This window comes from Lactuca virosa, chromosome 4 (assembly GCF_052849685.1).
Source record: "Lactuca virosa cultivar CGN04683 chromosome 4, Lactuca_virosa_CGN04683_v6, whole genome shotgun sequence".
In the NCBI taxonomy this organism is placed as follows: Eukaryota; Viridiplantae; Streptophyta; class Magnoliopsida; order Asterales; family Asteraceae; genus Lactuca; species Lactuca virosa.
The window spans coordinates 303,207,584-303,279,672 of NC_136429.1; the positions used below are offsets into that span (position 1 = coordinate 303,207,584).

At 32.7% G+C, this 72,089-nt stretch overlaps 1 protein-coding gene and 1 long non-coding RNA gene across 2 annotated transcripts; one reads left to right on the forward strand and one right to left on the reverse strand.

Annotated features, from left to right (window-relative positions):
- The first annotated feature begins 13,477 nt into the window (after positions 1–13,477).
- On the forward strand, positions 13,478–14,237 carry LOC145168881 (uncharacterized). The gene is made up of 2 exons (XR_013742143.1): positions 13,478–13,891; positions 14,103–14,237. It is a non-coding gene; the product is annotated as an uncharacterized LOC145168881 (long non-coding RNA).
- A 23,092-nt stretch (positions 14,238–37,329) lies between these two features.
- LOC145108437 (cytochrome P450 CYP82D47-like) lies at positions 37,330–39,285 on the reverse strand. Its single transcript, XM_079045464.1, has 2 exons — positions 38,270–39,285; positions 37,330–38,071 (listed from the first exon to the last, which is right to left on the reverse strand). The coding sequence occupies exons 1-2, from the start codon at positions 39,224–39,226 to the stop codon at positions 37,439–37,441; spliced, it is 1,590 nt and encodes a 529-aa protein (XP_078901590.1). The 5' UTR covers positions 39,227–39,285; the 3' UTR covers positions 37,330–37,438.
- Positions 39,286–72,089: the final 32,804 nt, after the last annotated feature.

The window sequence follows — 72,089 nt, forward strand, 5'->3', positions numbered from 1 at the left end:
GAGCAATAGTGATATTCCTAATCTTTTATGAATGAGACATACTTACTCATGAGAAATTACATTCCAACTATGCAAGGTCGTTTTGCATTGACTCGGAAAGTGTTTCTAAGATGAAAGACTTAAGAAAAACAAGATACATTCTCGGAATGTAAAATCTGTAGAGATAGATGAAGATGAATGTTAAAGTTTTAATATAATTTGTATATGTTGACAATATCTTGAAAGACATCAAGATATAAGACTCTTTTGGAGGAATCTTGGCATTGTCACATGGCACCATTTGTGTCTCAAAAGGACCTAGCACATAGGCTTGAGCTAGGTAAAATGATTTATATTCCATTTTCTTGGCAAATGAATTTATCATTTATGTCATATTATGTACAAGACTTTGTATATGATCATTTTATGAACATATCACAAGATACCACATGGATACATTGGGTAAGCCACTGGATGACTATGAGAACATTCTAAGAATAATTAAGAAGAACTAAGAGATTGTACATGAGATAATTAGTTTAGAAGAAGATCTTTATGTAAAGAGCTACACAAGATGATGACTTCAAAACTGATATTGATAATTATGAACTAAAATTGGATTATGAATTCAACATGGAATGAAGAATTAGTTTTATTGGAATTAGGTCCAAGCAAAACATAATAGCACAATCTACTAAACAATTAGAATACACTACTACTTCATAAGTTGTAATCAAATATGTTTTGATGAATTAGCTCATTGAAAAACTAAGTTATGTCCTTCCATTCTGGGGTAACCTAGAAATGTTTTGTGACTTTAAAAGTATACTTAATCAGGCTAAGTAACTCTATGTCACATAATAACACCAATCAAATTATCTGAGATATTTGACTATACTATGGATAAAGTTGAATATGGAGAGGATTGTATTTACAGAATTCACAGAAATTAAATTCAGTCATACCCATTACTAAACTATTTCCTTAAGTTAAGCATGACTAGTCACACTTCATCTATAAGACTTTGTTATTCTATAAATAAGATTTGATTTGGATTTATCATTTGGATATTTGAACATTATGACAACAACTATTATATTTTTTTGATATATTGGGATATGATCATCACATCAATCTTTGTTGTGTTCTATATTAACATGTTTAATACATGAATAATCTTATTATTCTAAATGTTTATAGTGAGTTAAAGTTATGGGAGAAATTATGAAGTAATACTAATATGAATTGTATTGGTTGACTCTCACTAGATGAAAGTAGGCAAGGTTTTGTATCCAATATTCATAGGTACTTGTCAGAGAACAAGTATTGGATGGACCCGCATCAGGATCACCTCACAGATCGTTTTCATGAGTGATACTTGATAAAATGTACTATTTTTGTATCCTTAATACCTGAGATACATAGTAAGACTTAATTGTAGGGAATGTTATGCTTTGATGTGGTCAAATGTTGATCCTTAACTGGGAAGTTTTAAAGGCTATTTTTAGGTGTAGTGTGAACTATGCAAGAGGCTTATATATTCAAGATGAGATTTGTTCTGCTTATGTGTTGAGAGCTAGACATCTGATCTGCATTACCCAAATTTGAGCACGAAATGAGATTGATTGTGATCCAATTATCATGTTCAATATGATGTCTATAACAAATGGATACCTGATAAACTTACCTTATACATCAATTGTTGCTTTGAGCTTATGAGAATTGGATGTTAATAGAGTGGCACAAAATCAGATATTACTATGGGAAGGGAAATGTTGCTAGAAGTTCACCACTATGTATATAAATCTATGATGTGTCTTGTACAAGTAGGATATTCAAAGATATTTATGTCCAAGAGACATTATAGAATGATATTGCTAGATAATATATGATCTTAGAAGGGTCACACTAACAACAACTAAACAATAATATATTATTTATAAGAAATTTTTCTTGATAGATACTTATATTATTATATATATTATTTATAAGGATTTGACTCTTAATAAATATTTATATTTCTTGTAATTAATTGAAAAATGTTTATTTTATAAAAATAATATTTTTCTAACAAAAGTATCAAATAATAATACTTGGAATGTTTTATATAAACTAAAGAGGCTTCGTTTTTTTTATAAAACTAGATGTTTATTATATATATTAAATGAACAAGTTCCAGGCATTCTCCTTTCCTTTCTCACTTAAAGTCGTGGACCCCATACGGGTAATGGGATTTTATTTGTTGTTCGCCATTTCTTCTAAGAAGTAAATCTACCATGCTTCTTGACATATGTAATATGAATGTATGGGTTTAATGTACTTTGTGAAGACTCTCCAAGTATAATTGAGTGCCTTTGGAGCTAGTTATGGGTTGGTTCATTTGGTGAAGAAAAAACATATCCTCCTTCTTATTTTCTCCCTCCCATTCTCAGCTTTTCCTTTTCTCTCATGAAGACATGTTCTTAAGGTGTTAAGACTAGAAGGAAAACTTGATACTTTGACACTCTCTTTGAGTTAACACTTGGTGTTAAATTAAATCTTAAGAGTTTTATATTACTATATAATTTTGGCTAGTACCTCTATCAAGTTGATATTTTGTTCGTGTCCAACATAAGAAGGAGTTTTGCTCTACATTCTACATCAACTTCCTAATTCCCAAAAGGAATCGAAGTCTTCAAAGGTTATATCACTTTCTCCTTTTTTTTGGGTTGTTTTAATATTTCCTAGCTTTGCAAAATGATCCTAGGTTGGTAAAATGGTTTAGTTTATCCAAATAAAAAAATGCTTATGTTGCTAATCACATCAAGTTTGACACTATAATTAGACTATTTTTGAATAAAATCCCAACACTTTTCAAATCAACCAATTGATGAGACATATGCTTACTATGGAACAAAGGTAAATAGGGGTTGATGTGTTACATAACTATATTGATTGCCTATTTTATTAATGTTTATGTTACTTGCTTATCTTATAGATTGCAACATATTTTTCTTTTCTTGTAATGTACATAAAGTGGTTGCTATTCCCTACAATAGTTGGGCTTATATTAAAATCAATGGATTTTGGGTACGTGACTTTCTCATTGGTGGATATAAGGTCTGTTACTTTCCTTGGCTAAATAAATAGTCTGGATGAGCATAAAAGAACACTTTACCCTTGTATTTAAAAAAGAAATGTCATAATATTAATTAGTTTTAGCAATATTCGTCAATTTAAAGTAACAGGTAAATGGTTTGTGTCTAAAATCTAAATACATTCAGCTATGTTTTCTTGCTTAACCCATTAGGTCAATGATTCTGGATTATATCAAAATTTTCTATGTAGATGTCGACATTAAGCGATTAACCAATTACCATTATAAAGACAAAAATAAACAACTTCTAAGTCAATCAGTTGCAACCACTATATGAATCTTTATATATTCTTTCTTTTATTTTTTTTCCTTTTTAGATGCTTACAACTATTTGTTCTTCCCTTTTTCCAGTTCTGGAAGTGGACAACCTCAACCGTGCAATATAATCAAATGTACATGTTATGTGTTTTGGACAATTGTTATGGGGAATATCCTTCTAGTTATATATATATATATATATATATATATATATATATATATATATATATATATATATATATATATATATAAAAGGTTGTGTTTAATGAGGACCATTTTAAACATGGAACCAGTAAACTAATCTTTGGCTGTTTGAGGCAAAATGATCAATGACCAAAACAATGGAAGGACTTTAAGAAGTTGGTGGACGCACGTGCACCAGGTCATAACAAAATACACATTTTTTTTTAATTATTAGGATAATTTTATTATCCAAAAAATCTCTAATATAACAAAGTTCATAATTTTTTGTCCTTATTCCGCAGACATCTATATTGATATATAAAAAAACAAAGTTTTTATTTTGAAAAAATTACTTTGTTTTTGTTTTTTTTTTTTTTCAATATTTAGGTTAGTTTTTTCTCATGAAAAACTAAATATACATAAATTCTCAATATTTTGTGCTCTATAATTCAATTTTCAGGATTTATAATGTGAATCAGATTTACTATTATTCATACTCTGAATTTTAATTGTATAACTGTCAGTTTTCAACATTCAATATTTGAAACTAAGCGAAAATGTCAATTTTTTTATATCAATTTGAATGTCTGTTTAAAAAATTCACAAAAATTATGAATTTTAATATATTTAATTTACTTTTTTTTATAAAAATAAACCTAAATATTAAAAAAAACAACAAAACAAAGTTGATTTTTTTTTAAATAAATTTTATTTTTAATATATCAAAAAGGATCTCTATAGTAAAAGGATAAGAAATTGCGAATTTTGATATATTTGGGGTATATTTATATTAAAGATTAGTCATAAAAATAAAAATAAATAAAATAATAAATTACATGTTTTATTATGATCTGATGCATGCACGACCATCATAAATGATGAAATTATATGGATGAGATTGATTGTTTGGTTTTATGGTTTAAAATGGTTTATTATTGAACTTTTATATATATATATATATATATATATATATATATATACATATATATATATATATATATATATATATAATCTGGTGAGGACTCAAAATTTTGTGAGAACCCTCAGGACAAATCATAGCCATTAATCCTTGAAATTTAATGATTGAGATTTAATCTTAGATAATGCTAATATCTACAAAAACACCGTGACATTTTTGTAAATATGGGCAAAACTTGGTAACTTTCTTATAAAATGGTCAAAATTTGAGGGGCATAACCGTCAGAACATTAAAGTCACACTCACATGCATATGGTTGGTTAGAGTTTATTTATTTTTTCACCCGATCTGTTTTTTTGGCAATATCTTTGTTTTTTGAAAAAAAAAATCTTTAAAAACCAAAGTTTTTAAAATTTAATTCTGTACAAAACAAACATAATCATCAACTTTGAAAAAAAAAAATTTATAATTTTTATTTTTTTATAAGAAACCCAACATTTATTTTTTCAAAAACTTATGAAAATTTAAAGGATACTTCTACTCATTCTATTAGTGACTTTGTAAAAAGAATTTTTTTAAAATACGTATTTTTAAGTGTTTATATTTTAGTTTTAAGAAATATTTGTTATTATAAAATATAACTATAATTTTTTTATCAAAATTCAAAAAAACAAATGACAGTGTTCTTTATAATACTCTATTAGTGAGTTTGTAAATAAAATATTCAAAAATATGATTGATAAGGATAAAAATATGATTGATAAGGATATAAACATTCCGTTATCTAAATTAAAAATCATTTTATAGGTTTATTATAGATCATATACTATGAGCTTTTTGAAAAGAAATTTTAAAAAAATAAGGTTCATTAGATACCAAACTTTATTTTAAAAGATAATAGATTTTTTTTAAATATCGAACGTAATATGATCCAAAATAAGATGATTCAAAATACTTATGATTCAAAAAAAAAATTATGATTCAACATGTTTATGATCCGTGATTTGTTATGGTCTAAACATATTTTGATTCAAATATTTTATAATCTTTAATTATATGTTTTATTATTCAAATTAAATGATTCAAAATATATAATGATCCAAATTTGTTATGAACAAAAACTTTATTTAATTGAATATATTATTGATCAAATATCATGTTATTAAAAAATAATATGATCCAAAATATTATAATTAAATATTATATGATTCAAAATAATATGATTCATACCTATTATGATCTAAAAATATTGTGATACAAAATTATACGATTAAAAAATACTACGATTTTTAATCGTTTACAATACAACATATTTATAATTTTTAAACTTCAAAACTCGAATCGAACTATTGTCCAAATAAATAAATAAAAGTTCAAAAATCTAAAAATTATAAATAAAAAAAATACACTACCTTAGTCTCATATTTATTGTCCACTTTTGACTTTTGAGGTCTTTATTTTTCAAGTTTAACCTTAAATAGTTTTATTTATGTTATAAATTACTTGATGAAACTTATAACAATAAAAAGACATTCAAAACACAATTCATTCATATATTTTGCATCAAATATTATATATCAAAAATAAAAAATATTTAACATCAAAGTTAAAAAAATAAAGACTTCAAAAGTCAAAACTGGACAATAAATATGAGACGAAGGAAATATATATATATATATATATATATATATATATATATATATATATATAAAGGATTTAAAAAAAATAAAAATACAAAGAAATTTAAATATACAATAAAAATATTAAAAAGTTAAAAACCAAAGACAAAAAGGAAAAAAATTAAAAGATTTAAAAAATATTATGCGTCACCATAAAAATAAAAGTAGCTAAAACAAACATGCACATAAAATTATAAAAAGAAAAAAGAATAAAGATATGATTAAAAAAGAAATAAGAAAAAAAATCACGCAAGCCTTTTGCAAAGATTTACCCAGCATATGTATTGTGATTAGTTCAAAGTTTCCAAAGAATTAAGGGCGTGTTCGGCACGGAGCGTTTAGGAGCGTTTGAGAGCTTCTAGCTTCTAGTATTTGACAAAACGATCCATTTTAAACAGAAACTCTTGTTTGGCACTACAAGCTTCTAGCGTTTAATTTAAACAAAACGTCACAAATCCAAAAGCTACTTCATGTAGCGTTTAACAAAACGTTACAAGCTACAAGCTACTCGCTACCCGCTACAAGCTATCCGCTACCAGCTAGTTTTGCCGAACACGCCCTAAGTATGGCCCAGTGTGACACCCGTTGACTGGCCAAAATCGGCGCTGCAAAAAAAGGTCGAACAATCAGCCCAACGTCTTAACTTATTTGACAGTTTTACCCTTTGTGAAACGATTGGATGAAAATTGTGATCGCGTCCTCACCGTTTTTTGAATATATATATATATATATATATATATATATATATATATATATATATATATATATATATATATATATATATATATATATATATATATATATATATATATATATATAGGGTTAGGTTAATGTGAGACAATAGTATTTTGTGAGACAATGGGACCAAATCTTGACCACTCATCTTGAATAATCTAAGGCTAAAATAAAATCAGATTACACAATAAGGAAGCACAAGGAGACGGTGGCATTTTTGCAATTAAATGGAACTTCAGGATTAGAATAAGGGTGTGGAGGGGCAGTAAGGGGATTTTACTGTCTATTTCATTCAGGTCGTAAAAAAAATTTATATCCTCTTCAATCTTCTTCATTCTGATCTGCAAAACCCTAAGTAACCTCGATACGAACACCAAAATTCGTGTTATTCAATCTCGATCATCAACATCTTCTACTTCGTTCTGATTCGGAGTTTCAACATTGTTATTTTGATTCTAAAATCGGATCAAGTTCTCGAGCATCAACATTCCTGAATCAAATGAAATCGAAGCTTAGTTTTACAACAAATGGATCATTCTACAGAATCGGATTCATATTTTGCATCAAGAGTTAATCCAGGTGACGTATAATACTATATTTTCTTATTGATTTTATATTTGTGGGTGATTTTGAGTTAAAATATTCTAATTGTCGATTTTATAATATGTATGTGATTATGAGTTGATGTATTCATCTATGAGTTTTCTTCTCATTCTGATTCTACTTTGCACCGATCTTCCAAAACCCCCAATAAAACCCTAAAAATCGATTTTGATTCACTTTCATTTTGATTTTAAACGTTTTTATTCATATTCTGATCTTGAATCATGTTTCTGCCAATCCTTCAACTGCAACTTCTTCTCATGATTCTTAGTTGATGAAGGATTCTTCTCATCAGGTAATAAAAGTTTCCATTGACTCATTTTTGGCTGTTAACAATTTCAATGTTAATAAATCTACAATCCAAGCTATGTTACTATGCATAAATGAAGTTATTCACAAAATCTGTAGAGATATTCTTGGAATTTGAATTATAATTTGATTCAAGATCTTAGTTTGTTTGGTTTATGTTATTAGTTTCATACTTCTAGTGTCAGTTAGGTGTTTGGTAAATTTAGTGATCGCCCGCTAGGTGTTTGACATAATGCACTCTATATTGATTTCATATTTTCTACAAGAAAATTATTATTGAAAATGATAGAATGTTATGCAAACATAACTTGCTTCCTAAATTGATTTTAGATGTTATTTTGTTTGAGTAATTGGATTATCTAGTAAATATTTAGTGAAATGTTGTTTGATAATTTGATATTCTAAGTATTCTAGTTTGATAAGTAATATGGTACTTCTTAATTTGATTCAGATGTTACTTTGTTTGATAAGTTAGATGATCCAGTAAAAATATTAGTAAAATAGTCTTTAGTAAATTAATATTCTAGGTATTATGATTTGTAAAGTTAGGTGTTACTTTATAAATTTGATTTAAGATGTTATTTTATTGATTAACCAGATGTTACTGCTTACTTTGATAAGTCAAAACTAAAATTTTGAGAATTTGTTATTCTATCCTGAGATAACTGAATTCATCTCTTTATGGTTTAGTTCGATAATATTTGATTCAGATTTAGATTCTACATAATGTAGATTCTAAATCATCTCTTGTAATAGGCTTTAGGAAGTTGTTAAACAATTTATTCTAATTTAGGAATTACTTTTCTGAAATTTATATTGTAGCTATGGTTAGTGTTTGATCCTGATTCACTATAGCTTGGGCTAGAAATGAACTTCTTTACTGTAGTTTCGGTGAAATATTTTTAAAATTATTTACTGTAGCTAGGATTAGTGTTTGATACACATTGAAAGCTAATGAGATCTATTCTGATGTGTTCTTAATGCGACATATGGAAATTTATTCTGGAATAGTAAGTGGAAATGTGAAATATTGACTTGGGTAAAGAAGGTTTTCTGCAAAATAAGAAGCATACAAAATAGTTATGCTTTGACCAATCAGATTCCAAATCCATTACAAAGCAACTGACGAAGCAAAGGAATAGGGAAAGGTTGATAAGGATGGTCATTAAAAATGATGAGGGAATGGATCGATGCAAGAAACATACTGGAAGGACGTGAATAATTTTATTAGAATATTTGAAAGTCTTTGATTATGAATGACATGGTAGTGTTTTGTTTGTTTGAATATTGGTTATCTTTTTTTAGTTTTGAACAATAGGTATGGTTGTTTCAAAGGCCAGTGAATGTTTCACAAAATAATAGTCATGGTTAAAAAATAGTTATGCTTTGACCAATCTGAAATATCATGCTTTTATGATCAAATGTTCGTTTTTTGTTATAGTTCATGAACAATATTCTAATAGAGTGATGTTATATGTTTTCTGTACATTTATAATATTCTATTAGAATAATGTTAAATGTTGTTTTTTATAGATTTATATGTAATGACCTTTTTTACAATAATATTGTAGAATTTATAGATATATGTAATGTTAATAAAACCTACTTACTGTGTATATGAGGAATATTCTAATAGAATAATTTTATAGGTTGTATGCTTATGTATAATAATTCTAATTGAATAATGTTATATGTTTTAGAATATTAGAATATTACATCTGTTATATTTTTATGAACACTGAAATATTAGAATATTTCACTAGAGAAAAGTGGTCTAATGGTCTTAAGGTCTCAAAAAAATTGTCATTTAGAACATTTTATTGGAATAGTGTTAAATTTTGTTGGTTTTTATAGATTTATATGTAATGACCTTTTTACAAAAAAAAAATGAATTTATAGTTATATGTAATGTTAATAACACTTATTTACTATGTATATGTAGAATATTCTAATAGAATAATTTTACAGGTTCTATGTTCATGTATAATAATTCTTTTGGAATAATGTTATATGTTTTAGAACATTAGAATATTACATATATTATATTTTTATGAACACTAAAATATTATAATATTTCACTAGAGAAATGTGGTCTCATGGTCTCATGGCCTCACAATATTAAGGTCATCTCATTTGAATCTAACGCATGATGTATGATGTTCATAATCTAATTGAATAATTTTATAGGTTTCTTGTTAAATAATTTCATTTATTAAATAAAAATAATATGTATATGTAGAATATTCAAATAGAATAATGTTATGTGTTATTTGTTTTCATAAATGTATATGTAGAATATTCTAATAGAATTATGTTATAGGTTTTTAAATAAATAAGTTAATTTATTACATGAAAATAATGTGTAGTATATGTAGAACATTCTATTATAATAATGTTATATGTTGTTACTTTTCAGAGGTTTATTAATAATGAGCTTTTTAAAATATAAAACTACTTGATTATATCAACAACAAATATCAATGTAGAATATAAAACATAACAATAATTAAATCTAGAATATTAGTCATAGTAAGAAAACACATTCAATTACATCATCATTTATAAACGTGTATTAGAATATTACACTTATAAGTTATTAAAAATAGAATTATACACTTCAATAAGATATCAGTATCATCAATATAGAACATATAATAATAGATTATATCATTAAATATGTGCACTATATCATGTATCATATTCTAAACGAAATATGGAACTAATTGAGTAGTTCAACAAACAAAAATCAAAGTAGACTATAACATTATATATATATACGTACATGTAGAATATCCAGAATCCAAACTAAATAATCATTAGTTGAAACGAGTTCATTGCTTGAGTGTGATTCTTCAGCACTATCATTAATTTGACCTACAAAAAAGTATTCCATTAATATTAATTATTGTATAAATATTTACAAAATTGTATTCTAAACTTAATTTCTGAATATAGAAGGACGTATGAGTAATGTTTTTCAATTATTCTAATCAGAATAATATACTATTTACTATGTAATGTAATAAAAAAATATGATGAAATGCGACCAAGTACCACTTCTGCTTCATGCTAAACTGATCCAAATTCATCTTTTACTTCACATGCTACTGACAAGGAGGATAGTAACTAACCTAAACCTTTCACTCATATAATCAAAATAATAAAAACAATGAGGAAACATCTTTCAAGCTTCAAGCTTCAAGCATCAACATAGTCTGAGATTTCCCTACAATGATTACACCTATCTTTCATATATGCACCATTTAGTGTACTTGTCTAAATATGATGGAAAAAGAACAACATTTATATCAACAAGAATATGATTTAATCATTTAGAGGCAAACCGATGATAAAACATGTTCCAAGCTCCAAGCATCAACATGGTCAGATATTTCCCTACGATGCAAGCACCAATCTTTCAAAATCTTTCAAACATGCATAAATATACATCATGATACTTAAAATAAAACATAAAATATACTATTATTCTAATCATAATAATATACAATTCTATCAAGATTTAAACAAAATTATGCTAAAATCAATCTCCAACCTTTTGTGTTTGAAAAAAAAATCATATTTAAACAAAACTGTAGTGAAGCTAATATGAGAAGCAAACATTAGATCATTTTTCACCAATTGTGACTCATATTTTGCAAGTATACACATATTCTTAAAGAGGACTTAAGTCGTAGGAAGGAGGGAGTGATACATCAGACTCATTATTCATTCAGGACTTTCATCAAACAGGTAGAGTGCATTTTTAGTTTAAGAGAATTTGCTCAATAATAATAATTTTTTGTACATACCTCATTAATTTATAGAAAGAATGCATATTAGCTCAAAGATTCGTTGTTGTTGCTTGCTTTTCTTTACGTAATATGTGCTCGAATGTGCAGGAAAAAAATACATCTTGAAACAAATTATTAATAGCTGAAATCAAAGCCTCTAATTGAGAATACATCTAAGATCATGATGAATTGTAGAAATCACATATTTGATTGTAAAAAAATCAAAGCTTGAAAACTGTTGGAAATCGATATCAATTGATGATTGATTTGCTGATGATGATGATCTGATGAAAATCATTGAATAGACTAACAATCGAAACTTGAAGTTCTTGAATATCATACTTTTAGTTGCGATTTCATCAGGTGAAAGAGATAACTTTCTATGGAGGATTTGATCGATTTGGTTGCGATTGAGAAAATCATCAGATGAATGGGACGACATCTTGTTACGTTAAATGATGAATAGGACATAAAGCATGATTAGTTATTATGATTAGAACATTGACTAAACTGCCCCTAAAACTTAATTAGGCACCTTAATCTGGGTTATTTTTTAGCCACGAGATAAGTTTTGATCAAAGGTTAAGATTTCGTCCTCATGTCTCACAATATATAGGTGGTCTCAAATGAACGTCTTCCTATATATATATATATATATATATATATATATATATATATATATATATATATATATATATATATATATATATACTAGGTTATAACCCGTGGAAACCACGGTATAATTAAAAGTTTTATAGAGACAAACAAAATTAATAACTATAAAAAGGCATCAAATTATCGAACGTAAGTAATCATGAATTAATTTGATATGCAAAATAAACATAATACTTTATTTATAAAATAAAAATAATGAACACGTTTAAATGTTATAATGAAATGTATCAAGAAAATAATTAAAACTTTAGAATGTATTAATTGAAAAAATATGAAGATTGTTCTTTATATTAATATTTTAATTGATCAATAAAGTATTGGTTGTGTTTATTATAAATTTAAAACATACACAATTCTTTAAAAACATGTAGTAAAGATAAAAAAAAAATGGAGACTATCACCATTCTCATTCATGTTAAAAACATGTGTGCTTGTTGAAAATTGAATGTAGTAGAATTATTTTTGGATTTTCTACTATCCAAATATGAGTTTTCTAATTTTTTTCTCCTTCTTTTAGCACGATTATAGTCCATATTGTTTTTTGAATCTGCAAAAAAATTATAACGATATTAAAAAAAAGTCATTTGTAAACATGTTATAAAATATGAATGAATTAAATTAAAGATTTGTAAAACAATATAAATTCGTAAACATATATTTTCTAAAATAGGAATGAATAACATTAAACATTTTGGTTGATGGTATGATCCCTAAATTTTTATCGCGTATATTATCATGTGCGATTAGGTATATCATGTAAATTTGTATATATTTAAAAAAATAGAATTATAAGTTAATTTTATATGGATTTAACGTAGCTATATATGACATATAATTAATTATATCAACAAAAATAAAACTTAAATTAAAAATATTAGTAAAAGAGTGTTTATAAATTTCATTTTAAAAAGTTTACCTTATACATGAAATACAATTTTCTTTTTTTATGAACTCAAATAAACGATTCAATATAATATGATATTTTAATAAATATCCCTTGAAAATAAATTTGTATACACACATAAATATATATGTTATGTAAACTCAATTTAAGGACGACTTATATTAAATCTTGAACATTTGAAATAGCCCAAATTTCCTAATTTACTCCATTACAATTTTCTGCCTAATTAATTTTAATTACTTCAAATAATTCAAACTATTTTGTTTGACATAGAGTCATAGACTACCGATTCCCTTCACAATATACCCACTTCAATCACCCATATGGGTTCTTTTTTAAATCTCTTTTCCCCTTTCTCTTTTGTATCTCTTCTCACCGCCATTAATACTCTGATTCTCGAAACAAAGTTGTGCAACAGGTCTGAGATGTTATTTTTTCTTACAATCTTATTTAGATTCCCTACTTTTGTATACCCACAGCCTACCATCTATTGAAGAACATCGATAATATAGATGCACCGGTGAAGATAAGATTTTCAAAACAAAATAAAGACTAAGTCAAGTATCTAATCTTGAAGATATGTTGTTCAAGAGCAAATATGAGGTGGAGATTGACAAAACAAATCAGTAGAGCTGACGAAGAGGCCAGCAATGGTGGAATCGAAGAGACGGTATCACAACACATAAGGGATCGACGATGCAGGAATGTATCTCAGAAAAAGGTATTTAGTTTTTTTTTTGTTTGAGGGTTATAAGTATATTGGAATAAATAGAGTTTTACAAAATTTTAAATATCCCTTTCAAAAATGAAAATACAGTTTTCAAAAATTTGAATTAGGGTTGAAAGTATATTAATGCTTGTACATGTTTGTTCTAGTATGTTACCTACAATATTTATATTTTCTTTTGATTTAGGATTTTATTTGTTTTCAGGCAGCTTCCAATTTATAGATCGTGATGCCATTGTTGTTTTGTTGTTGCTATTAAATAACATTTTTCTCTTATATGATTGGTCTTTTGTAGAAGATTGGCATATTTCTTGTTTATGTAATTTCATTTTCAATTAAATTTCCCGCTTTGTTTATTTGAAGGATCTTACAATCTTGGAGAGATTTTTTTAAATGATATTATGTGTATTTTCATATATTTTTTTAGGTTTCACATAAAAAATTTATGTGAATCAGTGAAAACGTAATGTGGGTGTTAGTTTAAAGTTCAATTCGGAAAATATTTGAACCAAAATTGTAATTGTTTGATGTAATTTGGCAAGAAACTAACAAATTATTGTATTAGACCAAATCATGCTATATCTCTTAAAGGAGGTTTCATAATTGCGAGATTTATATCTTTTTAAAGTACATTGCTATATTAGGGTAGAGAAAAAAATGAAATAAAAAATCCTCTTTATTTAGATATATGTGCAAAGTAGGATGTTCTAATTTGTGCAGGTAAGAAATTAAAAACAAAGAAATAGAAAAAAGGGTATTATTTGAAATGTTAACATAGAGAGATTGCAACAGATTCTGTGGTGGGTGGAACAGCTTCAGAAACAAAACAAAGAGACACAACCATAATAATTGGGAAAGGGTATTATTTGAATTGTTAAAAGTAAAGAATAACAAAAAAATTATAAAATATTGTTACATAAATATCTAAAGTACAATGGTACAATTGGATGTTAGCACAAAAGGTAAACAATGCTATTAGTTTACATTTTATAGAATTTTCAAAGTGTGACAGAAAATGAAATGGTACCTATTTTCATATATTTACAGGTTTGACAGAAATTTAAAGTAGGATACTATTTGACAGAATTTAAAACTGTAAACTACGTTGCTATATTAGGGTAGAGAAAAAATGAAAAAAAAAATCCACTTTATTTAAACATAAAGTATAAACAATAGAAAAAAAAACAATATTGTACTTTATTTAAATGGAACATATATAACATTACAGTTTACCCTTTTATTTAAAAGAAATATATACATATCATGAAAAATTACAATGTTACCCTTTAAGAGATTACCTTTGATTGTTATAAAGTACAATGATATAAAAGGATTGTTTTTGAAGCTACAATGCTATATTTATAGTTTATTTATGTAGAAAAGTATTTCATTTAAAAAAGACTGCATAATAGTTTAAAAAATATGTCAGCAACATGATTTATTTATTAAAATATGATTTTTTAGGTGTTTCTAATATAGATAATTGAAATACAACATTGCATAACATGAAATCGTTATGCGCATTACATAAAACTACTATTTCAGAATGCTTAACAACTAATAGTTTATAAAAATTCAAATAGGAAAAAGAATCATTACATGATTACACATGCACAAACAACTAACATTGGTAAAAATCGAAACAGATCAGACCATTATTAGTGCTGCTTGAAGATGTACTAACCTGATTTTCTTTGATGTATCTCTTGCAGAAATGTGATGATTGAAGATTTGAAAGCATTTTTTTTGAATTATAATGAAGGTGTCGTGGTTTTCATATGAAGTTTAAATGGAGAATGAGCTATATAATAGGTAGTTTTAGGTATGCACGATAATAAAATCCTAGATTTTATGGGATAAATTAAAAACCTGACATATTTAATTGCAATTTTGAATCGGTATAAATCAAAATTTGAAAATCCCAGATTTTATGGGATAAATCAAAATTTTAAAAGCAATTGATTTCTTACCAAGAAATGTGGATCAATGTAGATGTGTTATGCTTGACGATTTTTATGAAAATGCCTCGGAAATATGACACGTGGCAAAACAACATCTTAGAATAGGGACAAGTGGCATAATAAGGTTTTATTTATTAGAGGAGGTATATATATATATATATATATATATATATATATATATATATATACATATATATATATATATATATATATATATATATATATATATATATATGGAAAAGTTCAATGAATAGTAGTAAACAAGCAACAACATCATCCATTGCATTAATAGTATAATTTTAATACAAGTGTATTCTGTGAAATTATATAGACACCAAAGTATAAATCAAAATGAAAGATGAGTCTTGAATAAGCTCTATCTTCTCTAAACCTTGCATCTGTACCTGTCTACTGATGACCTGAGGATACAAGTTATTTTGAAAGAGAGTGTCAGCTTTAAGGCTGGTGAGATCATAAGTATTTTAGTGTCTGTATTTGTGAAAAACATTTGTAGTATGAATTTGTAAGTATGTGAAGTTTAAGTATGTGAAGTTTAAGTATGTAAAAGCTTTGAACCTTCTAGAAAACCCTATGTTTCCTACTAAAAGTAGCCTTCTACCAAGGCATCTAGTATCTATCTGTGTCTCATGTAAGAGTGTGTATTTTCCCAAATCTGACTATCATTAACCAAAAATATAGCTTCTACATTTCCGTGCATCGTGTGAATGTTCACGAAGTGAATGTAATGGGAAAATAACCTAGTACTGTAGTATTATGAAAAGTGACTACTGCTGTACTAACTACCTTAAACTAATTGTATATTTTAAGGAAACATGTGATCGGCATGTATCCTGCTACCGACTCAATAGTAAAACGACAATGTAAGATGTCGTAAAAATGACGTTTGGCACCCGTAGACTTGCAAGTCCCACTGTAGCGAGCAGCAAGGTGTAGGATAGTCAATCCAGTATAGATCTATACACAAACTCATACGCTCCCCAATTAAGGAGATTCTGGATACAAAAACAGTCATGGCAGGTAGTGCCCTGACCCGTTTAATGGCTCACATAAATGTATAAATGTATATGTAATGTATTTGTGTGCTAGCTGTATTGTATGTTCTTCTGTCTAGCCTGTATTGTGTGCTCTCTCTCCATCTAGCATGTATTGGAATGTTCTGTGTGCTCTCTCTCTATCTAGCATGTATTGACTCATGAATGAACTGACTCTTTGTATGATTCATTATTCTAGTATTAGTATCTTCCTAAACTACCCCTATAGTAGTTTACTAGCAATGTAGGAACATGAATGTATACCCTTGCTACCCAAGGGTATCGAATCGACTGGAAGAACCTTTTATGACTATATATGTACACATGATACATAACTAATATTTAAACGACCTTCGGACGGATACCTGATACTCACCAGACCACATCCAAATCGAGGAAAAGGAAATAAAGCGGATAGCCTTCCTAGGTCCTTTAAACATTTCTTATATAACTATACATATATAGGCATGCAATTTATAATATAAAGAATTAAAAGAAGTTTTGTAAAATCTTTAAAGAGTTTAAAGTACTAAGAAGATGACTTGATGTCAGTTTGTAAAATGATTTGAAAGCAGTATATAAGAACAGATATAAGTATAAGGAAAAACCTTTGTTTGAAACAAAATTGTAACAGGGTTTTGAAAAGAAACATTCAGTATGTAATACAGTTTAATAAAGAGTTTTAAACTAGTAAAAATGTTTTGGAAATTCATTTGAAGAAATTTGTTTGGTAAAACAGCTAAAAGTGTAATAAATTCATTTGTATGCTAGTTATTAATCACATGTGATTGATATAATAACTAGCATGATTCAACTTGTATCCCCCCATAAAAGCATTTAAAAACATTTAAAAGATAGATTAAGGGGTATGAACTCACCTGTAGCAAGTGGTTGGGATTGAACGAACTGAATAGGATGCTAGGTGTCAAGTGAAGACTTGAACACACTCTATGATCCTAGATAACATATAATATCACAAATATGTATTCAATTAGTCTTTAACAACTAAATAACAAAGTCAAGACATCCTAAGACATGTTAAACACTTCATATAAGTGTTATAAGTGCTAAGGATTGCATCTAAGTGTTGTAAGGAAAGGCTAGTGTGCTTGGGGTTCAAGGAAAACTCCATTAGGGAGTTTACGGTTTTATGGTCACATCCAAAAGAGTTTACGGTCGTAAACTCTTGGGTTTACGGCCGTAAGCTCACACACTTTTGACCATTTGTTGTTTGAAGCCTTAAGAAGTCCCTAGAAGCTTTTCTACTTGAAGGATGTGACTAAGGAAGGAACTAGGGCACCATTTCACTCCTATTTGGAGTTTACGGTTCTTAAACCATTTTCCTTTGAGTTTACTACCGTAAACTCATAAGGTTTATGGTATTTTGGGGGTTTTCAAGTCCTTAGCTCATCAAGGTAATTGTCTAGGTTAGATTCTAGGCATAAGGAAGGAATATGGGCCATTTATACATACTTTGGGGTGTTTACGGTTTTGGGTAAACCCCAAACCGTAAACACATATAAATGTGAGGTTTTTGTGCTTTTTGTGTGATAAACACATCAAGGTAAGGTTCTAAGTTAATACCCTAGGCTTAGGATAAGCTAGGGCACACATTGGCACCCTAAATGGGGTTTACGGTCCAAGGTGTTCTTGGACCGTAAACACCTTTGATCTTGGTGTTCTTGGATGATTTCTTGTGATATATAAGTGTAACAAGCCTTAAGATACTCTAGGATAGAAGTACTTACAAGGTAGAAGCTCGAAAAGGTCCAAAAGTCCAAGAACACTAGTGTGTGTTCTTGGTGTTCTTGGTGAAACTTGAAGATTGACCCTTTTGGAATGATTTCACGGATAGAAGTGTGTTAAAACACTAGATTAAGTCATATAACAACTTAAGAAAGATAGAAACACTTACTAGATTGAAGATCTTGAAAAGTTTTTGGATGATACTTGAGAGAGAAATGGATTTGGATCTTGTTTTTGGAAAAAGTGTAAATAATGACTAAGTGTCATATATATATACTCCCAAATTTAGGGTTTTTGGCTGTAAATATTTTATTTAGGCATTAAACTCTAATTCCTTGGAGTTTAGGAATAACAGTGATGCACTATAACCCTAGGGCATCCTCTCTCCTGATATCTCCTAAAGTGTAAATCCTACAACACTCAAACTTATTCCAAAAAAAAAGTTTGAAACTTAGCAACAACTTTTCTGACTTCTATTGAATTGAAGGGTTGTACATAATAGAAAATTTCGGGTTGTCACATCATCCCCCCCTTAGAAGGAATTTCGTCCCGAAATTAAAATTTAGGTAAGGAAGTAGGCATGAATAATCGAGCCAAGAAGTGGGGATACTTCCTAATCGATTGATTCTCGCGCTCTCAAGTGAATGTAGGTCCTTGGTTGGCATTCCAGCGAACCTTCACTAATGGGAAACGGTTATGAATCGTTCGCATGGCCTCTTGGTCCATGGTCGCTACGGTTCTTCCACTCAGGTGAGGCTCTTGTGGAACTCGATCTCTTCGAGTGGGATTTCAAGAGTCTCTTCGGATAGATACTTTTACAAGTTCGAAACGTGAAGAATAGAATGTACGTTACTAAGCTCGCGGGGTAGATTGAGTTTGCGAGTTACAGGCCGATTCTGGCAAGAATCTCGAAGGTCCTAACTATCTTGAATTTAGCTTTCCACGCTTTACGAAGCGTATTAAGCCTTCCCAGATTGAGACTTCCAAATGAAATTGGTCTCTCACCTGGAGTTCCAAGGGTTTCTCTCTCTTGCTTCTCTTCCTAGTCAAGGGTCGCTCCTTTCTGTGTCAAAGTCTTAAGAGGTTTCGCAAATTGCGAGGAGTTCTAGATGAACTACGACAGTAGGTCTGTGGAACCTAGCATTTGGCGAATTTCCGATGGCGTCTTCGGTGCTGACAAATTCTCAACGGTTGTGATAAATTGAAAGGGTCCTCAAGAATTCCCATATCACTAATAGTGCGTCTTAGCAATTGGACTCTTCAATTACAACTCGTATTTAGAGAACTTCGTTCAATGCTTCTCTGAATGTATTGGTTCTATGGTTTGTTGTAGATGTTCTTTGTGATTTCCTTCTTACTACGAGAGTAGATAAGTAGGTCATTTATAAGATTAAATGATGAACTGATCCTAGTAAGAATGGCGTACCCTATTCACTAAGCTCATGAATACTACGGGCGTATTGGTCCTATCCGAGGGGTATCACCACCGACTCGTAGTGTTCGCATTGAGTTCGGAAGGTTGTCTTCGGGACATCCTTCGCTAACAATCGAAACTGGTGATATTCGGATCTCAGGTCCTTTTCTGAAAGGAAATTCGTTCCTTGCGTTTGCTAAACCAACTCATCTATGCGTAGCAGGGGTAATGATTTCCAATGGAAATCTTGACGAGGTTTTCGATAGTCGATGTACTCATGATACTATTCGTCCACCTTTCTGAAGAATAAGACCGGAGCTCTCCTAGGCGAGGAGCTTGGTCTTCCTATTCTTTTGCCGGGTAGTTCGTTATGTTGTCCTGACTGTTCTTGTAGCTCTGTAGGTGTTTAGACTGTAGGGCGATCTGGTTGTAAGAGTCGTACTGGGTTCCAAGTTTGTTCACATGACGATGTGATTACTCATAGTCTTGGGCAGTCTCCGTCCTGAGGTTCATTGTAGAAGTCATACATGGTTCATCGATCACCGTCTCGTGTATACGAGTCGTATATAATTAAGATTAAAAAGGTAGTCGAATAAATGATTCTTCCTTAAGCTCACATCCCAACGAGGAAAAGAAGTTAAAGTGGAATCATCAATTCTAAACCTGTAGAACCTTGATTATATACCACCCTTGTATATATCTTCTTCAGTGATAGATCAATTGTATGGATCTTCGGGCTGAACTTGACGTACTGTACGAGTAGTATTCTGGGGAGTTTTGCTGAAGTGTCTTCGGGAAAGGTACGGGACATAAGGTACTCTCGGCATGCGTACCTCGGAATTTTGGAATGACGGCTTCTCTAGAAAGACGTGTACGGTGAAAGAGATGTACGTACGAAATTGGTATTGAGTGGATCGAATTGAATCTAGCTGTAAGATAATATCGGACTCACTTGGGAAAGAGACATTTGACTTGATCATAAAGGCGTTATAGACAAAATCCAACAGTGCAACTTTTAACAGCGTTACAGTACTATAGATTCACTACTAGACTATTGCTGCGAACTAGGTATACTACAAAAGCCAAGTATACGCAGCACGAGCATCCCTTTACTGACGGGATCTCGCAAAAGATAAGACTCAAGTTGCACTAATTTTAAACAGTTTAAGTGTCTGTTACAACGAACGCCTAGGTACTCTAACGAGGGACCGACGTAGTCTCTCCTGCAGCTGTGATCCTTAGAATCTTCCCATCTGCGCCCGAGTTCTTTGCTATTGGACAGTCTTTCTTGAGATGTCCTATCTCACCACATTGATGACATATTCTGCTAGTACCAATATCGGTGGTGGAAGTGATGTGTCGAGTCAGAGTTATGTGGACACGAGTGCCCTCCTTGTTCGTCCACTTTGAAAATTTCCTTTTAAAATGTCCTGCTTTACCACCACTCTTGGAAGTCTGGTTGACCTCTATGCCAGGGGCTTGAGTGATGAGTAGGGCCGGTGCTCCACAACTATGAGCATGGTGCCCTATTTTTAGGCAATTGCAACATTGCATTTCATGGCAAGCCCCATGATGATGGAAACTACACTTATCACACTTCGGAAGTTTTCCCTCGTATGGCCTGCTTGGCACTGGGATGGCAGGGGTTGCCGCTTGTTGTTGTTGCATGGCGAGTCTTTGTGATCGTTTGCGTTCCTTCTGGGCTTTGCGCTTTCGTTTCCTATTCTCTGTTTTTCGGCTTTGCGAGTCTGTTACTGTTATCGTTTGATGACTTCCTGTATTGATACCATGATCGGGATTGTCCACCCCTTCGTCAGCATTGCTTGCGTTAATAGCGCTGCGGTTTGCGAGGACAGCTGCCACGGCAGCCGTCACGGCAGTTGTAACTGCGGCTTGAAAAGTAGCGGCGTCCATAGGAAAGGCAAGGGTTTCGTTGATCGTCTGACTGGTTCCAATTGATGACATGATTCTGTAATACGAAAGACATGAAGTTCGTGAGTGACTAAGTTTGACCCTAGATTATTTGATTTTGACTAAGGGATGAGTTATTATACATGAACACTTAGCTTATACACATTATGATATAATCAAGACTGGGCGGATAGTAAAATGTGTGATTCTACTTTAGTTTCACATCCCAACGAGGAAAAGAAACTAAGTTAGAAATCTCACATTCTATTGTCTACCAGGTCTTCATTATATATAATTTGGGAATGTATAAGCGAGAAAATCATAAAAATAACCTTCTTACTAATCCTTCTTAATGAACTAGGGTTTCTAGAAAAGACTACCATTGAACCTAGATGTATTTCGATCGATCACTTAAAGAGTAGATGTATGTTCTCGTAGGTTTGACCTACATCCCTATGATGCAGTCCTAGTACGGAGTAGAAGTGAGTTCGTAGAATGGTTTTATGACGCTTGACGTCAAACAGGGTACCATCCGTTGGTAGCTAACATGATCCAACCCTTGAAGAAGAATTGGAAATTATCCCTGAACTAATTTCCCTAGTTCAATAACTTGACTAGTGTGGGTTTCAAATAGACTCCCATGATGGGATGATGAAAGTATTTGAATAAAGAATGACGCAGAAGTTAGCCGACTATCAATATCCTTGCTATTCATGGCGTAATAAGTTCGGGAAAAATTGACCTTATAGAAGGTCTTACATCATATCCAGAGTGGAAAGGTTTTGGCCGCATAAAGGCCTAACTAAAAGTACCTCTAGTACAAGATAGTCTTATAGAAAAATGCCACTTAGGACATAGATAGGAAAACGATTCCTTATAACAGGGAAAGAAAGTAAGGCATCTAAAACTGGTGACGGTCGTCCCTCTGGTGAACCCTTAGATCAGCCAGTTGACGTTCCACATCAAGCAGGTGTCTTTCGTACACCCTCTGGCGTACTCGGAGTTCTATGACTTCGGCTCGTGATTCAGCCAGTGCTTGCAGCAGGGTTTCATGGTCTCTCTCAGATTTCTCACTAGTATCTTCCAGACGAATAGTGCGGAGGGTATGCATTCTCGCATTGGCGACAACTTCTGTGATTTGATGTAGGGCTGTCCTGCCTTGAATCTCATTCCGGGCCACTCTGCGGACTAGGATTGGCAAGACTCTGTCTGCTGAGCCCCCTTCGCTTAGGTCATAAAAGCTTCGGTCTCCATTAAATGGCATGGGCTGATCCTGCCCTTGGCTCCATGTTTCCACGCTTTCCACCCATGGAGGCGTCGGGTCTAGAAAAGTCGGACGAGGGTTAGGATTTGGAACAAGAGCCATCGGGGGTAGGTTCTCTACTTCAGGCTCGGAGTCAGAACCATCTCCAAGGCCTTCAGCCTGGTGACCATCCACAAGGATTGGGTGGTCATTTCCTGGATCAGTTTCAACCCGCCTTCATTACCCTGGTTAGGGAAGTACAAGTTGCCATAGTGATGGAATCCAGCCATGTTATCTACGCGAGAAAAGAGATAATGAGAACTAACTAAATAGACGAACTAACTAAGATAATTATAATATGATCTTTATCAGTTGCTTCAATACTTGTTTAGTGCATACCAGTTATATGTATTTAGGATAGGATAGACCTTCGAATAAGTGACCCTAACCCTACGCCCCCAACCCAACGAGGACAGGACATAAAGCAAAGATTCACAGATTCTAAGTCTATGACATCCTAGTACATATAACCTTAGTGTATCCACTAAACAACTATTGACATATTAATAAAAATCTATTTAGTTTTCGGATAAGTAATTACAGTAACACTAAATACCCCTATGGTATTTCATTGTGGTGGTGTTGGTAAGTTTTTAGACTTGTTGTCACATCACAACCATTCTTGAGCATATGCAAATCACTCCTCGGACCAGCATAGTTGATCAGGCTATGCCACTCCCAGGACTGACCATACATCCCCAGGCTTACTTGTGATGTTCAACATTCGTAATACTTTTGTTCTTGTCATTGTGACACTGATTTTAGTATGAATGCAGGCACGTATACTTTATTAAATATTTTATTATTTAAAAGTATTAACTCTTGGTTAGAGTGTTTTAATCCCATTGTATTTATAGTTAGTATATCTTTTATGGGTTGATATACTTAATTCACTATAAACAATGCTCTGATACCAATCTGTCACACCCCAAAACCTAAGAACGGCGGAAACGATCTGGGGCGGAGGACGTCATGTACAGTATCACAACCATGAATAGTAGTAAACAAGCAACAACATCATCCATTGCATTAATAGTATAATTTTAATACAAGTGTATTTTGTGAAATTATATAGACACCAAAGTATAAATCAAAATGAAAGATGAGTCTTGAATAAGCTCCATCTTCTCTAAACCTTGCATCTGTACCTGTCTACTGATGACCTGAGGATACAAGTTATTTTGAAAGAGAGTGTCAGCTTTAAGGCTGGTGAGATCATAAGTATTTTAGTGTCTGTATTTGTGAAAAGCATTTGTAGTATGAATTTGTAAGTATGTGAAGTTTAAGTATGTAAAAGCTTTGAACCTTCTAGAAAACCCTATGTTTCCTACTAAAAGTAGCCTTCTACCAAGGCATCTAGTATCTATCTGTGTCTCATGTAAGAGTGTGTATTTTCCCAAATCTGACTATCATTAACCAAAAATATAGCTTCTACATTTCCGTGCATCGTGTGAATGTTCACGAAGTGAATGTAATGGGAAAATAACCTAGTACTGTAGTATTATGAAAAGTGACTACTGCTGTACTAACTACCTTAAACTAATTGTATATTTTAAGGAAACATGTGATCGGCATGTATCCTGCTACCGACTCAATAGTAAAACGACAATGTAAGATGTCGTAAAAATGACGTTTGGCACCCGTAGACTTGCAAGTCCCACTGTAGCGAGCAGCAAGGTGTAGGATAGTCAATCCAGTATAGATCTATACACAAACTCATACGCTCCCCAATTAAGGAGATTCTGGATACAAAAACAGTCATGGCAGGTAGTGCCCTGACCCGTTTAATGGCTCACATAAATGTATAAATGTATATGTAATGTATTTGTGTGCTAGCTGTATTGTATGTTCTTCTTCTGTCTAGCCTGTATTGTGTGCTCTCTCTCCATCTAGCATGTATTGGAATGTTCTGTGTGCTCTCTCTCTATCTAGCATGTATTGACTCATGAATGAACTGACTCTTTGTATGATTCATTGTTCTAGTATTAGTATCTTCCTAAACTACCCCTATAGTAGTTTACTAGTAATGTAGGAACATGAATGTATACCCTTGCTACCCAAGGGTATCGAATCGACTGGAAGAACCTTTTATGACTATATATGTACACATGATACATAACTAATATTTAAACGACCTTCGGACGGATACCTGATACTCACCAGACCACATCCAAATCGAGGAAAAGGAAATAAAGCGGATAGCCTTCCTAGGTCCTTTAAACATTTCTTATATAACTATACATATATAGGCATGCAATTTATAATATAAAGAATCAAAAGAAGTTTTGTAAAATCTTTAAAGAGTTTAAAGTACTAAGAAGATGACTTGATGTCAGTTTGTAAAATGATTTGAAAGCAGTATATAAGAACAGATATAAGTATAAGGAAAAACCTTTGTTTGAAACAAAATTGTAACAGGGTTTTGAAAAGAAACATTCAGTATGTAATACAGTTTAATAAAGAGTTTTAAACTAGTAAAAATGTTTTGGAAATTCATTTGAAGAAATTTGTTTGGTAAAACAGCTAAAAGTGTAGTAAATTCATTTGTATGCTAGTTATTAATCACATGTGATTGATATAATAACTAGCATGATTCAACTTGTATCCCCCCCATAAAAGCATTTAAAAACATTTAAAAGATAGATTAAGGGGTATGAACTCACCTGTAGCAAGTGGTTGGGATTGAACGAACTGAATAGGATGCTAGGTGTCAAGTGAAGACTTGAACACACTCTATGATCCTAGATAACATATAATATCACAAATATGTATTCAATTAGTCTTTAACAACTAAATAACAAAGTCAAGACATCCTAAGACATGTTAAACACTTCATATAAGTGTTATAAGTGCTAAGGATTGCATCTAAGTGTTGTAAGGAAAGGCTAGTGTGCTTGGGGTTCAAGGAAAACTCCATTAGGGAGTTTACGGTTTTATGGTCACATCCAAAAGAGTTTACGGTCGTAAACTCTTGGGTTTACGGCCGTAAGCTCACACACTTTTGACCATTTGTTGTTTGAAGCCTTAAGAAGTCCCTAGAAGCTTTTCTACTTGAAGGATGTGACTAAGGAAGGAACTAGGGCACCATTTCACTCCTATTTGGAGTTTACGGTTCTTAAACCATTTTCCTTTGAGTTTACTACCGTAAACTCATAAGGTTTATGGTATTTTGGGGGTTTTCAAGTCCTTAGCTCATCAAGGTAATTGTCTAGGTTAGATTCTAGGCATAAGGAAGGAATATGGGCCATTTATACATACTTTGGGGTGTTTACGGTTTTGGGTAAACCCCAAACCGTAAACACATATAAATGTGAGGTTTTTGTGCTTTTTGTGTGATAAACACATCAAGGTAAGGTTCTAAGTTAATACCCTAGGCTTAGGATAAGCTAGGGCACACATTGGCACCCTAAATGGGGTTTACGGTCCAAGGTGTTCTTGGACCGTAAACACCTTTGATCTTGGTGTTCTTGGATGATTTCTTGTGATATATAAGTGTAACAAGCCTTAAGATACTCTAGGATAGAAGTACTTACAAGGTAGAAGCTCGAAAAGGTCCAAAAGTCCAAGAACACTAGTGTGTGTTCTTGGTGAAACTTGAAGATTGACCCTTTTGGAATGATTTCACGGATAGAAGTGTGTTAAAACACTAGATTAAGTCATATAACAACTTAAGAAAGATAGAAACACTTACTAGATTGAAGATCTTGAAAAGTTTTTGGATGATACTTGAGAGAGAAATGGATTTGGATCTTGTTTTTGGAAAAAGTGTAAATAATGACTAAGTGTCATATATATATACTCCCAAATTTAGGGTTTTTGGCTGTAAATATTTTATTTAGGCATTAAACTCCAATTCCTTGGAGTTTAGGAATAACAGTGATGCACTATAACCCTAGGGCATCCTCTCTCCTGATATCTCCTAAAGTGTAAATCCTACAATACTCAAACTTATTCCAAAAAAAAAAAAGTTTGAAACTTAGCAGCAACTTTTCTGACTTCTATTGAATTGAAGGGTTGTACAGAATAGAAAATTTCGGGTTGTCACATTTTTTCAGATTGTGAATGTTAGTGTGTGCGTCCAATATAAAAGTGTACATCTATTTCCTTGGCCGTTGATCATTATGATTTCCGACGCTGACGATTGGTTCATTGGTTCCTTGTTAATTATGTTCTCTATTGAATAGAAAATTTCGGGTTGTCACATTTTTTCAGATTGTGAATGTTAGTGTGTGCGTCCAATATAAAAGTGTACATCTATTTCCTTGGCCGTTGATCATTATGATTTCCGACGCTGACGATTGGTTCATTGGTTCCTTGTTAATTATGTTCTCTATTGAATCTCACCCTATATATATATATATATATATATATATATATATATATATATATATATATATATATATATATATATATATATATATATAGAGAGAGAGAGAGAGAGAGAGAGAGAGAGAGAGGTAAGCTCATTTCAGAAAAAAGGTTGAGAATGAGAAAAATAAATCTGGGTCACACATTTATTCTTTGCCGCAAAAACGTTGACGTACCAACGCAACATAGAGATGTAATATTCATATGTGAATTTAAAATTAAGTATATTCATATATGAACATTGCCTATGAGTGCCACTACCTTCCTTCTCCGCCTAGACGACTACCTTTCCCACCACTACAAGAAAAAACCAAAATAGCTACGAAACGTAGCTTTGGAACATCTTTCCGATGTTATTCTGCAATAAATCGTGCTATAGAATGTCGGTCCATAGCTAATATGTTGCCACATTTTCTATGGAATGAATTTTCCATAGCAAGCATAGGAATTGCTACAGAAACTGTTACCGACTCGAAATCCGTTGGTATATTGCTACTTATATTTCTATAGAAAAACCATTCGTAGAAAATTTGCAATGAAAATTTAAAAATATTTTCCGTTGTAATTATGCTACGGAATTAAATATCATGCTTAATCTGCAACGAACTTTTTCAACGGAATAAAATTGCATAGTTGCTTTGCTATGAAAGTAACATTGATAGCTATTTATCTACATAATTGTTCTATGAAATTTTATTTTTGTTGCTTGTTTCCTATGGAAAAATAAAGCCTAGCTACGTTGTTAGGAATAATAAATATGACACATTTAATTTTAAAGGGATAAAGATAAATGTTAATATTCACACCTCAGATGTGGTCGGCTTATTGTACACCCTTTGGTCAAGTTCCACCGATGTATTCAAAGTCACTCTATAATTATCAAGCGGTCCTAGATCAGAAAGACGTTTAAATGTTCTAACGTACGGATTCGAAGCAAGAATACGTGTTAGTTTTTGAACGATTCTTCTATCAACATTCTTCCAGGAGGATCTCTGTGATATTTCAGCTTCACCATCATAAAAGTACAACTATAAATACCTCGATTTTCCATCCCTTGAAATTAACTGATCAATATTATGATAGAGTGTTCCGTGCGCACAAAAAGTGTAAACTCCAGATGTCATATTGGCCAATTCTTTATCCACCTTTACACCCATTGATGTGAAAGAAAAGTTTGAGTTATACGCCCTTATATTGTACCTGAATATTTATTCTAGCTGCTCTTGCCTTGTGAAGAATTGGTGCAATTCTGTGGGAATAGGGGAGTATGCCAGTTTTGTCTTCCCACTCATGCAACAAAAGGTAGGGAATTCATATTGTAGTCGCTTTGCTCCACAATAAACACAAGGGTTTTGAGCTTTTAATATACGATGTTCCATACGAATGTTTTCATAAACAAAATCATATGGATCCTCCTGAAAGGCGTATACTCTTCTTTTTGTCATCATAGTTCGTTCCTTTCTTCGTTGATAATATTCTTTATTATAAGTACTCGTCCTCTGAGCTGCACTTATAACACTCACAGAGGAATCTTTGTTGATATTTGTTTCGTTTGTCTCCATTGTAGTGCAACTTGTGAGTGTTGTAGGTTGACTACATCCTTCACCGTTAGCTATCCTTCTCATTTTGTTTTTCTCCTTTTTTCGTGCATAATAGTTTCTATTGTATCTTTTTCGATTTTCTACAAATATGTTATTTTGATAAATAGTCATATATAATAAATGCAAATATATACTCATATAAACGACATACCTTTTTCTGTATCTATCGCGTTTTGGGAATCATCACACTTTTCGTTTCCCTTATCTACGGTCCTCATTGCACACTATAATGGAAATGTTAAGAATAAGCACATATTATATCATAAGAATGTAACATTTTGTAATGTAGACCATGTGATTTAGTAGTCATGTATGTGTGTGTTTCACACGAATAAAAGTGCAATAAATAATATACTCTAAAAAATACAAGAAACAATTGTACGATACCAAAATCTTAAAGCCTTGTGTGATGCGATGGAATGAACGTTAACAATTTTAAAAGTACAAACATTTCATATGTCCGATCTGAACATTAACAACTGTATACATGCTCATTAATTCAACAAAAGATTCTCACATGAAACTAATTTGTTGTTGGAAAAATCATCAAATTTGATTTTAACATTAATTTTTTTAGTTTTTCAGAAAGCAACACAACCCTTAATAAATAACCAACTATACTAAAAACTTGTAATCCAAAAACACAATAGAAGAAACTAATAGATAATTAAAAGAAAATTTTCATAGATATCCAAAAATTATTATATATCAAGTCATAAGCCAACACAAGAAAATAAACCACACATGAAAAAAATTCTCCACAATATGTCTAACATTAATGTAGATCAACTCTAAAAGCAACACACTCGTAAAAGTTGTCAAAACTTCAAAAAAAAACACCACCAAATGTCTCACACGAAATTAAAAATTATTCTAGGCATATTTATGATGTTAAATGCTTCCGGCATCCTCGGTTGGAACTCTACGTTGGTTAATTTGGTTGATATCAAAATGTTCACCGAAAATAAGATAAAACTATTAAAACGTATTGATTTATTTATTTTAATATCACTACCAGTATTATCATTTTCTAGAAAAAAGTTACTTGAATCCAAATGAACCAATTTCACCCGAGAAACAAATATTATATACTTTCTCTTTATCGCATAACAAGTCTTCACAATCTGATGGCGTGTTTGGTCCGTTATATATAGTTTCATCTTTATTATACTCCCCCTATTTATAATCAAATATTTCCAAAGTCATCTAATTTTGTTTTAGTCTAATATACAACAACAACAACAACAACAACAATAATAATAATAATAATAATAATAATAATAATAATAATAAAAAACACTTACGACCCATCTTGGAGATATAAAGTGAACGAAGTTAACGCCAGTAAACCAAAGTAACGGAAATAGTTTCGCTTGCTTTTGATGATTTTTCCAACAATATCTAAAAATAGTGATAATTAAAAGGATAACTTGTTATTATTTTAAAAACTTTAGAATGCTAAAAATATATATAAGTTATTAAATTTACCGATCATCATTTTTCTATCTGTCTGATCCTCTATTAAACTTTTAATCGAGGGAACCAATGGAAAAACTGGAAACCATGATATGATAGCATCGGCCAAACGATTAAACCGTGTGTTATTGCTGATCCTAATCATCAAATCACCACGTAATAAACTGTATTCTTGATACCTCGTATACTCAGCATAGGTTGGTTCGATTTGGAAATGGTTTAAAGAGAACACACCACCCAATAAATTCCCTCCATAAATAAAACACATCATTTACTGTGGAACAACTACTACCAATTTCTCTCTCTAATAGAAAATGTAATATGTTTCTAAACAAAATACTTATGATAAATTATGAAAATAAAAATAAGATATAAATAGTTTTTTAAACATACATTTCAATCAATGAGAATCATGAAGAGTTTGTTTGCTCTTGCGTCTCTTCAAATGAAATTCATACGAACGGGTGTCAAAATATACCACAAATGGAAGTTTAGTAGCAATGAAAATGCATCAACGTAAATGTGACCGTTCATGATTCTACAAAAAAAAAAATCCTTGAATTAGTATAGAAAAATTTTATGTACGAAAATATACTCGCCACTATCGACGATCAATAAGAATATATATTTAAGGCCATGTGTAGATAGTACTTTAGGTCATGATTCACACAATATCTAGTTATGAGATCTTATTAAGTTATTTATTTATTTTTAGCTTTACATGATTTTCGGTTTATGAAAATATATGTTATATTTATATTCATTTATTATGAGTGGAAGATAATAAATTTATCACCTATAAATATATTATCTATTTATTAATTTAGAAAGCGCTTTGTGTGAATTTTGACATAGAATTAATAATACAATAATTTTTTTGTTTCTTACATGCTAGATTCAACAAGATCAATTTGATAGATATTTTTCTACGCATTACTTTGTGAGATTGCTTAAATTTGAAATGTGTTCTTTAATATTCAAGTGTATAGTTTATATTCTACCTTTGAACTATTGTAATTTATTTATTTAGTTCAGATAATTTGTAACAGTTCATATACTCGATTGAACCTATTTTACAGCTCTAACATGTGATTAATAGGGATGACCGGCGAAGCGGTTATCATCTTCGATCAGTAGATATGAAAAAGAAGGATCTAAACGAATTGTTCTTAGTGTGCACTTGTTTGTGTTGTGATACCATTTTCAACTATTTCGGTTTCTTGATTTCCGGATCACTATATTTCAAAAATATTGATTATAATCATAGAAAATGAAACAAAATCATTTGAGTTTTTGAAATACAACATTATTCTAGAGGTTTACAATAATAACTGTCGTTTAAAAATTATAAGCAATACATTTATCAAATATACTAATAAGTCAAACCAAATTTCACTCAAAATAAAATATAATATATATATATATATATATATATATATATATATATATATTCTTGTTTTATCATAGCTATTAGTCTTATCCATATAGTTTAAGAAAAACTTTGATAATTTTATTAAGGGCCCTTTTATTAAATAGGAAACCTAAGAACAAGCTGTGATGCTAGATTTCTATGTACAATTGAAAACGACCTTGTGTGAATTCATATGTGTTGAACTTTAGCATTTGTAATTAGTAATCATGAGGTGTACGGATGGTTCTGTTTCATTTAGAAATCAAGGAAAGTAAATTTAGTTGTTTACTCATAAACTTTAATAAACAATGTTGACAACAAATTAGCAATTTAGTCATTCTACCTAATCGGACCATTCAAAAGCACTAAAAGGAATATAGAGTTGAGTTTGAGAAATCAAAAACTTCAAGTATCTAATATACACACAATTTTACACACAACCATATATTTATTTATAGATTTTGCTTATTTAACAGAACCTTATATTTCGTACCCACTACTTAAGATAGAAAACGTAAAATGAAGTTAAAATAACCTTTTGTCGTCCCGAAATCCAAACGAATAAAGAAGCTTTCATGAAATCCAAACAATTGACAAGTCTGGCGGAATTCCTTTATGTCGAATTGGGGAGTAAAGAAAATGAACATTTTATAGGTGGAAATGTGGAATACAGTATATACAGTAAGTTAGCCATGATTTTCGAAGTTTGATTATCATTCCAAAATTAATCAATTACAAAGAATACCAAAAATAATAAACATAACAAAATTACTCCAATAATTAAATCATACCAAAATTGTGCAAAATCTTATCATTAATATTTAAAAATCATTCCAAAATTAATCGAATTATAAGCATATTTTCAGTCACATAAAATCATACTAAAAATAATAATTAATAATCAGAATTATGGAACTTTCCATAGCAAACAAAAAGGCGACAAAGAAATTTCCAAAAATACCCTTGGAGATTTCATTTTTATAATCAAATGCCGAAAAAAAGAAAATATTTAAAATGAAGCATACCTGGAGTAAGCTGCAACCATTGGGATCCATTTAAACCTCTTAAACCTCTCCAAGCATATTTGTGCATGAAAAAAGAAAAATAAATGTATTTCATTAATATTCAAACTCAAGATTCACAATTTACTTTCATGACCATCAAATTCACGTACCTTCAATGATGTCTAATACCTCTGCAGACATATTTTATAATTACCTGATTTGGAAATTTCCCAAAGAGAACTCCCTACAAAAGCTCATCAAATAAGGTTTATCCATAAGACAAAATTGCTTCTCATTAAAATGGAAACGTACTTTCATTTAGTTAATAGCTAAACCTATGAACAAATCCACATCGTTTGTCTACGAGTATCTTGACATGAATTAGTTCACCAAACACCCCTCTTAGGGTTTCACCAAAAAAAGTTCTTTAAGAAAATGTTTCTCTAAGAATAACCTTGGAGGAAACAACTTAAGGTGTTTGTAAAGTGTAATGGGTTTACCGTGGAAGATCTTCCTCTGAACATTCTCAAGATTGTTGGCAATGGATCATTTTTGGGAATTGCCACTGTACAATTGTAAATTGCTAGAACAAATGAGCGCAGGTGATTGACTGCAGCAACAAAACAATCTCCAATCAACTAAAGGAGCATTGGCTGGCCTCTTCTCATCCTCTTCAGAAACATCACCTGTGTCACAAATTAATATTAGCAACAACGATTTACATGAACACACCAACACACCAGAGAAATAGAGAAATAGGTGTGATATGCAAATGTAAAAGTAAATGGCTTTCCATCAGTATTTGTATTTCTGATCCGGGATGTCAACATCAAGTCTCCAGCAGGTCCAGAGTATCCCTCAGTCGATACTCAAAGCTACAAATGACATAAAAAACAAAATATAATTATTTATGAGAAAGATAAAGAACAAAGCATCTAAGATTAAAGAACAAAGATAAAGAACAAATCACAAGCTAACCGAAGCACTGATCTAATGATTAACTCCTTGACCACACTTGGGCCTTTCAACACTAGATGGGCAACCCTACCAGTAAGCATGGTTAATTTTGTACTCAAAACCCAACAAACATGAATATCAATAAATCTTCCCATGACCTTAAAGAAACTGTTGCCCGTATAAATATGAGTATATGACAATAAACATACATGTCTAGAAATGATGCAAATGTTACTTATATACATGCACACAAACCTTCACAAGCAACTCTAACTCATGGATTTTAAAATGAATCAGATTGATAAAAGTTCAACTCACTATATATATGAACAATTTCGACACACATATAGAATAGAGAGAAATGAACAGATTTTTTAGAATGTATTAAGATAACTTACACATGACATCGAAAAAACAAAGACATACCCATGAAATGAGTAGACTTTTATTTCTATAATTAGCGTTTGCTCGCCTAAAGTTAAGGGCTATGAGTTTATACAGATCAGATGTTTTCCTCACCAATCATACTTCATTTTTCCTTGATTCAAATTCATAGCTTGGACCGGAGCTAAAGCAAAAGATGAAAAATGCCCTAATCCATTACTAAGTCTATCAATAAACAATGAAAAATGGCGATAACGATTTTGATAGCAATCGATCAAGTCAAATAGCACATAGAAGTAAATAAATCGATTCAAGTTTATATTCGTTATACAACAAAACAAATCGTATAAGCGTGAACACACCAACAAACAAGAGTTTCCCCCAAATCGTTGCATGCTAGTCACAAATTCCAGATCCATTTTGTATCCGATCGCTGTGGTTTGCTAAGAATCGAACGAAAAGGTGGTTGATCGTAGCGGAGGTATAGGGTTAGGGCTACTCGTCTTGACAGAAGGCAGAAGTGGCGGACAAAGGTGACGGAAAAGGTGGAGATAGGTGGTGGTCCGCTGGTTGTGTGTGATGTTGCCAAAGTCAGGGACATGACGTCGTGAGGGTGAAGAGATAAACATAGACGGATGCGAATTGGTTTGATGGCGGCTGTTGTGTGTTTAGGAGATTAGGTTAAGGTAATAACGTGTAATACGTATACGATGTGGTTATAAGCTTAATATTATTGTACATGAGGTAATACCTATTGTACCTCATAATTTTCAAGAAAGAGGCAATATGTTTAATAATATAGTAAATATATATATATATATATATATATATATATATATATATATATATATATATATATATATATATATATATATATATATAGGGTTAGGTTTATGTGAGACGGCCTAATTTTGTGAGACCGTGAGACGCAATCCTAGCAATTCATTTGGTAGATAAAACAAAAAACATTTTTAAAATGCAAAATAATTGAATATTCTACATATCCGAGAAATCTAGTATAATATTCTAACATTCTAAAAATCACATTAGAATATTTACAGTGTAATATTCTATTACAATATTTCACGTATTTAAAAAAAAAACGGTAATTTTTTTTTATTTTTTAAAATTTAGGTAATTAAAGTTCCGAAAATAATAATTAAAAAAAGAATTTTTGGATTTTTCCTTTTATTTTGTATTTTAAAATTATTTTTAGATTTGGTCTCAAGGTCTCATAAAATTAGCATGGTCTCAAATGAACCTGAACCTATATATATATATATATATATATATATATATATATATATATATATATATATATATATATATATATATATATTATGGTATAAATCTTATTTGATTTTTTTTGTTATTTTTGTTTTTATATATTCATACAAAATAACTGGGAATTAATTATCCATCCGTAACTACCTAGCTTTGTAATGAAAACATTCCTACAAAATTTGCTACAACAATATGTTGGAGATTTTCCAACCACCGTTGCTAAGAAAACACTTCCATGGATTTTTACTTGCATTCCAGCCACCGTTACTTGTTAGGAAGGTTCTAAAAAGCTCGTCATGGCTTCGCCATGGTGCGCAATGTCTCCAAGGCTTGTACTTGCCGCCAAGCTTTACCAAATTGTCGCCTTAAGTCATATATATATATATATATATATATATATATATATATATATATATATATATATATATATATAAATGAATAATAATAGAAAATATATATAAAATTGTTAATTATATACAAAATTGCCGCCTTAAGTCACGCTTTACAAGCGACGTGTCTCGCCAAGACTCTTAAAAATTTGAGGCTTGACATTGCCGTCAAGTTACGTCTTACGCTATTTAGAACCTTGCTTGTTTGACTTGCATCTTACACCACATGCCTTACTACACAACCATATGTGCTTATTTAATTAGGGATGGTCCTTTCTTACATGTAAAGTAGTGTAAGGGAAAAAACTTGCTAGTTTTTTTTCCAACTCTTCTTCTTCTCTTTTCTATCCCAAAATCGTTTGCTAGATGGAGCTCTCCATTCTCCTCTCTTGCAAGGTGTAGTGTAGAGTTAATGTTAATATAAGTTGATTCTATTTAAGACTTATGTGGTATAAGTCTTAATTGCTTAAGAAGTGATTAATAAAAATGAAGACTAACATCTTGAAGTGGTTTACTGTTACTTGATGAATACTTTTAGATAAGCTTTACTTTGAGTCATTTTGTCATCTTCATCATCTTCCAACCTCCCGAGAGGAATCAAAGTCTTCAAAAGTTGTACTTTTTTTTCTTTTATTCTTCTAATCTTTCCATGTTTTACAGAATGATCATTAGTGACTTAAAATTGTTTTAACTTTATTCGTTTTAAAATCATTTTGTTGCTAAACTCATAATTTACTTTAGACTATTTTTGAATAAAACTCAACATGTTAAATACCTCATAATATTTATCCTAATTTGTTTGTCCCTGTTCTTGATTTACTAGATATTTTGGTGTGTTTTTTGACCCTGTACAGATCACCTTACAACCATACCAATTAGCAATTTCAAAATTTCAATTACAAATAGTTACCTTAGCATCAGCTAAATTCGTCAACCAATAAAAACTGAGTTTACCTTATCAAAAATGGAGAGCCAGGGTAGTGAAAGAAGAGCTGGCGGCTAGGTTTTAGAAAAGAAAGAAGACTGATAAAAAGATATGTGGGTCGTTAAGTCATATAATTGAGGGCCAAGTTCTAATATTTTATTAACTTTTTTTGTTGTAATATTTAATCGTATCACCTACTTTCAAATGTGGTGCACACGAACCCACATCTACTATTGTCACGTCAAGTTACGAAGCAAATCAAAGATAAATAAACAAAGACAGCTGGTACACATATAGAAAACAACACAACATAAAAGATTATTACCAACAATTAATCCAATAGGAAACTAACAGATCATGCACCAACAGGGTACATATCACGTGACAAACGAGGGGAGAGGAGGACATCAAGTGGTGTTGCTTTGCTGCATGTCACTCCAAAGATCTCTTCCATATCAACGGGTTCATTTCCTGGGGTTTTCATCTCAAATTGTTGTATTAAAGTAGCTAACGCTAAACGTGAGGCCTGCTGAGCAAATAAAATACCAGGGCACACTCTTCTTCCAGTACCAAAAGGAAGCAATTCAAAATGGTTTCCCTTGAGATCAATATCTTTATGAGTTGTCAGGAATCTTTCAGGCTTAAATTCTTCCGGATTTGGCCATATCTTAGGATCACGATGGATTTTCCAAAGGTTTAACAGCAAACGTGTTCCGCTGGGGATATTGTAGCCCTGAACAACACAATCCTCCATGGTTTCATGAGGAAGCCCAAGAGGTCCAGGTGCATATAAACGCAATGTTTCTTTGAAGATTGCATCAATGTAGACTAAGTTCTTTAGGTCTGACTCTTCTACTGGCCTATTCCTTCCAACATGCTCATCAATTTCATCTTGGGCAACTTTTATAGTTCTTGGGTTGTTAAGCAACAAACACAAAGACCATGTTAAAGTCACAGCTGTTGTGTCCAATCCAGCAATTAGCATGGTCTGCAAGTTTTGAATATATTAAAACAAATATTCTTGGAATAATTAGCTAATGAAATTCGTATTTACCCAACTTATCCAATGCGGTTTCTTGATGAAAATAATTAAATGAATCTAAAAAGAACTTTAAACCGTAGTGAAGTTAATATCATCTAGTCAAAATATATCCATATAAACTAAATAGATCAAGTTGAAGCTTACCAAACATGTGGCCTTGATTATAGTATCATGGTCATGACCCGGGAATTCCTCTTTGGAAGCACCTTCAACAATGGAAATGAGAACATCCATAAGGACTTGGTTGCCTTCATCTTGCTGCTTAGACTTTCTCTTTCTTTTATGCTCCTCTAACCATCCATCAAAGATCTCGTCCATCTCTTTTCCAGTTTCCTTCATATCTCTCTCGTATCCTCCTATGTCGAAACGCTTCAGAGATGGAATAAAATCAGACACCACAAATGCGCCCAATAACTGAAAGAATTTCCTTGCCACTTTCTGAAATCGAATCCCTTCTTCATCATTGAGCGAAAGCCTCTTTCCAGCAACAACCCTTAAAAGACCATTCAATATCAAGGTCCCAAACCATTGTTGCATATCCAGCTTCACCACGTCTGATCCTTTACTCTCTTTATTCTTTAACCAGGCCTCATATATCTCTGCCGTGGATGCTCTAAGCTCTGAAACTCGAATTGGTGCAAGCATCTCAACTCGTTTTGGAGAGAGAACCTGGAGCATGATGATCTTGCGCACTTGTCGCCAATAGTCCCCATAAGGAGCAAGAGCAAAGATGGCATAGTTATAGCCCATGAGTTCTACTGCCATCAACTTGGGTCGACTTGAAAAGGCCTTGTAATTTATTGTAAAACACTCTTTTGCTATCTCGCTGCTACTCACTACCAAAGCATTGTGAACACCAAGCTTGATGGTGAAGATAGGGCCATATCTTTCTGACAATTTAGCTAACACCCTGTGAGGTAATCCAGATGAACCTAAAAGGTGTAGGTGTCCGATTACAGGCAATTTGCCCTTTGCTTGAGGTGGGGCTCTGTTCTCTCCTTTCTTTCCACCTTTTGGTTTCAAGATTTTCAGTAGGAATGTTAGTAGAACAACAAAAAAGACGGTTGCTATACTCGTTGAAAGCGGGAGAGAGAACTCCATGTTTTCTACCACAAGATAGAATTTTGAATTTGACGAAACAGAGATATCAAAATATATACAGATACATGCCACTAAGTGGCTGCTATCCTTGTATATTTTTTATAATAACATATATTTGCATGGCAGATATTAACTCTGTTTGAACAAAGGATAAGTCAACAAATATCATGGGTGCTTTTGTTGGCGACAATTTGTTTTTATTAAATATATATTAATTAAACTGTACCATCACACTTATCAAGAAGAGAACACCGATTAAAATTGAGTTTAAAGCCCTTGGTGTATCTCAAGTAACGATAGAATCTTGTTGTGGTTTGAGTTTAGAGAGAGAAACATTTTCATCATTTCTCATTAGCTTGAAAATCATAAGGTGAAAACACTTATATATATTGCTGACTAATCAGGTAACTAATCACGAACTGAGTATAACTAATCCCATGGGCTGCTATGTCAATAACTTTGACACCCCCCCCACACACACACACAAACACATTCATGCTGGAGGGTATGGCTATAAACCAAGGTTGGATATAGCATTTTGATGGCAAGGGTCATTAAGAACTTTTGTGAAAATGTCTGCAAGTTGATCTTGTGTGCGAACATGACTTAATAAAATGAGACCTTCTTGTAGTATTTCAAGTGATAATCGATCTCCATATGCTTTGTCATTTCTTGAAACACCGGATTAATTGCGATATACATAGCAGCCATGTTATCATACTTTAACGGGATTGGAGTAATAACATCTACTTGAAACTCTCAGAATAAATGACTTAACACGCTTAACCATGTGAATTCAGCACAAACACGTCGCATTAACCTGTATTCGGCTGATTCGGCTTCAGCATAAGATAATGACACAGTTACTTGGTTTTTTGATTTCCGTGTCAACGGATTCCCTCCAAGAAGTATAAAAAATCCACTGATGGTCGTTTTAATGGACAGGCAGCCTAATTGGAATCACAAAAAGCTTCAAGCTTGTAATCCGATTTATTATTAAAAAGCAATCCTTTAGTCAATGACCCTTTAAGATATCGAAGAGCATGAAAAGCAACATCATAGTAGGCTTATGAAGGTGTTTGATTGAACTGACCAAGATATTGGACTGAAAAGGCAATATCGGGGAGGGTATGAAGCAAGAAGTTCAACTTTCCTATCAATTGTCGATTAACAGTTGAATCAAGCAACAAATTATCCATAATGGGATTTAATTTGTGAGTGTAAACCTACTTGGGTGTGAACCTGCCATGAGTAGCTGTACCACCCTTTTTAGTTGACAAATGAATCCCTCCATTGTTGACAATAAGAACTCAAATGGCAACTTCGTATGTTCACATAATGAACACAATAAATGGTAGCAGTAGTAATTGTAGGCTTGTTTAAGTATAAATAGAGGCTCTAACCTCAGTTGTAAGACACCACAAAACAGAGAGTGTAGTGTGTAATACTTAGAGTGAGTATTAGAGGGTTGTTTCTTTTTCTTGTAATATTGAGCGTGTAAGCTCTTCTCTTTTGTTCTAGTTTTGTCTCAAAAACAATTTCGGAGTACACCGTTGGAAAGGTCTCGTTCTGAGGATTCCGAAAATATATTTTTTTTGAATTTTTTGACCATCGGAAGGCCTCCAAATCATCGGTCAAAGTTGGTCAAATCTGCCGGAAAAGTCGCCGGAAAAACCAGGGTTCGCCGGAGAAGACGATACTGTAGCAGCACTGTAGCAGTGACATCAGCAGTGACATCAGCAGTGACGTCAGCAGCTGACCAAAGTTCTGGAAATTGCAGTTTAGCCCCTGTTCTTCCGGAAAGTGCAATTTAGCCCATGTTTTTCAGAAAAATTGCAATTTTGGTCCTGTTTTTCAGAAAAAATTCAATTTAGCCCCTGTTTTACTTCTGTAAAAGTTCTGTTTGCCCCCTGAACTTCTGAAAAGTTCATATTGGTCCCCGTACTTCAAAAAAAAAAAAAAAAAATCTTACTCGTGTATGCCCAAGTATATGCCAAGAATGACTACACCAACCTCGTCATCTTCTCAAGCCGGAGTTGAAAGTTTTCAAAGGACCGGGAAAGACGGTAGCGTTACGTTACACTATCCAATGCTCACGAAGATGAACTACGCGGTGTGGGCCATAAAAATGCGAGTGAATTTACAAGCACAAGGAGTATGGGATGTAATTAAAAATGCAGAAACGGACGAACGTAAAGATCGGATGGCTCTTGCGGCTATTTATCAAGCAATTCCAGAGGACGTACTTCTGATGTTAGCTGAGAAGGACACAGCTAAAGAAGCATGGGAAACGCTCAAGATGATGCACATGGGAGCCGATCGGGTCAAGGAGGCTAAAGCTCAAACCTTGAGAAGTGACTTCGAGGTGATCCGGATGAAAGACAGTGAATCGGTAGATGATTTTTCCATGAGATTGAATACTATCGTAACCGGTATTCGATCTCTTGGTGAAAAGATTGAAGAAATTACGGTTGTGAAGAAGTTTTTGCGAGCCGTACCGATACGATTTATACAAATCGTAACATCGATCGAGCAATTCGGAGATTTGAAGAATATGACGGTGGAAGAAGTTGTGGGTCGTCTTAAGACCCATGAAGAGAGACTTCGAAGCTATGGAGAAAAAGAAGAAGGACATTCTCTATTGCTTACACATGCCGAGTGGGCATCTCGTTCGAAGCAAACTGGCGAGAGAAACTCGTCAAACACTTCAAGAGGACGAGGAGGACATGGTAACCGAGGTCGGGGACGAAGCCGAGGTCGTGGACGTGGCCAAGGAGGTGGTCGTGAGTACAATACAAATCGGAATGACCATAATCCTTCTCGAAAGGATAAAAGTAAAATCAAATGCTTTACTTGTGAACAATTTGGTCATTATGCTTCGGAGTGTCCAAACAAGAATCGAGGTGAGGAGGCAAACCTCACTCAAGCCAACGAAGAAGAGCCTATTTTAATGATGGCAACCTCACAAGAATATGCACACAAAAAAGTGTCTCTAAGAGAGAAGATTTGTGTTAATCTTCTTATATCGGGAGAAAGTCGAGTCGAGTCTGAGGTATGGTATCTCGACAACGGTGCTAGCAATCACATGACTGGAGACCGCTCAAAGTTTCGCGAACTAGATGAGCACGTTACGGGCCATGTGAAATTTGGGGATGGTTCGACCGTCGCTATTTTGGGAAAAGGGTCGATTTTATTCGATAGCAAAAATGGCGACCAAAGACTCCTTAATGAGGTATATTTCATTCCAAGTCTAAAAAACAATATTATTAGTCTTGGACAAATGACGGAGGAAGGGATTCGGGTCATAATGGATGGGTCGGATCTGCCATTGTTTGACAGAAACAAAACTCTACTTTTGAGAGTTAAACGATCCCCAAACCGGTTATATAAAACTCCTTTAAGGACCGGTAGACCGACTTGTCTTTTAGCAACAAAAGACGAACCAGCTTGGATATGGCATTCTAGACTCGGTCATGTTAACTTTCTCGCCTTAAAGAAGTTGTCTGAAAAGAATATGGCAATCGGAGTCCCAAAGATTGAGCACCCAAACCAAGTATGTGAAGGGTGCGTTCTTTCCAAACAAACCCGAATTCCTTTCCCGGATCATGCAGTTTTTCGAGCTCAAAAACCTCTACAACTTGTTCATGCGGACTTATGTGGTCCGATCACACCTACGTCTGTTGGAGGGAGTAAATATTTTCTCCTTTTGGTAGACGATTTTAGCCGGTGGATGTGGGTTTACATGCTATCGGAGAAGTCTCAAGCCTTGAGCGCTTTCAAACGGTTCAAGTTGATGGTTGAAAAGAATTCGAGTTATCAAATAAAGACACTTCGAACGGACCGAGGGGGAGAGTTCACTTCAAAAGAATTCTCATTATTTTGTGAAGAAAATGGTATTCAAAGGCATCTTACGACACCATATTCGCCTCAACCAAACGGAGTTGTAGAAAGGCGAAATCGGACCGTTATGGACATGGCAAGAAGTCTGCTCAAAGGTAGAAATGTTCCGGGAGAGTTTTAGGGAGAAGCGGTTAGACATGCAGTTTATCTTCTCAACCGCCTGCCAACAAAAGTACTTCCCGACAAGACGCCTTATGAAACGTGGTTTGGCAAAAAGCCCAACCTTGAACATCTAAAAGTTTTTGGTTGTGTTGCTTTTGCTAAACTTGTAGGTGGTCACTTGAAGAAGCTTGATGATCGAAGTAAGAAGATGGTGTATTTAGGTGTGGAAGATGGAACTAAAGGCAACCGTTTGTTTGCTCCGCAAGACCGAAAGTTGCGAGTTAGTCGCGATGTTGTTTTTGACGAAAAAGAAGAATGGAATTGGTACAAAAACAAAGAAGAAGAGATGGCGACTCCTAAGACCTTTACCATAATTGAACCACAACCCCAAATACACCTCGAAACACCTCAAAATGACCCCGAAATCAATATGGAACAACCAAACAGTCCAGGAATCGATGCTATCCAAGTTGGACAACCATATGCTGAATTTGACGAGCCTGAATCAGCCCCACAAACTCCTGTCTCAGCCCCGTTTTCTTCAACATCACCCCATATGGAAAGCCCTTCTAGTGAGATTGGGCCAAGGGGATTACTTTCTTACTACCTTGGAATCGAAGTTTCGCAAAAGAAGTGGGGAATATCTTTGCGACAAACGGCTTATGCAAAGAAGATTTTAGAGCAATTTAGGTTGCTGGATTGCAATCCGACAATGTCACCAATGGAACCTAAGTTGAAGGTTAAGAAGGATGAAGATGGTGAAAAAGTTGATCCAACTGAATATAGGCGAGTGGTAGGTTGTTTGAGGTACTTGACTCACACTCGACCAGACTTGTCATTTTCGGTTGGAATTGCAAGTCGTTTCATGGAGGAACCAACCGCTTTGCATTTCCAAGTTGTGAAACACATCTTGCGATACGTAAAAGGAACCGTTGATTATGGAATCAACTATGGAAGAGGTCGTGAAATTGAAGATTTGGTTGGTTTTACCGATAGTGATCTTGGAGGTGACCCTGTTGATAGCAAGAGCACAAGTGGAATGATTTTCTATCTGGGAAGGAATGCGATAACTTGGCAATCCCAAAAGCAAAAGACTGTTGCTTTGTCCACGTGTGAAGCCGAGTTCATGGCAGCTACAACAACAGCATGTCAAGCCATTTGGCTTGCTAATCTCGTGAAGGAGCTCACGGGACATCATATTATGCCTATCACCTTATATGTCGATAACAAGTCAGCAATCGCATTGATGAAAAATCCTGTGTTTCATGGTCGAAGCAAACACATTGACATTCGTTATCACTTCATACGAGAATGTGTTGAACGTGGGCAAATTATAGTGGAATATGTCAACTCGAAGGATCAACGGGCGGACATCTTTACAAAGGCTTTAGCATACGTGAAACATGGTGAAATGCGAAACATGATCGGAGTGACGAATCTCGAGCCAAGTTAGGTTTAAGGGGGAGAATGTGAGTGTAAACCTACTTGGGTGTGAACCTGCCATGAGTAGCTGTACCACCCTCTTTAGTTGACAAATGAATCCCTCCTTTGTTGACAATAAGAACTCAAATGGCAACTTCGTATGTTCACATAATGAACACAATAAATGGTAGCAGTAGTAATTGTAGGCTTGTTTAAGTATAAATAGAGGCTCTAACCTCAGTTGTAAGACACCACAAAACAGAGAGTGTAGTGTGTAATACTTAGAGTGAGTATTAGAGGGTTGTTTCTTTTTCTTGTAATATTGAGCGTGTAAGCTCTTCTCTTTTGTTCTAGTTCTGAATAAAAGTGTGTTTCAACCCCAACATAATTGAATTCTGGAGGGAAGAGGCATATTAATAGAATTACAATCCATAATGGAATATGCTTTAAATAACTTATTTATGAACTTCTTGATGTGTTTGATAGGTTACAAAAATTTTTAGGCGAAAAAACTTAACCCTAAATTCACATGCAACCTATTGGATCTAAGTTTTCTTTATTGATTCCAACAAACAATTGAACATTAAGAATCATAGGAGTGCCCTACTAATTTCGAAAGTCATAAACGGTTTTATTGTTTACGTACCTTTTGATTATTCTGGTAAATAATCAAACACTTCCTTGTTTAACAAGCTTCAGAAAGCAAGCACCAGAAATCTTGTGCCTCTAATGGTTTGTAGCAAAACCCTAGCAATAGAAGACTTAAGATGAGAGAGAAAAGAGGTTGTAATTTTCGGCTCTAAGGCTCTTAGAGAAGGGATGGATGAAAATAATGAAGCCATTAGGGGTTTCTATACGTGAGTAAGGAGTCTAGGATAAGGTAGGTTTCCTTGATAACCCTTATTCCTTTTCGTGGTCCCTAAGGCTTCCAAGAAGCCCTAGCAACCTCCAAAACCGCCCCCCTCATGTGGGAAGGTTCTGGAATCCTTCAATGCTTAACTTTTGAATATTGTCACCTTTAGTCCCTATACTTTTAATTAATCAAATTAATCGCAAATTTAATTCCAATTAATTTATGATTAATTATTAATTAAATAATACTATTTCTAGTTAATATATTAACTTCATAATATATTAATAAATCATTTATTGCTATTTATTAATCTTATATAAAACCAGTAAATCAACCTCTCTCTCTAAAAATTCATTATGTCAATTACTAGGTTTGAGGGCAACCCAAAAGTACTTTGCTTTTAATTCAAGTGTATATCAATTTAGTTATTGGCTTAGACACCTAATCCAACAGTCTCGTACTTGGATAAGTCTATAAATACAATTACAAGTATAACTTTTAAGTTAAACAACAAAGGGTGCTTTCCAAAGTAACTCCAAACTCTTATCTGATTAGATATAGGTCCTAAGGTAAGTAATCAAATATTACTTCATTCTTCAAAATATCATATAGACATGAGACATGGATTAGAATCAATCTTATAGTCTAATATTTTGTTTCTTGATTTCCTGATTTATGACGACATAATTCAGACAACCAATTGAAACATCAATTCAGTTCGGGCTCAGCCAAGCACTTCAGATGTCGACATCAAATCATCGAGGGCCCAAATATATTTCTTTTACCATTATGTAAAAAGGAATTAATAAACTTCGACTTATATGCTTGTATCTTTTAATCACCAAATCATGTGTGACACTACGTTTATAACATCATGTTACTGATGCGTTTACGTAACATCAATGCACAACCGACTTGTAAATTTCAACTCATATATCTCCATTTTAAGAATATAAGATATTACCGTCTCACAATTACTCGTCATATAATCCATGAAGTAATTCTCTGAGCGTGGGTTTATCCAATACTTAAAATCTTCAATGTCTAATCTCTGCAGACAATCTACAATCCATTTATGACAACCTTGATTCACTACTTTCTTCCAATAGTATGAACGATTGTGGAGTCACGAATAATCAAATCATTCAGGAAGTATAAAATGGAAAGTGAAATACAATAATATACTAATTAATTATGGTCTCAAATATGTTGAATATAAATAATCTATATTATTTAATCACCATAATAATTACGACTTTATTCATTGTATAATGATTCGAGTAATCAACTAACCACTTGAATTAAACATCAATCATGACATGTTATGAACATGCATATTATGCCTCTCTATGGTCATTCCTTTGTGAACAGATCAACTACACATTATTCCAATGATGCTCTTTTCACAATTCCAAATTCTTATCACTATCCAAGATGTCATGGAATTCCAACTTAACATGCATTAATCTGCTATGATATCAAGATTCCAAAGTCTCAAAGACTGAGTCTTTGATATTACAGAATATCCCATTGGAGCTTTGTTACTAGAAACAATGCCATGGTAATGAAGGTTCTAATTCAAGGTACACTCCTTGAACACTTATCTCGCATCAAAGTTTTCAATTCACATGTAGATTTTTCAAGTATCTCCCATGTAACACCGTAAATTTTCGCACAAATTTTTCATATTTAAATTCACATAAATGACATCAACATATTTCACAAAATCTCAATATATCAATTATCAAAACACGTGTTCATAATTATTTGAATAAAATCCAGGATCCTCGAAACACACCTCAATCTCGTGTGTACAATCAAGTCGGCACCTTCCCGTGATCCTGAGAAGTACCGGAAACACATAACACATAACACGGTAAGCACAAAGCTTAGTGAGTTCCCCAAAATACCACACACATCCCATTAGCCCGTCATGGCTATACTCACAATAAGACCCTCCGGTCAATGTGTCTCAGTGGGACCCTCCGGTCCCACAACTCAGATGAACCCTCCGGTCCCTCAACTCTGTAACTCAATTAATCACAGTATACATATCACAACAACAGTAAGCACGACATCTCAACACACAACATATGCACATAGAAAATGCATACTATCATATAACTCAGGTAAGCACATAAGATCAATATTTACACAGATTACTATAACAACATAAGTCACAAAGACAGTATGCACGATAATATATATCACATTATAAACAAACAAGACCCTCCGGTCCATAATGTACTAAGACCCTCCGGTCTACAATGTACAGTGACCCTCCGGTCAATAATATACGAAGAAACTCCAGTCAACAGTGTAAACACGACCCTCCGGTCATCAACAAGAATAAGACCCTCCGGTCACACACAAATTAAAACAAAGGTAAGTATAGTGAGAAGACTCACCTCGAATGGCGAGCAGATCCTATAAATGCTGCTGCTACACTCCGACTTCTATCACTAAGCCAAACACACAAATAACCCCATTAGGATCTAAGACCAACCTTCACATTATTAGATCTAAATATGGTCCACTAATCCGGTCCATAAATAATCCAAGCCCAATGGGCCTACCAAGGCCCAATACCAAATGGGTCCACAAAAGGTCCTCTAATGGCTTAACTATGGCCCAATTTTCCAAATTGGGCCCAAAACCTCATACGGGCCTTACCCTAAAGCCCATCTAAATATTCTAGTCCACATGATCGCTCTTGGATGACCCATCAGCAGTCCAGTCATCAAAGCCCAAATAAAGGCCCAACTCAGGCCCAAGCAAAAATTAGGGTTTTCACATGAAATGATGATTAGGGTTAAGTGTTCTCACTTAACCCATTAAGGACTTAACCCATTAAGTCCATTATTCCACTAAGCCATCACACAATGGAATCAGGATGAGTCATAACATCGGTCCACTGGTCCAAACGCGGGTCCCAATAGGCCCAAACCAACAAACCTAAAATTAGGGTTTTCTAAACCCTAATTAGGGTTTCTGGCCCAATCACAAGCAAGCCTAGTCCAATAATAAGCAATTGGGCCAACTAGGGTTCACTATGCCAAGCACCACCCACTACCACCTCAGGTAGTGGTGGTCAGTGGCAGCTCATGGCGGCGGCCACCACCTCACGGTTGTGGTGGTGATTTTTCCCTCAATCCCTCCACCAAAGGTGCTAACACAAGTCCCGTACCACAAGACATACTCATAATCATCATAACAAATACACCCAGCCACCACCATATGGCGGCTGGTGGTGGTGACGCGGCGGCAAGAGGCGTCAGCCACCATTTCCAAAGGTGGTTCCCGCCCAAAAGCACACATACCACTTCATACATAAAAACACACACCCACAGCCACCTCTCATGGCCGTTGGTGGCGGCCAAGTGTGGCAGAAAATGACAACGGGTGGCAGCCACCACCTCACGGTGGTGACAGTGGGTTCTCAGCCACAGATACACACAAGCCACACCCCAAATACCCAAAACAGCCATTATAATCAAACATACGCACAATCAGCCACCACCCGACGTTAGGCGTTGCCGGAAAAACAAAGACAACAACCCTCATGGCCACCGACGGCGGCAGGCGATTCCGATGTCACACCCACACAATCACGAGAGAGAAAAGGGGAAGGATAGGTTGCGATGACTTACCAAGCATCCCCGATGGCTCATGACTCGCACAACGACGACACAGTAGGTTTTATTCCTGGTCCTCGGCAGTTCCCTGGCAGCCTACGACGTTCCGGCAGCAGGCCATGCGATCGCGACCATCGTCGGCACTGCAACAGCGACGACAGAAGAATTCTCTTGCAAACGACGCTGAGGAGTCTCCCAAGCTTGGTGGTGGCGGCTGAACTCGTCTAGGGTTAGGTCGCAATGTAACAATGCGACAGAAGTGAATACCGGGTATAACATGCGTTCCTTTTAAACTCTTGCATTTCGTACAAGATCAGCCCCTCCCCACCATATCTTCTTCAACTCTAATCCAATATTTCCCTTTTGACCCCTGATTCCATAAATTCATCACAATTTAAGTCCAAAATTTACTAAATAGCCCCTGACCTCAGAAATCTTTACAAATTAAATCCGGAATTTACCATTTAGCCCTTGGTTCCCAAAATCTACTTACTTTGAGTCCCAATAATCTACCAAGCAGCCCCCCACTTCTAAAATCTTTACAAAATAGGTCTCGAGATTACATTTTAATCCCCAAAACCAACACTCCACTGAATATTATGGATTTAGGGCTTCTATTCGTTCCTCAATTTTATCTATTTAATTATTTAACAAACGGGATGTTACAACTCTCCCCCACTTAAATTAGATTTCGCCCTCGAAATCATTCCTCACCGATCCTTACACGCCAAGTAACTTGAACGCAATGACCACAAGCCCGAGTATAAACCCAGTCGTTTAATCCAACAGAGCTATCTTAACCAACCACATTGTGCATTCAACCACTAAGTTCGCCTTACATCCAAACAATATTACGACCAATCTGTAGTCACACATCACTTCCGACCTCCGTCGTCTAACACTCACTAACTTCATGCGTGCTGTGGTCCTTCTCAAACCAAACGAACCAACCCTTCCTGGTCTAAAACATCAGATGGATACCTTAACCACTCAAAAGAAATCCAACATGAATCTAAAATATGAACTCATCTATCCTTTACACAAATAGGGCCAAACTCAAACTCAAGAGTCTGGTTCGACAGTAAAATTGGAACCACTCAAATCCAATCTGATACCAACTCACGACTCGTGATCCGCAAATCTACGCGTATCTTACTTCTCCAATCCCTTCCGATTTACGACGACCTATCCTCAATTCGAGATATGATGGATCCCGACCATCATGGAGACCTCAGTCTCGCCCCTGGCCCGGCCACCAGGTTCCCAAAGACTCAGTCATCAAGGATACCTAAGCCTAAGAACTCCTCTGTGTCATGCCCTGACTGGTGAACACCACGGCTCCCTGCAGTGTTATAACACTCTCTTACTGGCTAATGAGTGCTACGGCTCCCCGAAGACTTGTGACACTCTCACACTGACTCGTTAATGCTACGGCTCCCCGCAATTTTACATCAGTCGCTCACTCACCATGGGCTCTCCACATGGTTTTCCCCGATAATACAAAAAGATTACTCCCACCTGGATCCTCCCACTCTCTTACCTTCCCACAATCTCATCATTAAGCCATCACCATATTGAGTTCGCTAAACTCATGCTCCACCGATCCATCATGGACAGGTGCACACACCCACCCAGATTAAACACCACTAACCCTAACAACAATTGCCGCTACAACACACATTCCCTTGATACAATCCTCATTCTTGAACCATTACCCGTCCAAAGACAAGTAGTTGATGGGTTCCCACTGGAACATTAGCTACTCGATACTCCACTTATCATATCATAAACTTGAGCCTCAAAATAATCCAACAACTTAGGGTATCATAGTCGGATACCCTGATACACTTATCACAAAATCTCACGCTCACTTGCCTCAACCTCTGATCTTCCACTCACGGCATCATACTCGGATACTGCGATACACCATCACAAAACCTCCTAATTGTTGGGTTTTGAGCATTCTAACACTCCTATGGTGTACATGCAACCTTAAATACCTTAGATCAATGTTTTCTCTATTATACATGCAAATATCAATTTCCAAGGTATTGTTCTAACTAGCATAATATAAAGTATACATAAGATAAATTCTAGTAGAATTACATACCTCTTGGTTGGTGCTTGATTCCATGTAGCTCAAGAGCCTAGTGCCTCAAGTGTGACACCTCAAATGGTTCACACAACACCATGAACATTTGGAATAACCATGAGAGAAGATATTAGTCTTATATCTCTATGAAATCGACTTGCCCTCTATGTAATACACTAGTGCCAATTTTCACCAACAATTGGGTCCTTATAAAGTGTGCACATTAGGGTTACACCATGTAACCCATGACTTAACCCATTCCTTATGCTCCATGGTTTTTAACCTCCATGGAGTATCCATGGGTCACCCTATGGATATAGCCCATTGATGTGAAATTTATCTAGTCTTAAATTTATAGGGTTGAAATTACCGATGCTAGAATTTACTACACGACTTAGGCAAGTGTACCTAATTGAGTTGTAATATAGCAATGGTAAGAACGGATGTCGAACACTTGGGGAAACGAGTATGATTTACGTTTAGACTATTTGTCGCTAATTAACTTAAAAGATAAGTAACTTGGGGGAATTTTTAGTAACAAGACAAATAATGAGAATTTTAACGATTAAAGTGTAAAAATAAATATAGAACAAGAATTGGTTTTTAAGAATCAAGAATGATAAGGATGCTTTCACTTAGATTTAATTCCACCTTTTAGTAATGAATGATTTATATTAAGTGCAATGGATATTATTAGTTATTTACCGATTTCTAAAATTGGTTAAAAATCATGATCTAATTTTTTACCGTTTTGATAATAAAAATAATTAAAAACAATTGTCATGCAATTAACAATTTTATTAACAATAATTAATTCGTATCATGCAAACATTTGATCAAACTATTAATTTTAGTGGTAGTAAAACTAATAGGAATCGTAAGTTGGTCATACGATACAAAATATACATGTTAAATTTTTAGTATTTTATTTTGCCTAATCCTAGGATTTTGTCCATCACTAGTCATAAATATCAATGGTCATGAAAAATTTATGATTCAAGATAATATATTTAAATTGATCCTTTAAAAATATTAACTTAGTTATAGGAAAATTAATTACAAAAATTCAACGTATAAAAATAAATGATCAAATATGCATGATAAAATAAATAACAATTAATATCCGAATAATATAAATCAAATCATATTTTCAAGGTTTCATTATCCAAGTGAAAGCAAAGGGAATTTAGCCCATAATTAAAGTTACAACATACATAGAAAACATATTGAGAATGTTAAACATTTCGATAAAACAAACCCGATGTAGTCCCTAATGCCACTGCAATCTTCAATTCCTTAGATCTTTGACTCTTGAATCCCCAATTGTAGAAATGTGGTTCAAAGGTTGGAAGAAATTTGTGTATCAAAGTGCATAATTCCAATGTCTTCTCCTTTTCTTTCCCCCCCTCCATTTTTTTTGGTGAAAAATGGTGGTATTTATAGTAAAAATTGGAAGAATTAAATACCAAAAAGAAATAAATTGAGATTGGATCTAATGAAAAAGAATTCAAAAGAAATAAAAAGATGGGAATAAAAGGTTGGAAAGTTTAAAGGTGGTGAATTATTGAGTATTGGTTGGAAAGGAATGGGTTTAAAATAGGAAAAAGTGTGGAAAAAATGGTTAAAAACGGAATGGAATCAGAATTGGCAAATCTGGAGGCCAAAACGACGTCGTTTAGCTATTGAACAGTACCGGATCGAATTCTGGGTCGGAAACCGGGTCGGAACGGGTCGACACGCGGACTTTATGTGAGAGGAAACGAATCGGAGTCGGGTCGGAGCCTGGATCGAAGTCTGTTCATGGATCGCGTGAATGACGTCATGAGCGATAAAAAGCGCGGATCCTAACCCGGATCGGAGCCGGGTACCGGATCAGAATAATCAGATATGGCTGTGAGTGTATGTGGACGCGGGTAGGATCTTTCGGACTTCGGGTCTCGCCTTTTCCGGATCTGGGTCAGGGTCGCGAATCGAGACTTGGGCTCTGGGTTTGGGCTCCAGGTTTTGGGCTCCGAATTTGGGCTCATTCCGAGTTTTGTTTCTTTTAATTTTTTTTTCTTTTTTTTTCTTTTGCAAATTTAATTAAATTAAATTAATTTAATTAATATAAATTATTTAGAAATTAAATAATTAATTCCCAATAATTTATTTTAATTAAACCTCATTAATTAATTTAAATTCTTTTTTTTATATTTTTATTTTGTTTTCTCGTCTTTCCAACGCGGCTATTTTTGAATTCTTTGACTTTTTGATCTCGTTTTTCTTCGTGTAATTTCTTTCACTTCTTTTTGCGGATTTTTGCACATTTTCTTCTCCTTTTTCTTCAGAAATGATTTTTAGCTGTAAAATGGAATTTCAAACTTTATAAGTACCTTTTATCTTAAATCATACCAAAATATAGCTAAAAATACATAAATATCGCTCGAAATATATGTATAATTATTGCGATATCAAAATACCCCACACTTGAACTTTGCTTGTCCTCAAGCAAAACTGACTTTAGCATGTCATCAAAACTTTCATCACCAACATCGCACAAGACAATCCGTCTTGAACCCAGCCATTACATCGAAACCTCAATGCATACATTTGTGTCTAATGATTCCTAAAACTTCCCTAATCCTAAATACTCACAATCTTCAAAAACACTTGCCCACTTCTTTTGAACAACATTCATTTTATGCATCCCTCCGAATATATCCTCAGAAATCTTTCTTAACCTCAATGTAATTTTTGACTAAGTCCCCAAGCATACATATGGAAAAATAACCTAGAAATAAAAACTACAATAACTAATAACTTGACAAATTGCCTTTATTCTTGAGTCTTGTTTGATTTTTGGAACTTTTCTTCATGATATTTCTTGATCTTCATAGCTTTGTAGACTCTTATTCTCAAACTTTGTAATATTTTTTTTTTTTTTTTTTTTTTTCAAACTAAAAATCCTAAAAAATAAAAACATATGCTTAAGCAAGGGAACTTAACTTCAACTCTTATTGGTTAGAGATATTAGTCTAGAGTGCAATGACTACATAAGCTCTCCTGGATATATTTCTAGTACACGATGCTAAACGTATTATGGCCCTCAAACTAAGCAAGGTTGTGTTTTTGTTCCATGATTTCACTAGGACAGGGAAGCCACAAATGTACTATAACATACTATTTGTTCAATTAAACATTTAAGTTCGCATTGGATCATCCCACACAACGTTAGCAACTTAAGTTTCAACACAATAAATTTTTTTTTTTAATTTTTACTACATTTCTGAATTAAACCATTATTCAATAAATGTGAATCTAGCAAAAATTTTTTTTTTTTTTAATCAAAAATGCTTGGTTTCCTTATTCGACCCCCTACCCCACACTTAAATCATACAATGTCCCCATTGTATGTAAAATTAAAGCACATAAAAGTAAAAAAAAAAAGAAAAAGGAACAGACTCCCCTGGGGTATTGTAGTGGCGAGGTCGAAATCCTGAATTGTGTGGGACAAGTGTTGAGTGCATTTTTCTGTTTGTGATGTTGAACTGCATGTAAATCTTTTCTTTTTGAACCAGCTGGAGATTTAGGTAAGTGTGGCATCTGAATCTTTTTCCGCACAATTTCTCTGAACAGGTGCATTTACGTGTCGCGTATAAGATTTGGACACGTCGCGTAATGCAATTATTGGGATTCTCTACGCGATTCTTGAATTTAACGCTTTGTATACTGGCCAAGTACACATTGCGTTATTAGATCAATTACTCCTTTTCGCTGAGTGAATTGGATTTGACTTGTGTCGGCCGAACACTTGCTTCATCCTTCGAATAATGCTCTCCCGTTGGTCAGTATCAGCTTCAGTTCTCCATCCTGCTCTTTGTGGGGAATCACCCCACACTTATGTGATGCCATTGCTCCAATTGTAATTTGCACTTCAGAAATTTACTTTACACCATTCTGACCATCACCTGTTTCTAAGCTGAAAAGTAACTTTCACAGAAAAATAAAACCATTAAAAAGCACTTTTATTGAAAACAAAAACACAAACTAAAAAGAAAATTCACACCAAACATACAGAAAATAAACACACCAAATTCAAAAATCAAAACAAACATCGGGTTGCCTCCTGCAAGCACTTCTTTTTAACTGAGTCATGAGCCAGACTCTACCCCTCACTTAATTGTTTTCAGTGAGTTGGAGGGGTATATCCTCTTTCTCTTTTTTCTTCTAAAGGTGGAACGACAGTGAAATTTGAACTTCGGGTCATATATTAGGGAATTTCTATCTTAAAGTGAATTGATTATATTGCATAAATTATTTATTTAATTTTTGTGTAATACTTTGACTATCAAATAGAGAACAGACAGAGAGAGGCAGCCGGGAGGCAGGATCATTTCGGTGTATATTATAAATATAACTTTTCTGATATCCAACAACCAAAACCAACGTACCAATTCCAAACTCCGTTCTGGTAAGTAGAATTACTCGTATTACACGCGAATTAAATAAGGTTATTCATGCAATATAAACATGGCTCTGATACCATTTTTTTATTTTTTTATTTTTAAATTTATTTTTAATATTTTTTTTTAAATATATATATTATTTTTTTTTTATAATATTTTTAAAGTTTTTTTTTATAAGTAAATTTAACAATCTATAATTAACTAAGAAAATTTAACAACCTATAATTAATTTACAACTAAGGAAATTTATGCAATACAAAAAAAAAAAAAAATTTTTTTCTTTTTTTTTATATATCTATTTTTTTTAAATTTTTTTTTAATAAGTAAACTTTTTATTTTAAATAAATTTCGTCCTTTTTTTTATTAATTTGTTTTTAATATATATATATATATATATATATATATATATATATATTTTTTTTTTAAATTTTACGTTAACTAACAAACAATAACACTAAACCAAATAAAACCGTTTCCCCGGCAACGGCGCCAAAAACTTGATGTGAAATTTATCTAGTCTTAAATTTATAGGGTTGAAATTACCGATGCTAGAATTTACTACACGACTTAGGCAAGTGTACCTAATTGAGTTGTAATATAGCAATGGTAAGAACGGATGTCGAACACTTGGGGAAACGAGTATGATTTACGTTTAGACTATTTGTCGCTAATTAACTTAAAAGATAAGTAACTTGGGGGAATTTTTAGTAACAAGACAAATAATGAGAATTTTAACGATTAAAGTGTAAAAATAAATATAGAACAAGAATTGGTTTTTAAGAATCAAGAATGATAAGGATGCTTTCACTTAGATTTAATTCCACCTTTTAGTAATGAATGATTTATATTAAGTGCAATGGATATTATTAGTTATTTACCGATTTCTAAAATTGGTTAAAAATCATGATCTAATTTTTTACCGTTTTGATAATAAAAATAATTAAAAACAATTGTCATGCAATTAACAATTTTATTAACAATAATTAATTCGTATCATGCAAACATTTGATCAAACTATTAATTTTAGTGGTAGTAAAACTAATAGGAATCGTAAGTTGGTCATACGATACAAAATATACATGTTAAATTTTTAGTATTTTATTTTGCCTAATCCTAGGATTTTGTCCATCACTAGTCATAAATATCAATGGTCATGAAAAATTTATGATTCAAGATAATATATTTAAATTGATCCTTTAAAAATATTAACTTAGTTATAGGAAAATTAATTACAAAAATTCAACGTATAAAAATAAATGATCAAATATGCATGATAAAATAAATAACAATTAATATCCGAATAATATAAATCAAATCATATTTTCAAGGTTTCATTATCCAAGTGAAAGCAAAGGGAATTTAGCCCATAATTAAAGTTACAACATACATAGAAAACATATTGAGAATGTTAAACATTTCGATAAAACAAACCCGATGTAGTCCCTAATGCCACTGCAATCTTCAATTCCTTAGATCTTTGACTCTTGAATCCCCAATTGTAGAAATGTGGTTCAAAGGTTGGAAAAAATTTGTGTATCAAAGTGCATAATTCCAATGTCTTCTCCTTTTCTTTCCCCCCCTCCATTTTTTTTGGTGAAAAATGGTGGTATTTATAGTAAAAATTGGAAGAATTAAATACCAAAAAGAAATAAATTGAGATTGGATCTAATGAAAAAGAATTCAAAAGAAATAAAAAGATGGGAATAAAAGGTTGGAAAGTTTAAAGGTGGTGAATTATTGAGTATTGGTTGGAAAGGAATGGGTTTAAAATAGGAAAAAGTGTGGAAAAAATGGTTAAAAACGGAATGGAATCAGAATTGGCAAATCTGGAGGCCAAAACGACGTCGTTTAGCTATTGAACAGTACCGGATCGAATTCTGGGTCGGAAACCGGGTCGGAACGGGTCGACACGCGGACTTTATGTGAGAGGAAACGAATCGGAGTCGGGTCGGAGCCTGGATCGAAGTCTGTTCATGGATCGCGTGAATGACGTCATGAGCGATAAAAAGCGCGGATCCTAACCCGGATCGGAGCCGGGTACCGGATCAGAATAATCAGATATGGCTGTGAGTGTATGTGGACGCGGGTAGGATCTTTCGGACTTCGGGTCTCGCCTTTTCCGGATCTGGGTCAGGGTCGCGAATCGAGACTTGGGCTCCGGGTTTGGGCTCCAGGTTTTGGGCTCCGAATTTGGGCTCATTCCGAGTTTTGTTTCTTTTAATTTTTTTTTCTTTTTTTTTCTTTTGCAAATTTAATTTAATTAAATTAATTTAATTAATATAAATTATTTAGAAATTAAATAATTAATTCCCAATAATTTATTTTAATTAAACCTCATTAATTAATTTAAATTCTTTTTTTTTATATTTTTATTTTGTTTTCTCGTCTTTCCAACGCGGCTATTTTTGAATTCTTTGACTTTTTGATCTCGTTTTTCTTCGTGTAATTTCTTTCACTTCTTTTTGCGGATTTTTGCACATTTTCTTCTCCTTTTTCTTCAGAAATGATTTTTAGCTGTAAAATGGAATTTCAAACTTTATAAGTACCTTTTATCTTAAATCATACCAAAATATAGCTAAAAATACATAAATATCGCTCGAAATATATGTATAATTATTGCGATATCAAAATACCCCACACTTGAACTTTGCTTGTCCTCAAGCAAAACTGACTTTAGCATGTCATCAAAACTTTCATCACCAACATCGCACAAGACAATCCGTCTTGAACCCAGCCATTACATCGAAACCTCAATGCATACATTTGTGTCTAATGATTCCTAAAACTTCCCTAATCCTAAATACTCACAATCTTCAAAAACACTTGCCCACTTCTTTTGAACAACATTCATTTTATGCATCCCTCCGAATATATCCTCAGAAATCTTTATTAACCTCAATGTAATTTTTGACTAAGTCCCCAAGCATACATATGGAAAAATAACCTAGAAATAAAAACTACAATAACTAATAACTTGACAAATTGCCTTTATTCTTGAGTCTTGTTTGATTTTTGGAACTTTTCTTCATGATATTTATTGATCTTCATAGCTTTGTAGACTCTTATTCTCAAACTTTGTAATATTTTTTTTTTTTTTTTTTTTTTTTCAAACTAAAAATCCTAAAAAATAAAAACATATGCTTAAGCAAGGGAACTTAACTTCAACTCTTATTGGTTAGAGATATTAGTCTAGAGTGCAATGACTACATAAGCTCTCCTGGATATATTTCTAGTACACGATGCTAAACGTATTATGGCCCTCAAACTAAGCAAGGTTGTGTTTTTGTTCCATGATTTCACTAGGACAGGGAAGCCACAAATGTACTATAACATACTATTGGTTCAATTAAACATTTAAGTTCGCATTGGATCATCCCACACAACGTTAGCAACTTAAGTTTCAACACAATAAATTTTTTTTTTTAATTTTTACTACATTTCTGAATTAAACCATTATTCAATAAATGTGAATCTAGCAAAATTTTTTTTTTTTTAATCAAAAATGCTTGGTTTCCTTATTCGACCCCCTACCCCACACTTAAATCATACAATGTCCCCATTGTATGTAAAATTAAAGCACATAAAAGTAAAAAAAAAAAGAAAAAGGAACAGACTCCCCTGGGGTATTGTAGTGGCGAGGTCGAAATCCTGAATTGTGTGGGACAAGTGTTGAGTGCATTTTTCTGTTTGTGATGTTGAACTGCATGTAAATCTTTTCTTTTTGAACCAGCTGGAGATTTAGGTAAGTGTGGCATCTGAATCTTTTTCCGCACAATTTCTCTGAATAGGTGCATTTACGTGTCGCGTATAAGATTTGGACACGTCGCGTAATGCAATTATTGGGATTCTCTACGCGATTCTTGAATTTAACGCTTTGTATACTGGCCAAGTACACATTGCGTTATTAGATCAATTACTCCTTTTCGCTGAGTGAATTGGATTTGACTTGTGTCGGCCGAACACTTGCTTCATCCTTCGAATAATGCTCTCCCGTTGGTCAGTATCAGCTTCAGTTCTCCATCCTGCTCTTTGTGGGGAATCACCCCACACTTATGTGATGCCATTGCTCCAATTGTAATTTGCACTTCAGAAATTTACTTTACACCATTCTGACCATCACCTGTTTCTAAGCTGAAAAGTAACTTTCACAGAAAAATAAAACCATTAAAAAGCACTTTTATTGAAAACAAAAACACAAACTAAAAAGAAAATTCACACCAAACATACAGAAAATAAACACACCAAATTCAAAAATCAAAACAAACATCGGGTTGCCTCCTGCAAGCACTTCTTTTTAACTGAGTCATGAGCCAGACTCTACCCCTCACTTAATTGTTTTCAGTGAGTTGGAAGGGTATATCCTCTTTCTCTTTTTTCTTCTAAAGGTGGAACGACAGTGAAATTTGAACTTCGGGTCATATATTAGGGAATTTCTATCTTAAAGTGAATTGATTATATTGCATAAATTATTTATTTAATTTTTGTGTAATACTTTGACTATCAAATAGAGAACAGACAGAGAGAGGCAGCCGGGAGGCAGGATCATTTCGGTGTATATTATAAATATAACTTTTCTGAAATCCAACAACCAAAACCAACGTACCAATTCCAAACTCCGTTCTGGTAAGTAGAATTACTCGTATTACACGCGAATTAAATAAGGTTATTCATGCAATATAAACATGGCTCTGATACCATTTTTTTATTTTTTTATTTTTAAATTTATTTTTAATATTTTTTTTTAAATATATATATTATTTTTTTTTTATAATATTTTTAAAGTTTTTTTTTATAAGTAAATTTAACAATCTATAATTAACTAAGAAAATTTAACAACCTATAATTAACTTACAACTAAGGAAATTTATGCAATACAAAAAAAAAAAAAATTTTTTTTCTTTTTTTTTATATATCTATTTTTTTTAAAATTTTTTTTAATAAGTAAACTTATTATTTTAAATAAATTTCGTCCTTTTTTTTATTAATTTGTTTTTAATATATATATATATATATATATATATATATATATATATATATATATATATATATATATATATATATATATATATATATATATATATATATTTTAAATTTTACGTTAACTAACAAACAATAACACTAAACCAAATAAAACCGTTTCCCCGGCAACGGCGCCAAAAACTTGATGTGAAATTTATCTAGTCTTAAATTTATAGGGTTGAAATTACCGATGCTAGAATTTACTACACGACTTAGGCAAGTGTACCTAATTGAGTTGTAATATAGCAATGGTAAGAACGGATGTCGAACACTTGGGGAAACGAGTATGATTTACGTTTAGACTATTTGTCGCTAATTAACTTAAAAGATAAGTAACTTGGGGGAATTTTTAGTAACAAGACAAATAATGAGAATTTTAACGATTAAAGTGTAAAAATAAATATAGAACAAGAATTGGTTTTTAAGAATCAAGAATGATAAGGATGCTTTCACTTAGATTTAATTCCACCTTTTAGTAATGAATGATTTATATTAAGTGCAATGGATATTATTAGTTATTTACCGATTTCTAAAATTGGTTAAAAATCATGATCTAATTTTTTACCGTTTTGATAATAAAAATAATTAAAAACAATTGTCATGCAATTAACAATTTTATTAACAATAATTAATTCGTATCATGCAAACATTTGATCAAACTATTAATTTTAGTGGTAGTAAAACTAATAGGAATCGTAAGTTGGTCATACGATACAAAATATACATGTTAAATTTTTAGTATTTTATTTTGCCTAATCCTAGGATTTTGTCCATCACTAGTCATAAATATCAATGGTCATGAAAAATTTATGATTCAAGATAATATATTTAAATTGATCCTTTAAAAATATTAACTTAGTTATAGGAAAATTAATTACAAAAATTCAACGTATAAAAATAAATGATCAAATATGCATGATAAAATAAATAACAATTAATATCCGAATAATATAAATCAAATCATATTTTCAAGGTTTCATTATCCAAGTGAAAGCAAAGGGAATTTAGCCCATAATTAAAGTTACAACATACATAGAAAACATATTGAGAATGTTAAACATTTCGATAAAACAAACCCGATGTAGTCCCTAATGCCACTGCAATCTTCAATTCCTTAGATCTTTGACTCTTGAATCCCCAATTGTAGAAATGTGGTTCAAAGGTTGGAAAAAATTTGTGTATCAAAGTGCATAATTCCAATGTCTTCTCCTTTTCTTTCCCCCCCTCCATTTTTTTTGGTGAAAAATGGTGGTATTTATAGTAAAAATTGGAAGAATTAAATACCAAAAAGAAATAAATTGAGATTGGATCTAATGAAAAAGAATTCAAAAGAAATAAAAAGATGGGAATAAAAGGTTGGAAAGTTTAAAGGTGGTGAATTATTGAGTATTGGTTGGAAAGGAATGGGTTTAAAATAGGAAAAAGTGTGGAAAAAATGGTTAAAAACGGAATGGAATCAGAATTGGCAAATCTGGAGGCCAAAACGACGTCGTTTAGCTATTGAACAGTACCGGATCGAATTCTGGGTCGGAAACCGGGTCGGAACGGGTCGACATGCGGACTTTATGTGAGAGGAAACGAATCGGAGTCGGGTCGGAGCCTGGATCGAAGTCTGTTCATGGATCGCGTGAATGACGTCACGAATGACGTCATGAGCGATAAAAAGCGCGGATCCTAACCCGGATCGGAGCCGGGTACCGGATCAGAATAATCGGATATGGCTGTGAGTGTATGTGGATGCGGGTAGGATCTTTCGGACTTCGGGTCTCGCCTTTTCCGGATCTGGGTCAGGGTCGCGAATCGAGACTTGGGCTCCGGGTTTGGGCTCCAGGTTTTGGGCTCCGAATTTGGGCTCATTCCGAGTTTTGTTTCTTTTAATTTTTTTTTCTTTTTTTTTTCTTTTGCAAATTTAATTAAATTAAATTAATTTAATTAATATAAATTATTTAGAAATTAAATAATTAATTCCCAATAATTTATTTTAATTAAACCTCATTAATTAATTTAAATTCTTTTTTTATATTTTTATTTTGTTTTCTCGTCTTTCCAACGCGGCTATTTTTGAATTCTTTGACTTTTTGATCTCGTTTTTCTTCGTGTAATTTCTTTCACTTCTTTTTGCGGATTTTTGCACATTTTCTTCTCCTTTTTCTTCAGAAATGATTTTTAGCTGTAAAATGGAATTTCAAACTTTATAAGTACCTTTTATCTTAAATCATACCAAAATATAGCTAAAAATACATAAATATCGCTCGAAATATATGTATAATTATTGCGATATCAAAATACCCCACACTTGAACTTTGCTTGTCCTCAAGCAAAACTGACTTTAGCATGTCATCAAAACTTTCATCACCAACATCGCACAAGACAATCCGTCTTAAACCCAGCCATTACATCGAAACCTCAATGCATACATTTGTGTCTAATGATTCCTAAAACTTCCCTAATCCTAAATACTCACAATCTTCAAAAACACTTGCCCACTTCTTTTGAACAACATTCATTTTATGCATCCCTCCGAATATATCCTCAGAAATCTTTCTTAACCTCAATGTAATTTTTGACTAAGTCCCCAAGCATACATATGGAAAAATAACCTAGAAATAAAAACTACAATAACTAATAACTTGACAAATTGCCTTTATTCTTGAGTCTTGTTTGATTTTTGGAACTTTTCTTCATGATATTTCTTGATCTTCATAGCTTTGTAGACTCTTATTCTCAAACTTTGTAATATTTTTTTTTTTTTTTTTTTTTTTCAAACTAAAAATCCTAAAAAATAAAAACATATGCTTAAGCAAGGGAACTTAACTTCAACTCTTATTGGTTAGAGATATTAGTCTAGAGTGCAATGACTACATAAGCTCTCCTGGATATATTTCTAGTACACGATGCTAAACGTATTATGGCCCTCAAACTAAGCAAGGTTGTGTTTTTGTTCCATGATTTCACTAGGACAGGGAAGCCACAAATGTACTATAACATACTATTTGTTCAATTAAACATTTAAGTTCGCATTGGATCATCCCACACAACGTTAGCAACTTAAGTTTCAACACAATAAATTTTTTTTTTTAATTTTTACTACATTTCTGAATTAAACCATTATTCAATAAATGTGAATCTAGCAAAAATTTTTTTTTTTTTAATCAAAAATGCTTGGTTTCCTTATTCGACCCCCTACCCCACACTTAAATCATACAATGTCCCCCTTGTATGTAAAATTAAAGCACATAAAAGTAAAAAAAAAAGAAAAAGGAACAGACTCCCCTGGGGTATTGTAGTGGCGAGGTCGAAATCCTGAATTGCGTGGGACAAGTGTTGAGTGCATTTTTCTGTTTGTGATGTTAAAGTGCATGTAAATCTTTTCTTTTTGAACCAGCTGGAGATTTAGGTAAGTGTGGCATCTGAATCTTTTTCCGCACAATTTCTCTGAACAGGTGCATTTACGTGTCGCGTATAAGATTTGGACACGTCGCGTAATGCAATTATTGGGATTCTCTACGCGATTCTTGAATTTAACGCTTTGTATACTGGCCAAGTACACATTGCGTTATTAGATCAATTACTCCTTTTCGCTGAGTGAATTGGATTTGACTTGTGTCGGCCGAACACTTGCTTCATCCTTCGAATAATGCTCTCCCGTTGGTCTGTATCAGCTTCATTTCTCCATCCTGCTCTTTGTGGGGAATCACCCCACACTTATGTGATGCCATTGCTCCAATTGTAATTTGCACTTCAGAAATTTACTTTACACCATTCTGACCATCACCTGTTTCTAAGCTGAAAAGTAACTTTCACAGAAAAATAAAACCATTAAAAAGCACTTTTATTGAAAACAAAAACACAAACTAAAAAGAAAATTCACACCAAACATACAGAAAATAAACACACCAAATTCAAAAATCAAAACAAACATCGGGTTGCCTCCCGCAAGCACTTCTTTTCAACTGAGTCATGAGCCAGACTCTACCCCTCACTTAATTGTTTTCAGTGAGTTGGAGGGGTATATCCTCTTTCTCTTTTTTCTTCTAAAGGTGGAACGACAGTGAAATTTGAACTTCGGGTCATATATTAGGGAATTTCTATCTTAAAGTGAATTGATTATATTGCATAAATTATTTATTTAATTTTTGTGTAATACTTTGACTATCAAATAGAGAACAGACAGAGAGAGGCAGCCGGGAGGCAGGATCATTTCGGTGTATATTATAAATATAACTTTTCTGAAATCCAACAACCAAAACCAACGTACCAATTCCAAACTCCGTTCTGGTAAGTAGAATTACTCGTATTACACGCGAATTAAATAAGGTTATTCATGCAATATAAACATGGCTCTGATACCATTTTTTTATTTTTTTATTTTTAAAATTTTTTTTTTAATAATTTTTTTTAAATATATATATATTATTTTTTTTTATAATATTTTTAAAGTTTTTTTTATAAATAAATTTAACAATCTATAATTAACTAAGAAAATTTAACAACCTATAATTAACTTACAACTAAGGAAATTTATGCAATACAAAAAAAAAAAAAATTTTTTTCTTTTTTTTATATATCTATTTTTTTAAAAATTTTTTTTAATAAGTAAACTTTTTATTTTAAATAAATTTCGTCCTTTTTTTTATTAATTTGTTTTTAATATATATATATATATATATATATATATATATATATATATATATATATATATATATATATATATTTTAAATTTTACGTTAACTAACAAACAATAAGACTAAACCAAATAAAACCGTTTCCCCGGCAACGGCGCCAAAAACTTGATGTGAAATTTATCTAGTCTTAAATTTATAGGGTTGAAATTACCGATGCTAGAATTTACTACACGACTTAGGCAAGTGTACCTAATTGAGTTGTAATATAGCAATGGTAAGAACGGATGTCGAACACTTGGGGAAACGAGTATGATTTACGTTTAGACTATTTGTCGCTAATTAACTTAAAAGATAAGTAACTTGGGGGAATTTTTAGTAACAAGACAAATAATGAGAATTTTAACGATTAAAGTGTAAAAATAAATATAGAACAAGAATTGGTTTTTAAGAATCAAGAATGATAAGGATGCTTTCACTTAGATTTAATTCCACCTTTTAGTAATGAATGATTTATATTAAGTGCAATGGATATTATTAGTTATTTACCGATTTCTAAAATTGGTTAAAAATCATGATCTAATTTTTTACCGTTTTGATAATAAAAATAATTAAAAACAATTGTCATGCAATTAACAATTTTATTAACAATAATTAATTCGTATCATGCAAACGTTTGATCAAACTATTAATTTTAGTGGTAGTAAAACTAATAGGAATCGTAAGTTGGTCATACGATACAAAATATACATGTTAAATTTTTAGTATTTTATTTTGCCTAATCCTAGGATTTTGTCCATCACTAGTCATAAATATCAATGGTCATGAAAAATTTATGATTCAAGATAATATATTTAAATTGATCCTTTAAAAATATTAACTTAGTTATAGGAAAATTAATTACAAAAATTCAACATATAAAAATAAATGATCAAATATGCATGATAAAATAAATAACAATTAATATCCGAATAATATAAATCAAATCATATTTTCAAGGTTTCATTTTCCAAGTGAAAGCAAAGGGAATTTAGCCCATAATTAAAGTTACAACATACATAGAAAACATATTGAGAATGTTAAACATTTCGATAAAACAAACCCGATGTAGTCCCTAATGCCACTGCAATCTTCAATTCCTTAGATCTTTGACTCTTGAATCCCCAATTGTAGAAATGTGGTTCAAAGGTTGGAAGAAATTTGTGTATCAAAGTGCATAATTCCAATGTCTTCTCCTTTTCTTTCCCCCCTCCTTTTTTTTGGTGAAAAATGGTGGTATTTATAGTAAAAATTGGAAGAATTAAATACCAAAAAGAAATAAATTGAGATTGGATCTAATGAAAAAGAATTCAAAAGAAATAAAAAGATGGGAATAAAAGGTTGGAAAGTTTAAAGGTGGTGAATTATTGAGTATTGGTTGGAAAGGAATGGGTTTAAAATAGGAAAAAGTGTGGAAAAAATGGTTAAAAACGGAATGGAATCAGAATTGGCAAATCTGGAGGCCAAAACGACGTCGTTTAGCTATTGAACAGTACCGGATCGAATTCTGGGTCGGAAACCGGGTCGGAACGGGTCGACACACGGACTTTATGTGAGAGGAAACGAATCGGAGTCGGGTCGGAGCCTGGATCGAAGTCTGTTCATGGATCGCGTGAATGACGTCACGAATGACGTCATGAGCGATAAAAAGCGCGGATCCTAACCCGGATCGGAGCCGGGTACCGGATCAGAATAATCGGATATGGCTGTGAGTGTATGTGGACGCGGGTAGGATCTTTCGGACTTCGGGTCTCGCCTTTTCCGGATCTGGGTCAGGGTCGCGAATCGAGACTTGGGCTCCGGGTTTGGGCTCCAGGTTTTGGGCTCCGAATTTGGGCTCATTCCGAGTTTTGTTTCTTTTAATTTTTTTTTCTTTTTTTTTTTCTTTTGCAAATTTAATTAAATTAAATTAATTTAATTAATATAAATTATTTAGAAATTAAATAATTAATTCCCAATAATTTATTTTAATTAAACCTCATTAATTAATTTAAATTCTTTTTTTTATATTTTTATTTTGTTTTCTCGTCTTTCCAACGCGGCTATTTTTGAATTCTTTGACTTTTTGATCTCGTTTTTCTTCGTGTAATTTCTTTCACTTCTTTTTGCGGATTTTTGCACATTTTCTTCTCCTTTTTCTTCAGAAATGATTTTTAGCTGTAAAATGGAATTTCAAACTTTATAAGTACCTTTTATCTTAAATCATACCAAAATATAGCTAAAAATACATAAATATCGCTCGAAATATATGTATAATTATTGCGATATCAAAATACCCCACACTTGAACTTTGCTTGTCCTCAAGCAAAACTGACTTTAGCATGTCATCAAAACTTTCATCACCAACATCGCACAAGACAATCCGTCTTGAACCCAGCCATTACATCGAAACCTCAATGCATACATTTGTGTCTAATGATTCCTAAAACTTCCCTAATCCTAAATACTCACAATCTTCAAAAACACTTGCCCACTTCTTTTGAACAACATTCATTTTATGCATCCCTCCGAATATATCCTCAGAAATCTTTCTTAACCTCAATGTAATTTTTGACTAAGTCCCCAAGCATACATATGGAAAAATAACCTAGAAATAAAAACTACAATAACTAATAACTTGACAAATTGCCTTTATTCTTGAGTCTTGTTTGATTTTTGGAACTTTTCTTCATGATATTTCTTGATCTTCATAGCTTTGTAGACTCTTATTCTCAAACTTTGTAATATATTTTTTTTTTTTCAAACTAAAAATCCTAAAAAATAAAAACATATGCTTAAGCAAGGGAACTTAACTTCAACTCTTATTGGTTAGAGATATTAGTCTAGAGTGCAATGACTACATAAGCTCTCCTGGATATATTTCTGGTACACGATGCTAAACGTATTATGGCCCTCAAACTAAGCAAGGTTGTGTTTTTGTTCCATGATTTCACTAGGACAGGGAAGCCACAAATGTACTATAACATACTATTGGTTCAATTAAACATTTAAGTTCGCATTGGATCATCCCACACAACGTTAGCAACTTAAGTTTCAACACAATAAAACTTTTTTTTTTAATTTTTACTACATTTTTGAATTAAACCATTATTCAATAAATGTGAATCTAGCAAAAAAAAAATTTTTTTTTTAATCAAAGATGCTTGGTTTCCTTATTCGACCCCCTACCCCACACTTAAATCATACAATGTCCCCATTGTATGTAAAATTAAAGCACATAAAAGTAAAAAAAAAAAGAAAAAGGAACAGACTCCCCTGGGGTATTGTAGTGGCGAGGTCGAAATCCTGAATTGCGTGGGACAAGTGTTGAGTGCATTTTTCTGTTTGTGATGTTGAAGTGCATGTAAATCTTTTCTTTTTGAACCAGCTGGAGATTTAGGTAAGTGTGGCATCTGAATCTTTTTCCGCACAATTTCTCTGAACAGGTGCATTTACGTGTCGCGTATAAGATTTGGACACGTCGCGTAATGCAATTATTGGGATTCTCTACGCGATTCTTGAATTTAACGCTTTGTATACTGGCCAAGTACACATTGCGTTATTAGATCAATTACTCCTTTTCGCTGAGTGAATTGGATTTGACTTGTGTCGGCCGAACACTTGCTTCATCCTTCGAATAATGCTCTCCCGTTGGTCAGTATCAGCTTCAGTTCTCCATCCTGCTCTTTGTGAGGAATCACCCCACACTTATGTGATGCCATTGCTCCAATTGTAATTTGCACTTCAGAAATTTACTTTACACCATTCTGACCATCACCTGTTTCTAAGCTGAAAAGTAACTTTCACAGAAAAATAAAACCATTAAAAAGCACTTTTATTGAAAACAAAAACACAAACTAAAAAGAAAATTCACACCAAACATACAGAAAATAAACACACCAAATTCAAAAATCAAAACAAACATCGGGTTGCCTTCCGCAAGCACTTCTTTTTAACTGAGTCATGAGCCAGACTCTACCCCTCACTTAATTGTTTTCAGTGAGTTGGAGGGGTATATCCTCTTTCTCTTTTTTCTTCTAAAGGTAGAACGACAGTGAAATTTGAACTTCGGGTCATATATTAGGGAATTTCTATCTTAAAGTGAATTGATTATATTGCATAAATTATTTATTTAATTTTTGTGTAATACTTTGACTATCAAATAGAGAACAGACAGAGAGAGGCAGCCGGGAGGCAGGATCATTTCGGTGTATATTATAAATATAACTTTTCTGAAATCCAACAACCAAAACCAACGTACCAATTCCAAACTCCGTTCTGGTAAGTAGAATTACTCGTATTACACGCGAATTAAATAAGGTTATTCATGCAATATAAACATGGCTCTGATACCATTTTTTTATTTTTTTATTTTTAAAATTTTTTTTTTTAATAATTTTTTTTTAAATATATATATATTATTTTTTTTTATAATATTTTTAAAGTTTTTTTTATAAGTAAATTTAAAAATCTATAATTAACTAAGAAAATTTAACAACCTATAATTAACTTACAACTAAGGAAATTTATGCAATACAAAAAAAAAAAAATTTTTTTTTCTTTTTTTTATATATCTATTTTTTTAAAATTTTTTTTAATAAGTAAACTTATTATTTTAAATAAATTTCGTCCTTTTTTTTTATTAATTTGTTTTTAATATATATATATATATATATATATATATATATATTTAAATTTTACGTTAACTAACAAACAATAAGACTAAACCAAATAAAACCGTTTCCCCGGCAACGGCGCCAAAAACTTGATGTGAAATTTATCTAGTCTTAAATTTATAGGGTTGAAATTACCGATGCTAGAATTTACTACACGACTTAGGCAAGTGTACCTAATTGAGTTGTAATATAGCAATGGTAAGAACGGATGTCGAACACTTGGGGAAACGAGTATGATTTACGTTTAGACTATTTGTCGCTAATTAACTTAAAAGATAAGTAACTTGGGGGAATTTTTAGTAACAAGACAAATAATGAGAATTTTAACGATTAAAGTGTAAAAATAAATATAGAACAAGAATTGGTTTTTAAGAATCAAGAATGATAAGGATGCTTTCACTTAGATTTAATTCCACCTTTTAGTAATGAATGATTTATATTAAGTGCAATGGATATTATTAGTTATTTACCGATTTCTAAAATTGGTTAAAAATCATGATCTAATTTTTTACCGTTTTGATAATAAAAATAATTAAAAACAATTGTCATGCAATTAACAATTTTATTAACAATAATTAATTCGTATCATGCAAACATTTGATCAAACTATTAATTTTAGTGGTAGTAAAACTAATAGGAATCGTAAGTTGGTCATACGATACAAAATATACATGTTAAATTTTTAGTATTTTATTTTGCCTAATCCTAGGATTTTGTCCATCACTAGTCATAAATATCAATGGTCATGAAAAATTTATGATTCAAGATAATATATTTAAATTGATCCTTTAAAAATATTAACTTAGTTATAGGAAAATTAATTACAAAAATTCAACGTATAAAAATAAATGATCAAATATGCATGATAAAATAAATAACAATTAATATCCGAATAATATAAATCAAATCATATTTTCAAGGTTTCATTATCCAAGTGAAAGCAAAGGGAATTTAGCCCATAATTAAAGTTACAACATACATAGAAAACATATTGAGAATGTTAAACATTTCGATAAAACAAACCCGATGTAGTCCCTAATGCCACTGCAATCTTCAATTCCTTAGATCTTTGACTCTTGAATCCCCAATTGTAGAAATGTGGTTCAAAGGTTGGAAGAAATTTGTGTATCAAAGTGCATAATTCCAATGTCTTCTCCTTTTCTTTCCCCCCCTCCATTTTTTTTGGTGAAAAATGGTGGTATTTATAGTAAAAATTGGAAGAATTAAATACCAAAAAGAAATAAATTGAGATTGGATCTAATGAAAAAGAATTCAAAAGAAATAAAAAGATGGGAATAAAAGGTTGGAAAGTTTAAAGGTGGTGAATTATTGAGTATTGGTTGGAAAGGAATGGGTTTAAAATAGGAAAAAGTGTGGAAAAAATGGTTAAAAACGGAATGGAATCAGAATTGGCAAATCTGGAGGCCAAAACGACGTCGTTTAGCTATTGAACAGTACCGGATCGAATTCTGGGTCGGAAACCGGGTCGGAACGGGTCGACACGCGGACTTTATGTGAGAGGAAACGAATCGGAGTCGGGTCGGAGCCTGGATCGAAGTCTGTTCATGGATCGCGTGAATGACGTCATGAGCGATAAAAAGCGCGGATCCTAACCCGGATCGGAGCCGGGTACCGGATCAGAATAATCAGATATGGCTGTGAGTGTATGTGGACGCGGGTAGGATCTTTCGGACTTCGGGTCTCGCCTTTTCCGGATCTGGGTCAGGGTCGCGAATCGAGACTTGGGATCCGGGTTTGGGCTCCAGGTTTTGGGCTCCGAATTTGGGCTCATTCCGAGTTTTGTTTCTTTTAATTTTTTTTTCTTTTTTTTTCTTTTGCAAATTTAATTAAATTAAATTAATTTAATTAATATAAATTATTTAGAAATTAAATAATTAATTCCCAATAATTTATTTTAATTAAACCTCATTAATTAATTTAAATTCTTTTTTTTATATTTTTATTTTGTTTTCTCGTCTTTCCAACGCGGCTATTTTTGAATTCTTTGACTTTTTGATCTCGTTTTTCTTCGTGTAATTTCTTTCACTTCTTTTTGCGGATTTTTGCACATTTTCTTCT

Excerpts from the sequence above, each read along its gene's own strand:
- LOC145108437 (XM_079045464.1), bottom strand. The coding sequence starts at position 39,226 with ATGGAGTTCTCTCTCCCGCTTTCAACGAGTATAGCAACCGTCTTTTTT. Across the intron at positions 38,072-38,269 it reads TAATCAAGGCCACATGTTTG|ACCATGCTAATTGCTGGATT; the intron begins GTAAGCTTCAAC and ends CAAAACTTGCAG.